Below are 72,089 nucleotides of genomic sequence, written 5' to 3'. Positions count from 1 at the left end.
TTTCTACTTGGGGAAATAGTCTAGATACAAGCCTTTAAGTCCTAGTGTCCTCAAAACACCATTTAGTGTTGGAAATGTGGAGTTTACGGCCTAAGAGGGTTCTGGGACATAAACTCCCAATCTTGGGTGGATTGTGGCTTGTTTTCTTGTCCCTAACATGCATACATAAACATATAAGGCCTTATCATAACACAACTATCGGTTTTGGCTTCGTTTCGGGAGTTTACCGCTCAAGAACACCTCGAGGTGTAAACTCCTAGATTTCATGTTTTAGCCTTCTAAAACATGTTATAGAGACGTATAAAGCTTTCTAACAATACTATAAAGAGTTACTCACATTTTGGTATAAAAACCCAAAGATCCGTCAGAGAGAAAATGGCTTTTCTCTAGTCGGAAATGTGAATAATGAATGATTTTGGTTTAGAAATCTATTTATAGTCCTGAGATATTTTGACAGAAAATATTTTTATTCCTGAAATGATCCCTAATAAATTAGAGTGTTGGAATAACAGTGTTGCACCAAACCCAAGTGCACCCACTCTCCTGATATTTCCTGAAGTGTAAACCCTGAATTTCTCAAACTTACACGAAGAGTCTGAAAATTAACTGTGACTGCTACTACTTCTATTGAAGTGATATAGTTTGTACAGAATGGAAATTTCGGGATGTCACATCATCCCCTCGTTAGAAGGAATTTCGTCCCGAAATTAGAATTTAAGCAAATAAGCAATTACAAATAACTAAACAAAAAGGTGAGGGTATTTCAGTTTCATCTGATCCTCACGTTCCCAAGTGAATTCCGGTCCACGCTTTGCGTTCCAGCGCACCTTCACTATCGGGATACGGCTCTGTTTTGTTCGCTTGACCTCTCGGTTCATGATCTCTACTGGTTCCTCCACGAAGTTGAGGCTCTCGTTGATCTCGATTTCGTCGAGTGGAATAACAAGAGTCTCATCGGATAGACACTTTTTCAAGTTCGAGACGTGGAAGGTAGGATGTACGTTACTGAGTTCTTGCGGTAGATTGAGTTTGTAAGCTACATGGCCGATTCTCGCAAGAATCTCAAAAGGCCCTATGTATCTTGGATTGAGCTTCCCACGCTTTCCAAAGCGTATCAAGCCCTTCCAGGGTGAGACTTTCAGTAGGACTCGGTCGCCCACCTGGAACTCCAAAGGTTTCCTACGCTTGTCAGCGTAGCTTTTCTGTCGGTCTCCAGAGGCTTTCAATCGTTCACGAATTTGAACGATCTACTCTATCATTTCCTAAATGATTTCCGGACCCGTGAGAGTGCTTTCGGGAACTCGTCCCTTAGCTAACTGTGTATCACCCACTTCAGCCCAACACAGAGGAGACCTGCACTTTCGGCCATAGAGGGCCTCGAATGGAGTTTCCTTTATGCTTGTGTGATAACTGTTGTTGTAGGAAAATTCAACTAGGGGTAAATGAGTATCCAAAGCTTTTCCAAAGTCAATCACACATGCACGCAACATATCTTCTAAGGTTTGGATAGTTCTCTCACTTTGCCCGTCGATCTGTGGATGGTAGGCTGTACTCATGTCCAACCTAGTTCCTAGGGAACTTTGTAATGACTGCCAAAACCTCGAAGTGAATCTACTATCTCGGTCTGAGATGATAGACAAAGGAACACCGTGCAGCCTTACAATCTCCCTAATGTAAGTTCGGGTAAGTTTCTCCATATTGTCTGTTTCTTTGATCGGTAGGAAGTGTGCAGACTTAGTCAGTCTATCGACGATGACCCATATGGAATCAAGTCCACCCGTCATCTTGGGCAACTTGGTTATGAAGTCCATAGTGATCCGCTCCCACTTCCATTCTGGTATTTCCGGTTGTTGTAGAAGACCGGAGGGTTTCTGGTATTTGACCTTGACCTTTGCGCAAGTAAGGCATTAACTCACGAAGGTGGCAATATCTGCTTTCATGTTAGGCCACCAGTATAGCTTTTTAAGATCCAGATACATCTTATCTGAACCCGGGTGGACGGAATAACGAGTGTTGTGAGCTTCGGTCATGACCAAGTCTCTGAAGCCACCGTGTTTCGGTGTCCAGATCCGATCCATGAGGTATAAGGCTCCGCCACCCTTGACTTCCAAGTTCTTATCCATCCCTCTATGGGATTCACCAGCCACATTTTCAGGTTTCAAAGCGTCGAGCTGAGCCTCCTTAATTTGCGTGGACAAGTGTGAATGGATAGTTAGAGTCAAAGATTTGACTCTACGACCAGTATATTCTTTCCGACTTAGGGTGTCGGCTACTACATTGGCTTTACCCGGATGATAACGAATTTCACATTCGTAATTGCTAAGTAGCTCGACCCACCGTCGTTGTCTCATGTTGAGCTCTTTCTGGTCGAAAATGTGTTGTAGACTCTTATGGTCCGTAAAGATCGTGCTTTTTGTACCATATAGGTAATGTCGCCAGATCTTCAGAGCAAACACAACTGCTCCTAGTTCAAGATCATGGGTTGTGTAGTTAACCTCATGTGTCTTCAGCTGTCTCGAGGCATAGGCGATGACTTTACCTCGCTGCATCAGAACACATCCAAGTCCTTGGTTGGATGCATCGCAATAGACAATGAAGTCTTCTATCCCTTCGGGGAGGGATAGTATCGGGGCGGTGCACAAGGCTCGTTTGAGCGTTTGGAACGCTCTTTCCTGTTTCTCTTCCCAGTCAAAGGCCATGCCTTTCTGGGTCAGGGTTGTAAGAGGTTTCGCTATGCTGGAGAAGTTCTGAATGAACCTGCGATAGTAGCTAGCTAGACTTAGAAATTGACGAATTTCGGTAGGTGTCTTTGGTGCTGACCAGTTCTCAATGGCTTTGATCTTGGAGGGGTCCACGTGTATACCTTCTTCGCTAACCACATGGCCCAAAAATTCGACTCATCGAATCCAAAATTCGCACTTCGAGAACTTCGCGTAGAGCTTCTCTGCTCGCAATGTTTCTAAGATTTTACGGAGATGTTGACTATGTTCCTCCTTACTTCTAGAGTAGATGAGTATGTCATCAATGAAGACTATGACGAACTGATCCAAGTAAGGACGACAAACCCTATTCATCATATCCATGAATACTACGGGCGCGTTAGTTAATCCGAATGGCATCACTACAAACTCGTAGTGCCCATAACGAGCTCGGAAGGCTGTCTTGGGAACATCCTCTTCTAACACTCGTAGTTGGTGATATTCGGATCGCAGATCAATCTTTGAGAAGTAGTTGGCTCCTTGAAGTTGATCAAACAAATCGTCGATGCGGGGCAAGGGATATCGATTTTTAATGGTAAGTTTGTTAAGTTCTCTATAGTCGATGCACATGCGAAACGATCCATCTTTCTTCTTGACGAACAAGACTAGTGCTCCCCATGGTGAAAAGCTTGGTCAAATGAATCCCTTCTTGATAAGTTCGTTAAGTTGACTGGAAAGTGCCTACATCTCGGCCGGTGCCAAACGATAAGGAGATTTGGCTACTGGGGTAGCTCCTAGCACTAAGTCGATTCTGAACTCGACTTGGCGTTGCGGTGGTAAACCGGGAAGTTCTTCTGGGAATATGTCGGGAAAGTCGCGTACTTCTGGGATTTTCTGGATGTCCTTCAGTTCTTGACTAGTATCAACGACGTGTGCTAGGAATGCATGATATTCCTTTCGCAAGCACTTCTGGGCTTGAATGCACGAAATGATACGAAGGCTCGTACTAGGTTTGTCGCCGTAGATAATTAAGGTTTCGTTGTTAGGAAGGTTAAGACGAATTGCTTTTTCAACGCACAAGATGGCGGCGCGAAGAAGACTCAACCAATCCATACCGATGAAAACGTCAAAACATGTAATTGTGATTGGCATGAGATCTATCTTGAAAGTATGGCCATCTAAAGCTAAGGTACAACCTACGTATATGCAGTTTGTACTCTCTGTTTTCCCGTTAGCCATTTCTACCGTGAATGAATTATCTAATGCACATGGTTTTTGTTTAAGCAGGTGTGCAAATTTGTGACTTACAAAACTTTTCTCGGCTCCACTATCGAAAAGTATGCAAGCATACGAGTTATAGATGAGGAACGTACCAGTAACTATCGTAGGATCATCTACTGCTTCCTCATGACCTAGGGCCATAACTCTTCCCACTCCTCTAATCGTCCCCGCTTTAGGGCAGTTCCTCTTGTAATGGCCCACCTCGCCACATCCGTAGCAAGCTTGGCCCATACCGGTGTTAGGAACCTGGGCGGTTTGAGCTGTTGGAGCCTTGCAGTAACGGACGGTGTGCCCCTTCCTGTTTCAGTTAGAGCAGAACATCTCCTTGCAGGGTCCGTGGTGGTGGAAGTTGCACTTGGTGCACTGATATGTGCATATTTAGTGTGTATTAAGTGTAGTTTATTTATTCATATATTAGCTAAATTGTTGCATATTATGGACAAAAGGTACTTAAAAGTGTTAAATTATGTTTTTCAATCCAAAGATGAAGCTCGGAAGAGAAAGGAAGCAAGAGAAGCGGTTAGGAGCTCAAGAGTGGAATGAAGAAAGAAAACACCCATAAAAAGGCTTCTACTCGTCGAGTCGAGTCTTGACTCGACGAGTCCGGTCGCGGAATCAGAAGGATAATGATTCGGAAGTCAAGATAGTTATCGGATTACGAAAGATGTGAGAAGGACTCGACGAGTCACCATATGACTCGACGAGTCGGAACGCATATATAAAGATAACTCCACAAATCGAGAAGAGAGAATTCTGGGAAGTTTCAGAAGTGCTTAGCTGCGAATAAGAAGCCAGGAGAACCCTAGAAGTCGACCAAGGAAGCTAGAATCCAATCCCGGGAGTAATTAAGGCATAATTTCACCATTCTACTTAATTCTTTTGTTTTGTCAACATGATTAAGCAACTTGAACTTATTTGTTTGCTGTTATTTACCTTAGTTATGAACTAAATTTTTTAGACTTCTGTTTGGGAATACAAAGTTGACAATATGGTTTGATTGATTGGTAGGATTAATTCCAAGTTGGTGATTAATTGTTATTTTAGCTTGCTAAAGAACCTTGTGTATGAATGATAATTAATTTTCTGTTAATAGGAAGATAATTGATTAGCATGAACATCTATTGATTATCAACCTCATATGATATGTGACAACTATACCATATGTCTAGAATTAATGAACATGAAACTAGGATTAATAAGGAAATTGAGTAAACTCATGTGCAAGCTTGTAAGATGACCATCAAACAAGAGGTTAATTAAGAATAATGAATTAATTAGCTATTGCAAGTCTAACTTAACCCGAATAATTAATCTAGTAAATATAATTAAATTAAGCAATTGGCCACTGTTTGAATTAGTTTATTTGCTAAGGATTAGGGTAGTGAACATAAACCTAATCACTTGAATCGGTAACCAACGAAAGAATTAATCCATTGCACTATTACCCTAAAATCAACCATAAAGTTAACCGAGTTGAACTAAACAGAAGTTCCTCTCCCATTATTGAATCTAGTTAATTTGTCCTTTTCTAGTCTTGAATTAGTTAGTAAGTTTCTAGTCTTCTAAAACTAGAGAAAAAACCCCTATTTGCTTAATCAACTTAGATAGAATTAGTTTTTAATTTAATTTGCCGTTCCCTGTGTTCGATACCCTGCTTATTTAGCTATACCACAATTGATAGGTTCACTGCCTTTTGTGTGTTATTTGATAATTAAAGTAGGATTAAAACTAAGTGAGTTTTACACACATCAAGTTTTTGGCGCCGTTGCCGGGGAACGGTTCTAAAATTAGCATTAAAATTCTAATTCAATCGATCCTTTGTGTAAGATTTATCTTACACAAAGTTAAATTCTGTTTAATTTTTGTTTAAGTTTATAGGTAAAAAAAAAACCGCTGATTTTAACTTGAACTCGCCGAGTGCATTCGCCCCGACTCGGCGAGTGCAACGCTGAATCAGATTTAAATTTTTGTTCTATTTTACGCGTTTTGTTTTGTTTTTGTTTTGTTTGCAGTTGGTTCATGACCCGAGGATCTGCTACGCCTCTAGTTCCCCCTCTTGAAGATCCGGAAACCGCATTAAGAAGAAACAAGGGCAAAACCGTTGGAGAAACCGCTTCTTCAAAGAACTCACCACTCAAAAACCTCAAATCCATTTTTAGCAAGAAAAGGAGCAGCAAATCAGGAGCATCCAGTGCATCGTTGACAACCAAAGACCCGATCCCAAAAGACACCGACTACGAGACCGAGGAAGAAAGCGAGCACACATCCGAGTTTGAAGACGATTTAGCCACCGCTGTGGCTAATATTGACAAAATCCCCATGGGGGAGTGGAAGAAAAGGATGCATGATGACACCGGCCCGGGACTTGTGCAACCCGCAATTCCCGCTACCGCTACGTTTGAACTAAAGGGCCATATTCTCGCTCAACTCAAGGAGATACCTTTTCACGGGAGAGATCATGAAGACGCCTATAAGCACTTGGATGAAGTAAATGATGTGGCGGATTACTTCAATGTACCTAATGTGCCCCGCGAGATCCAGCTACTACGCATGCTTCCTGTCACATTTAAAGGAGCTGCAAAGGATTGGTTGAAGTCACTCCCTCCCGGATCGGTTACCACATGGGCCAAAATGAAAGAAGAGTTCATAGATCATTTCTGCCCACCTTCCAAGATAGCCAAGCTAAAGAAAGCCATTGCCAACTTCGAGCAACAACCCGGAGAATCTCTTTATGAAGCTTGGGAAAGATACAAGAGCCTACTTAGAAATTGCCCCCACCATGATCTTAATAGCCAACAAGAGGTCTCTATCTTTTATGATGGAGTCAATGTCACCACAAGGCAACTAATCGATTCACAAGGCCCACTCACCCGAAAGCCACCTCCGGAAATAAAGGAGTTAATTGAAGAATTCTCCAGGCACTCTAGAGAATACCACAACCCGAGGAATGAAGTGAGTCGTGGAGCAGTAAACTCGGTAAACGATGTCATGTCGGCGGTGATAGCTAAACTCGATAGCCTAGACCGAAGAATAACGAAAATGGATCAAACGATCCATGCTATTAGAGTTGGATGCGAAAATTGTGGCGGTCCCCATCTTACCAAGGATTGTGATCGAGACGAGAATGGAAATAAAAAGGCTCAAGTATTCTATTCCAGTGGCGATAGATACGATGAAGACTGGAGGAAACCGAAGAAGGAATGGCTCCCATACGGAGAGTACAAAAAGGCTAAGGAGGAGAAATACAAACAGAGGGAGAGGGGATATTATCAAAAGGAAGAATCGGTGACGGACAAGAAGGCGAATTTAGAAGATATACTTACAAGATTCATAACCGCGTCTGAGAAAAGACATAATGATCATGATGTGGCAATGCAAGAAACCAGAAACATGTTGAGGAATCAGCAAGCCTCCATTCTCAACATTGAGAAACAGCTGGGCCAACTTGCACATCAAGTGAACGAAAGAAGACCGGGCCAACTTCCGAGCGACACCGAGCCCAATCCAAGAAATGAGAACGTGAGCGCAATAACTTCCAGAAGTGAAGAAAAATGCACTGAAGCCCAAAGGATCTCCATGCAGAAGGTAGACAGGAAAGAAGAACCAGAGCCAGCTAAACCCGACCCGACTCGCCGAGTCACTCCTGTGGACTCGACGAGTCCATGCGAAAAAGAGAAACCCATCAATTCTTCGAAACCTTATAAGCCTCCACTGCCATACCCAACCAAAGCCATGCCTGCAGAAAAAGTTGAAGCATACAGAACCTTTATGAATCATGTTAACGCTCTACAAGTTAATGTGCCATTCGTGGAAACAATACTTCAAACGCCTAAATACTTCAACTTGCTTAAGGGCCTTTTTGCTGCTAGGAAGGATTTGGCTGAAGTTGCAGAAGTCTTGATGAGTGAACTACCTAAAAAGAAGGGTGATCCTGGCAATATGGTGATTCCGTGCCAATTTGGTAATGAGATCTTCACACGAGCATTGGCTGACTCGGGGGCAAGCATCAATATGATGCCTTTGTCATTCTATAAGAAGATGAATCTACCAGAACCAAAACCGGTGCATATGAAGATCCATTTGGCGGACAAGACAATAATCCATCCAAAAAGCGTTTGCGAAGATCTCCTTATAAAAGTTGACAAATTCATATTCCCAGTAGACTTCGTGGTTGTTGATATGGAAGAAGACCCCGAAATTCCAATCATTTTGGGGAGATCCTTCTTGAACACCGCGTGTGCCTTAATTGATATAAATGAGTCTACATTGACATTGAGAGTGGGTGATGAGGCCGTGAAGTTTAAAGCTATTCCAGAAATCAAGCAAGAAGAGAAAACGAATGGAGAAATCTCAATAATCCAATTGGATGATGAAATATTAGAAAAGGAGCTTATGCATTTGATGAAAGAAGATCCAAGCAAGTTTGAGATGCACTCTGAAGAAGAAGGAGATGTCAACAAGGACTTGGAAGAACTGGAAAAGCTACTGAAAGGAACTCACTCAGAAGAAACCCAAGATTCGTGGGAATTTGTACCGACTCGCCGAGTCACTTCAATGGACTCGGCGAGTCCAGTCGATTTGGGCAAACACATGACCGACCTGGACCTGCTTGTTACTAGTCCTTTACATACCTTAGCTTTCAGCAATATACAGGAGTTTTTAGAAGAACAAACAGCAGAAAAGGGAAAGGAAAGGGGAGTTCAATACGCCAATGTTGCATGTCTTGATACGGTCAAATTCAAGGAAGGGTTAAGCACGGGAAAGGATCCAGGAATAAAGGAAAGGAAGGAGGAAGCTGCTCACAAATTTACCACTAAACCCAGAGCACGGACCATCATGGAATGTGAAGTTATTAAATTTAAAGAAAAGGAGGTTCAAGAGACGGTGGAAAAGAAGGGGGTGAAGAAGAAAAAGAGGAAAAGGCAAGCCCAAGCAGCTGAAGATGAAGCAATGAAAAGAAAAAAAGATGAATTAAAAAGGGCTTACAAGAAAAGGATCCACGCTTACAAGACCAAGTACAAATCACAAAAAGTTAGGCGTGTGTTCCCGATGCTCGAAGATGACAAAACGTAGATGGGAAGGAGTCTAGCTCATGACTCCTCAAAAAGAAGCGCTTGGCGGGAGGCAACCCGTTATATAGAGTTTGCTTTCTTTTACTTTTAGTTTTATTTATTTATTTATTTATTTTTTTATTTCCCCTTCATTTTTATTCATAATCCTCCAAATCATCGGGCATGTCTGCTTGAGAGTGTGCATAGCCTAAGTGTGGGGTGAAATGATTCATAATAAATAGAAAAATTTTGAAAATTATGCAAATTTTTAAATGACTCGCCGAGTCTGACCACGACTCGACGAGTCCACATGGATTCCAAAAAAGCATTTGACTTCGCGACTAGACTCGGCGAGTCTGACCACGACTCGACGAGTCGGTCGTATTTACAGAAAAAAAAAATTCAAAATTAATTTTACATTGGGTAAGTAGGGTTTTAACCCTAAAGAATCAGTTTCACTTATACACTCGACGGGCCGTTTTTGCAACTTCTCCTTCAAGCATTCATCAAGTTCTTCAAGATCTTCCAAAATTCTTAAGCACAATCCAAAAAGGTATCAAATTTCTTCCTATTTTATGTTAAGAGCATGATTATAAGGTTATCCAAGGTAGAAATTGCATGAAAAACCCGTTTTTGAGAAGTTCTAAATTTCTAGGGTTTTGATTTCTCATGAATTAAGTTGTTTTGAATGCTTATTTTGGCCTTAATACATCAATACTAAGTGTTGAGACAAAACCCTTGAAAGAATTTACAGGTTTAATGGTCCAATTTGATGAGACCCGTCGACCGACTCGTGCAGGTTGCGCGACTTGCTGAGTCGGGCATGGACTCGACGAGTCCAGTCGATTTACAGAGACAATCCAGTTTTTAATTATATTCTGTGTTTTCTGGGTTTTGTGTATATGTTTTGCAGAAATCATGTTCAGAAGAGGACAATCTTCTAGTGGTAGCCAAGGGGAGTTTCCATGGCTAAATTGCCCGCAAATTGAATCCGCTTCAACAATGAGGAAGTGGAAGAAGAAGCTCTCCGACATTAAAAAGAAGGAGGTGTATGTGCCGAACAGAATTGATTGGGAGTGGCTGCAAAGTGTTAGATACGAAGAAGAATTAGCTCCTTACCTTTTGAAGGAGTTCCAACATGAAGGCGAGACAATGATCTGCGATGGGTGGAGCCGGGTCTTCCGCATACAAGAGCCGGTCTATTTAGAGCTTTGCTTGGAGTTTTTCTCCACAGTATCTTTTACCGGGGGAGTGGATGTGTATCATCTGGCGAGCTTTACTTTTTATCTTGGGGGCGAGTATCGTCAATGCTCGGTGGTGGACCTTGCCTGCCGACTAGGGATCTATGATCAACCCTTGGTGTCAACAAACATCTTTCGGGCCTTTTTGGCAAACACTCACATGGTGTTCCCCGATGGAGTTACAAGCATGGGTTGGTGGAATACTATAGGAAATAAAGTTTACATCCCAAAGTCTGCACAAGAAGGGAGCATCCGATCCCCGACTCACCGCCTCATTCACCGCCTTATTTCCTCCACCATCAACCAAAGGAAAGATGATGACAAGGTCTCCAACCTTGACGTTTTCTACCTATGGAGCATAATAACACCCGGCGTCTTTTGCAACATCCCGTGGTATATTGCTTCATACCTCTCGGAGGGTGCGGTCAAAGATCGCAAAACCTCTCGTATCAATGGAGGAATGTTTGTCACTCGATTGGCTAATTCATTCGGGTTGATGAACCGTGGTGCCTGGAACTTCATGACATTGATCCCGACACCCCCGTTTAATCCCATTCTTTTCCGAAGAGCATGGATAATTGAAGACTATGGTGGTGGCCATTATGCCATCCCAAATGATGACCCAGTTGTTGGTCCCGAAGCACCGGGAAGGAGGGTGAGATCAAGAAGAGAACGGGATGTGGAGGACGAGCCGCCAGTGATTCCGGTCGAGAATGAAGACGTACCAATGGATTGGTACAATGTAGAGATGAGGCGGATGCAGGATCAAATGGCGAGGGGGCTGAACTTTAGCAATCAATCCCACATACGACTTTTTGACCACTTCAGTATTCCACATATTGATGGTGGGAATTACCCATTCATTCCATCTTGGGATGAGAGGATTGGTGCGCGACGAAGCGGAGTCGGGGGAAGTGGAGCCAACAATGATGATGAGAAGGATGAAGATTGATTTTGATGTTTTTGTGTTTTTAGTCAAACAATTTCAATTTTTATTTTGTTTTTTTTTGGTGTGTATGCTTTGAGATTTTATTATGTTTAATGGTTGTTTGCTTTAGTTATTTTTCAGGACTGAATTATGATTGCTTGCTTAGGATGGTATAGAGATGTAAAGCATGGATGTTTTTGCGAGTGAGAGCGAGTCAAGGAAGCGGGTTTGTAATGTCAAAGTGTCAAGTCCGGTCCTAGGGGTATGAGCAATTGAGTCCGCATGTGAGGAAGGGTTAAAGAAGTTTTTAGAGGCTAAAAAAGTTGCCACATACCAAGATTTTTCGTTCAGTGGCCAACTCGTCGAGTGCACTAAGCTGACTCGACGAGTCGCCTTGTATTTCCACAAATTCTGAGAAGGCGCGCTGCTACTCGACAAGTCCATCATAAGACTCGACGAGTCGTTCATTTTTATGCCGAACGACTGCTGATTTGATGCTAATACTTATACCACTTGCTTCCTTCTAATTTCATATCCATTCTTGAAGATCTTACACCAATTTTCGCATATTTGGAGCGACCCACACGAGACATGGATGGGATGTTCCCATGTATAAAGTTTATTGAAGTTGGAGCTTAAATGAGAGTGATCAACCTATCCACTGTTATCCCAGGGGAGTTTGTTCCAATTCCCTCTTTATTTTTCTGTTTTTATGTATAATATGCAATGAGGGCATTGCATCACATAAGTGTGGGGTATTTTGATATGTGCATATTTAGTGTGTATTAAGTGTAGTTTATTTATTCATATATTAGCTAAATTGTTGCATATTATGGACAAAAGGTACTTAAAAGTGTTAAATTATGTTTTTCAGTCCAAAGATGAAGCTCGGAAGCGAAAGGAAGCAAGAGAAGCGGTTAGGAGCTCAAGAGTGGAATGAAGAAAGAAAACACCCATAAAAAGGCTTCTACTCGTCGAGTCGAGTCTTGACTCGACGAGTCCGGTCGCGGAATCAGAAGGATAATGATTCGGAAGTCAAGATAGTTATCGGATTATGAAAGATGTGAGAGGGACTCGACGAGTCACCATATGACTCGACGAGTCGGAACGCATATATAAAGATAACTCCACAAATCGAGAAGAGAGAATTCTGGGAAGTTTCAGAAGTGCTTAGCTGCGAATAAGAAGCCAGGAGAACCCTAGAAGTCGACCAAGGAAGCTAGAATCCAATCCCCGGAGTAATTAAGGCATAATTTCACCATTCTACTTAATTCTTTTGTTTTGTCAACATGATTAAGCAACTTGAACTTATTTGTTTGCTGTTATTTACCTTAGTTATGAACTAAATTCTTTAGACTTCTATTTGGGAATACAAAGTTGACAATATGGTTTGATTGATTGGTAGGATTAATTCCAAGTTGGTGATTAATTGTTATTTTAGCTTGCTAAAGAACTTTGTGTATGAATGATAATTAATTTTCTGTTAATAGGAAGATAATTGATTAGCATGAACATCTATTGATTATCAACCTCATATGATATGTGACCACTATACCATATGTCTAGATTTAATGAACATGAAACTAGGATTAATAAGGAAATTGAGTAAACTCATGTGCAAGCATGTAAGATGACCATCAAACAAGAGGTTAATTAAGAATAATGAATTAATTAGCTATTGCAAGTCTAACTTAACCCGAATAATTAATCTAGTAAATATAATTAAATTAAGCAATTGGCCACTATTTGAATTAGTTTATTTGCTAAGGATTAGGGTAGTGAACATAAACCTAATCACTTGAATCGGTAACCAACGAAAGAATTAATCCATTGCACTATTACCCTAAAATCAACCATAAAGTTAACCGAGTTGAACTAAACAGAAGTTCCTCTCCCATTATTGAATCTAGTTAATTTGTCCTTTTCTAGTCTTGAATTAGTTAGTAAGTTTCTAGTCTTGTAAAACTAGAGAAAAAACCCCTATTTGCTTAATCAACTTAGATAGAATTAGTTTTTAATTTAATTTTCCGTTCCCTGTGTTCGATACCCTGCTTATTTAGCTATACCACAATTGATAGGTTCACTGCCTTTTGTGTGTTATTTGATAATTAAAGTAGGATTAAAACTAAGTGATTTTTACACACATCATGCACTTCGGAAGAGTCCCAGCATATGTTTTTGCTGGTAAAAGGTTCGCAGGGGCAATAGGAGTCACTGTGGCAGCGTTGATCGCCACAAGTTGTTGCTTATTGGAGGATCCTTGCGGGGCCCCTCTTTTCCTTTTATTCCACCCCTTCTTGTGGTAGTCGGGGTTGGACTTTTGTGGTACGGGAGTAGGGTTTGTTATGTTCTGAGGTTTCCGGTGATCGATGAGGGATTGTGCTAGTTCCCTGGCGCTATCGAAAGTAATAGGCCTGGAAGCTATAACACTCGACTGGATCTGGGCCGACATCCCCCAGATATATCTTTCTATCTTTTTGCTCTGGGGAGCAACCATGTCATGGCATAAGTTTGCCAGATCACAGAACCTATTCGTGTAGGTTCCTATGTCAGATCCAACCATTTGCAGGTTCCAGAGTTCCTGCTCGAGTTTTTGTATTTCTCCCCGAGGACAATACTCTCTCATCAGCATGTCTTTCAAGTGTTCCCAGTTGATGGAATATGCCACCACTAGAGTTAGGGATTTAACATGGTCGTTCCACCATGTTAATGCTCTATCAGAGAAGGTACAAGCTGCGAACTTGACCTTGTTGCTTTCTTGGAAAGCGCAGATTTCAAAGACAGATTCCATCTTTTCGATCCACTTCCTTAACACCATAACCCCACCAGTACCGTTGAAGCTGCGGGGTTTGGCGTTTGTGAAGTCCTTTTAGGTGCATTCCCGAGGGTGTCCATGGCTTTCGCCGTGGTTCGAGGGAGGTGCACCTGTTCCCGATATGCTAGGGATAGGAGTGTTGATTGCTGACACAGCAGCTGCAACTGCTGCTGTGAAAGCTGCCTGGAACACGTTGGCATCAAAGGGGTTAGGTGGTAGAGGAGGTTGAGGTTGCGGTTGTGGTGGTGGAGGAGGCGGTGGTATCGGTGTTTCGTTGATTAGATTACGCCTTGTACTTCTGTGTGGTGGCATATTTAACTATACGTTTAAAAGATGACGACATGGATAAGAATAAATGATTTATGAATGTGTCTCATGGACTAACTCCCCATAGTCCAACAATAGAATGAATAGAATAATTAACTGAAAGTGACGACATTTGGATAATAATTTCCATATGATTAGATATCTGTCAATAATATTGTAATTACAGATGTAATAAGTTCGGGAAAAATGGCCTAGAAGTAGGCCTTACATCAACCAAGATGGAAAATTTTGACAGAAATAAGACTAGATCAAGACCTAACAGGTATAAGATTTATACAGATAGGAAATTAGCCCAAAGTTTTACATAAACTAGGTTATATCCAAAAGATGAGATGACGATATTCTATCGGCGACGGGAACTGCTAGCATGAGTCCTCGATCCCGACAGTAGACGTTCAATGTCCCTTATACGCCTGTCCGACCTTGCTTGCTGAGCTCGAAGTTCTCTAACTTTTGCTCGGGTTTCAGCAAGTTCCCTCTGCAGATTTGCATTGTGGACCAGAATCCTTTCATGAGCAGACTCTAGTTGGCGAATGTGGATAGTGTTAACACCAGAATTGGCGTTCACTTCCGAAACTTGATTTATAGTCGCTTGAGCCATGATCGTGTTTCGAGAAATCCTACGCACCATGATTGGTAGTACTCTATCAGCAGAACCTCCTTCAGTGAGGTTGTAGAAACTTCGGTCTCCATTGTAGGGAATGGGTGGACCTTGTTCCTGACTTCATTCAGTCAAGTTAATGGCCCACAAGGGTGTGGGTCCTTGAAACACAGGACGAGGGTTCAGGTTTGGGTTTTGAGCAGCTGGGGATAGGTTGTTGACTACTGGCTCCAAGTCCGAACTATTGGAAAAGCCCTCAGCATGGTGATCATCCAAAGGAATTGGGTGATCATCTTCTGGTTCTGCCTCTAGCCAACCAGCATTGCCTTGGTTTGGGAAGTACGGATCGCCATGGTGAAATCCAGCCATCTTAATCTACGTGAGAAAAGGGATATAAGAAATAGTTTCAATAGACGAACTAACTATGATAATTACAGTAAGATCAAATACCCATATGGTATTTCTTTATGGTTGTGTTGGTAAGTTTTTAGACTTGTTGCCACATCACAACCACTCTTGGGCATATGCTAATCACTCCTCGGACCAGCATAGTTGATCAGGCTATGCTATTCCCAAGACTGACTATATATCCCCAGGCTCACTTGTGATGTTCAACAATCGTAATACTTTTGTTCTTGTCATTGTGACACCGGTTTTAGTATGAATGCAGGCACGTATACTTTGTTAAATATTTTATTATTTAAAAGTATAACTCTTAGACAGAGTGTTTTAATCCCATGTATTTATAGTTAGTATATCTTTTATGGGTTGATATACTTAATTCACTATAAACAATGCTTTGATACCAATCTGTCACACCCCAAAACCACGAACGGCGGAAACGTTCAGGGGTGGAGGACGTCATGTACAATATCACAACAGTGTAATATAATAAACAAGCAACAACATCATCCATTGCATTATAAGTAAAGTTTTAATACATGTGTGTTTCTTTCATTGTAGTAAGACACCAAAAATATACAATCAAAATAAAAGACGAGACTTGTCTGCTCCGTCTTCTCAAAAACCTGGCCTCCGTACCTGTCTACTGATGACCTGAGAATACAAGTTATTTTGAAAGCGAGTATCAGCTTTAAAGCTGGTGAATTCATAAGTATATAAGTGTCATTGCCTTGTTTGTGAAAATCTGTTATAAAGGCCATGTAAATCGTTAAATGAAAATGTTGGTGTACGTATGAAAACCCTAGAAAAACCCTTATTTTCTATAAGTATGAAATGTAGTCTTCTACTAAGACCCAAATGTTCTGTACGTATGAAGTGTAGTCTTCTACTAAGACCCAAATGTTTTGTAAGTAAAATGATAGTTTTCCTTTAATTGTTTAGTACTAAAGTACTTAGTCTAACTCATCGTTTATGTGAAAGAATCACAAAATAAAGTAAACAGGAAAATGTACTACTGTAAGTGTTGTCACTAGGTACTAGGACCAACACATCATATGTAACTGTTATCCCAAGGTACTAGGGTTAACACAACCTATATAACCTAATGAACATCCGAAGATTGTCCAATTGTCCTCTGTAGCAGCAGTAGGGGGAAGGAAGGGTTAGTCACTTTAAAGGTACTCCTAATATAAGTAATAACCGTAGGCATCCGTAGATGTTCATCACCCACTGTTGCTAACAGATGGGTTCCGGAATGGTTAGTCCCGTACGTATATCCTGAGTAACTGTGGGATAGAGGCCCATCTAGGTATCCCGAGGTACTGGGGATAGGGTCCTGTCTAGATATCCCGAGGTACTAGGGATATGCAGGAAGATTTAAACAGAAGGTACTAATAAATCATCCTCGCAATTCGAGATACAAGTATTCATGTAAATGTACATAATTAAGTGTATCTACGTGAAGGTACTCATGTAATGCGTTCATGTACGCGTATTCATGTATCATGTAAGTATATGTAAACGTACTCATGTATCATGTAATCAAATGTAAAGGTACTCATGTATCAGGTAATGTACTGGTATAGACTCATGAATGAACTGACTCTTGTGTGATTCCTTGTAATAGGAATTATGTTTGATATCTCCAAATTATCCCTATGATAGTTTGCTGGAAGGTAATTGGTTATTCAAGTAGGTTTATACACTCTTACTACTCAAGGGTGTGAGAAACTAAATGAAAACTGTAAACTATAACATCCATACATATATAAGAATATAAGTGTACATGCATAGTTTAGTTCAATAATGTAAAATGGTTTTATAAGACCTCTTATGGGTTTTTGAACAATAATTAACAATGACTTGATGTCATTTATAATATACATTTCAAAGGTAAAACAATTGATAACAATGCGTTTTTAAGATTTAAAACCATTTCATGCATCACATTTTGTAGTATGTGCGATCTGTTAAATGACAAACACTGTTATAAAATACATAACAATGATTTAATAACATGTTTGTTTCTACTTGTATTCCCCCCCCCCCCCCACTTTAAAGCATTTAAAATCATTTAAAACATTGATTAGGGGTATGAACTCACCTGTAGTTGGTGATTGGAATGAAATGAACGGTATCGGATTGCTAGGTGCCAAGCGTGGACTTGTGAACACACTACGATCCTAATGAACATATAATCACACATATATGCACTCAATTAGACACAATTTACTAATTGATAATGTTTAAGACATCCTAGGCATAATAAACACTTTATTTAAGTATTTTAAGCCATAAGGATTGCATCTAAGCTATTGTGGGACAAGGTATTTGTGTTTAGGGTTACCAAAGGACCTTATATGAGAGTTTACTCTCTATAATCCATCACACATGGAGTTTACGGTTGTAAACGCTTGAGTTTACGGCCGTAAACTCCCAAACATGTGTGTTTGGTGTGTTTTGAAGTCCCAAATGCTTTCTAGAATTGTTCTAACTTAGTGGCTAAGTCCTTGGAAGGGTTTAAGGTCTAGAAGTACTCCAATTAGGAGTTTACAGCCTCAAGGCCATTTCCCTTAGAGTTTACGGCCGTAAACTCTAAGTATGGTGGGTTTTTGTTGTTTTCAAGTCTCTTGCATTTGAAGGATATGTTCTAGACAATTGTTTAAAGCTAATGAGAACCCTAGGCACACTTTGGTGCCATTCTTTTGAGTTTACGGCCCAAGAGCATTCTCTTGGCCATAAACTCACTTTGATGAGTGATTTTTATGTATTTTGGTTCTTCATTTTTGTGGGAAACAATTCCATGAAGGGGTCTAGGGCTTTAGGTGTCTTGAAGACACCCTTTTGTCCATTTCAATGGAGTTTACGGCCTAAGCTTCTCTTGGGCCGTAAACTCACTTTTGTTTGTGTCATTTGATGTGTTTAAGACCTTGTTCTACTTGGGGAAATAGTCTAGATACAAGCCTTTAAGTCCTAGTGTCCTCAAAACACCATTTAGTGTTGGAAATGTGGAGTTTACGACCTAAGAGGGTTCTGGGCCGTAAACTCCCAATCTTGGGTGGATTGTGGCTTGTTTTCTTGTCCCTAACATGCATACATAAACATATAAGGCCTTATCATAACACAAGTATCGGTTTTGGCTTCGTTTCAGGAGTTTACCGCTCAAGAACACCTCGAGGTGTAAACTCCTAGATTTCATGTTTTAGCCTTCTAAAACATGTTATAGAGACGTATAAAGCTTTCTAACAATACTATAAAGAGTTACTCACGTTTTGGTATAAAAACCCGAAGATCCGTCAGAGAGAAAATGGATTTTCTCTAGTCGAAAATGTGAATAATGAATGATTTTGGTTTAGAAATCTATTTATAGTCCTGAGATATGTTGGCAGAAAATATTTTTATTCCTGAAATGATCCCTAATAAATTAGAGTGTTGGAATAACAGTGTTGCACCAAACCCAAGTGCACCCACTCTCCTGATATTTCCTGAAGTGTGAACCCTGAATTTCTCAAACTTACGCGAAGAGTCTGAAAATTAACTGTGACTGCTACTACTTCTATTGAAGTGATATAGTTTGTACGGAATGGAAATTTCGGGTTGTCACATTGATTATATGACTTCTTCTCAAGAACAAGAAACACAAGGATCATCTACATGAGTTGATCAACCTCAATTGTGGGACTTTGTGACTAAGCTCGATAAACTTGCTGGAGTAGGAGGATGTTGGAAGTTCAAGTGTAATCTTTGCAGTGAAACCCGATAATGGTCATATTCTAGAGTTAGAGCACATTTTCTTGGCATAAAAGGTAATCTATTATTCAAATTAGTGTGTGTGTGTGTGTGTGTCTATGTAATTTTCAATTTTCAATTTATGTTATTGACTTATTGTATTGAAGTATTGAACTATTGATTCATTAACAATTGTAATGAAATAAGAGGCTGTGATTTTTGTTTTGATTCATGTTATTCAATAGAACTATTTAATTATTTATTCATGAACAATGGTAAAGAAATAAGAGGTTTTTGATTCACTTTCTTGTTTTGATTAATGTAATGTAATTGAATTTATAATGTTAATGATGACCTTATTTTTTTCATGTTGTGTAATTGAGAATGTTAATGTTTTTATGTTGTTTAATATAGGTACCGGGATTTCTATTTGCAAGAAAGCAACAAGAGTTGACCAACTTAACATGACACAATTAGAAGATGAGTATGAAAAGAAGAAAACCGAGTCACAAGCAAAAGAAGTCCAGTTGCCATGTGAAGTTGGTGTTGGATTTAAGAAAAGAAAAGGTATTTAACACCTATTGAAAGAGCTTTTGGTGTTGAAATTAGGGACCAACTGGATCAAGAAATAGCTAGAATGTTTTATACTAGAGGTTTACCTTTTAATCTTGCAAGAAATCCACACTATATCAGGGCTTTTCAGTTTGCTGCTAACAACAAAATTGATGGTTATGTACCTCCTGGTTATAATAAGCTAAGAACAACATTACTACAAAAAGAAAAAGATAATGTTCACAAGCTATTGGAGCCACTTAGGTCTACATGGAAAGAAAAAGGTGTGACTATTGTGAGTGATGGCTTGAGTGATCCTACAAGAAAACCTCTAATCAACTTCATGGCTACCTCAGGCAATGGTCCTTTGTTTCTAAAGGCAGTGAATTATTTTGGGGAAGTGAAAGATAGATTTTTTATTGCTGCATTGATGAAGGAAGTCATCAATGAAATTGGTCATGAAAATGTTGTGCAAATCATTACCGACAATGCAGCAAATTGTAAGGCGGCTGGAGAGATTATAGAGAGTCAGTTTCCTCACATCTATTGGACACCATGTGTTGTTCATACACTTAATCTTGCTTTGAAGAACATTTGTTCACCAAGGAATGTGGAAACAAATGAACTAACATATGAACAGTGCCGCTGGATAAAAGAAGTTCATAAAGAGGTGTTTGCAATAAAAAATTTCATCATGAGCCATAACATGAGGCTCTCGATTTTCACCAAGTTTACTCCTCTTAGGTTGCTTTCTGTTGCTGACACTCGCTTTGCCTCCATCATTGTGATGCTTAAGAGATTGAAACTTATCAAAAGGGGTCTTCAAGCTATGGTCATAAGCGAAGAATGGTCTTCTTATAGATTAGATGATACTGAGAAAACAAACTCTGTGAAAGAATATATTTTGAATGATGATTGGTGGGATAAAGTAACATATATTCTTAGTTTCACTGGACCTATATATGAGATGATTAGAGCTTGTGACACTGACAAGCCATGTTTACACTTGGTCTATGAGATGTGGGATTCTATGATTGAGAAAGTGAAGATTGAGATCTACAAGAAAGAAAATCGTCTGACATCTCAAATAAGTAGTTTTTACGACGTTGCGCATCGTATTTTAGTGGCTCGATGGGCGAAGAATAACATTCCCCTACATTGTTTAGCTCACTCTTTACATCTAAGGTATAAGATTTTAAATTATAAACTTGATTTGTATTATATATTTATGTTTTAACTTTTGGATGTTGTAGATATTATAGTGATGCATGGTTAATGGAGGATTCTACAAGATGTGCTCCACATAGGGATGGACAAATTTCACAAGAAAGGATGAAATGCTTTCGAAGGTTGTTTCCTAATGATGATGAGTATGGCAGAGTCCTTGATGAGTATGCAATGTTTTCAATGAAGAGTGGTCATTTTGAAGATTTAACAAGCCTTTCAAAGACGGCTATTATGGAACCCAATAATTGGTGGGTTAACTTTGGTGCTCAAACTCCTTTTCTCCAGACTTTGGCTTTTAGATTACTTGGACAACCTAGTTCTTCTTCTTGTGCTGAGTGTAATTGGAGTACTTATGCATTTATTCACTCGCTTAAAAGGAACAAGTTGACTACAAGTCATGCTCAAGACTTGGTTTACATCCATAATAATCTCCGATTTTTGTCAATGACTCCGAAAGATGATGTAAAGATGTGGAATGTGGGCGGAGATGCTTTTGATTCAATGGAAGACGTCGGATTTTTGGAGTTTGCAGATCCCTCACTAGATTAACCCGACTTTGAAGATGATTTAATTATTGATAATTAGTTACTTTTGAAACATTTAGTATTTTGGGAGTTTAAACTTTACATATTTTGGAATTTCTTTAATATATATATATATATATATATATATATATATATATATATATATATATATATGTTTTTTCATATTTTTTATATTGCCGTATCTGTGCCGTATCCGTATCTTGAATTTTTGAGTTTTGTCATTTCCCGTTTCCGTTCCATATCCGTTTCCCGTTGCCGTATCCGTTTCCGTGCAACTTAGGTTCTTCAACTAGTCATTTTTCATCGACATGATAACCAAAACATCGTCCGATTTTGAAATTAATTATACTGTTATAATCGTCACAAAATGCCGATTCTTCGTAATTAAAATAAGAAATTTACCAATTTTTATACAAACTAATAAACACTTTCAAACCCACCCTCTCCGTTAATATTTTTATTAAATTTTATAATAATTTTCTAGTTACCATCTCATTTTAGTAAAGACCCGATTATTATTATCTTTGTTAATAAATATACAGTCAACTCATACTCTCATTGTGTTAGATTTTTCAAATATCAGAATATTCCAAATAATACCCGAATGTTTTTTGTTTTGTGCGAAGACTCCAAGTCTAAGGACATTATTGTCTTTCAACCTTCATTACCAACAACCAAGCTTACTATCTATCCCCCGAAGGACACTGATTCTCTATCCACTCTCCGATCAATGGCTCCGCCTTCCCAACTGCTCAACGGCGCTGGTGTCACCGCCGGAAAGTCGATTACTAGTCGTATGGCTTCCGTCTACAACGAAGTACAAAACAGCCGTCTTGATCATCCTCTTGCTCTCCCTTCCGTTTTCAGAAGCCCCTTTAAAATCGTCGATGGTCCCGCTAGCTCCGCTGCCGGAAATCCAGGTATTTCTCACATCACATTGATACTGAAGTGAATTTACGACTCCTGTAAAAGCAAAACTATTTATGCTAAGATCACAATTGATCGGAGTCCTTTAAATGATGGATTGATAATAATCTTTCTAATTCAGTCACTGCTGCATTGGATAAACAAGAATTTAAGTGTTTTGTTAGCTATGTTAACTGATTACATTGTGTGTAGATGTTAATTAGGTTTTATGATCGAATTTTGCATTTTGAGTTTTAAAGCTAACTGCTTACCATAAAGACCTAGTGAAACCCCTGTAAAAAAACGAACCAGTACTAAAACAAATCGGAGATTTTTTTTTATAATCCAAAATCACATAAAAGAATTGCAAAACACATCTAATCACCTGCAGAGATCGAGTGTAAAGATGAAGGATTGTGACTTCAGTTGTGCTTGTTCTAATGCTTTCAGATGAAATTGCAAAACTTTTCCCATCCCTGTTTGGGCAACCATCAGCAATATTGGTGCCAGGTGAATCTAATGAATCAGGATCTGCCTTGAAGATAGGAGTTGTGTTGTCAGGAGGACAAGCACCAGGAGAGCATAATGTTATATCTGAAATTTTTGGTTAGGATTTTGAACTTCCATTTCCTATTGTTCATATTGTTCATACTTCATATGATATGATTGAAAGTTGAATACAATTCAAATTAACTGTGTATCAAATTCAAATCTTTTCTCCCATTGCTTGGTGCAGATTACTTACAGGAATGCTGCAAAGGAAGTACTTTGTATGGGTTCAAGGGTGGGCCAGCTGGGATCATGAAGGGAAAATATGTGGTCTTGACCCCTGACTATATTTATCCTTACAGAAATCGGGTAAATATTAAAATGAACCTTTTCTCATTACAGATGGTATATGATAATCTATTATAAGTATAGATGGTATATGATAATCTATTATAAGTATGTAACTGATCAAATGTTAAACTAGTTCAAATATTAAACATATAAATCTTGAAATGCTTGAAGGTAAGAGTGTCTGAATGCAACTGATTTTCATACAGTTTGATGTTTTGTTTTAATTCACTACATCAGGGAGGATTTGATATGATCTGTAGTGGGAGAGACAAAATTGAGACTCCAAAGCAGGTGTCAATCATTGAGCCTTTGCTTACCTTGTTGATTTTTATATAATTGGGTGGATTTTTCAAAGTATAATAACCCAATAAAAAATGAATTGAACGTACAATGCTATAATTGGGTAGATTTTTCAAATTACAATGCCTTATTAATATCCATGCAGATCCTTAAAATTTAATAATGAAGCAAAGATAGAAATTTTGATTTGTATGCACCTGAAATTGAATCCAGTTTAAGCAAGCTGAAGATGTAGCAATGAATCTTGATTTGGATGGGCTTGTGGTTATTGGTGGAGATGATTCAAATACAAATGCCTGCCTTCTTGCTGAAAACTTTAGGTGAAGGATTACCCTTGATGTATTTGTATATGTGCTAATCAGTTTTTTTGGTGCTTAGATTCATGGTAAACTTCAATAACATAAATTTGAAGATATTAAAATTAGTATTGCACTATTGTAAGTCTGTTTAGTCTTCTCCCATGAAGTAAAAAAGAGACACCGATGTATAGCTTATTGGATTAAGTCATGTTTCCATTATGTTCATTAAGTCAAAAAGAAATAACAACATAGCCCCTTTGTTATACATTGTTGAGTTATGATGATAACAAAAAACAAAAAAAAACATTGTACTTTGAAAAAGTTTTCTATTTGGTTGACAATATTGGTATAATTAGAGGTAGATTTTTGAAAGCACAATGTTGTAACATGAGGAAATAATAAACATTGCTATTTCTTTCATTTATCTCTTGATTTTCACACTTGTAAGTTCTTCACCAAAATTGCATGTTCACCATTGATGACATCACCTCACTTTCTTGTAATTTGATTATTATACAGATTTATTCTGAGCAAATTGGAAATGTGATGATAGATGCTCGTTCTACAGGAAAATATTATCATTGTGAGCTCATTTGCCTTTACTCATTCACTATATCTATCTGCATTCTCCCTGGCCTCTGATTTTGTAGGATTAAGTTTATGTTTTTTCACTTTTTGTCCTTATCTTACTGTCTCTTAACGTTTTTAGTCCATTGGTCATCCGTCCAATTTAACACTCCATTCGTCAATTATATATAAAATGACCGTTTTTCCCTCAAATAAAATGTAAAATAACACTCGTATCTTCAGTTGTACGCCTAATGGGACGTGCTGCTTCCCACATTACATTACAGTGTGCTCTGCAAACTCATTCAAACATCACTCTTATTGGGGAGGAGGTACTAAATCTTCTTCCACCACATAACAATAACATATTATTAAAATATATTATATATGTAATTTTTGAAAATTCAAATATGGAAGATAATGAAAATGTTACTTACTGCAGGTTGCCTCTGAGAAGCTGACTTTGAAAAATGTTACAGATTACATAGCGGATGTAATTTGTAAACGTGAAGGTCTTGGTTATAACTATGGTGTCGTACTCATACCTGAAGGACTTATTGATTTCATTCTTGAGGTATTTACTATTTAAGCTTTCTAGGTTTAATTTTTCTACGATGAGGGCATTTATGTCATTTGTTTGTAATTATTTATTTATTTGTGATTTTTCAGGTGCAACAACTTATTTCGGAACTAAATGAAATTTTGGCGAGTGGAATTCTAGACGAGAGTGGCAAATGGAAAGAGAAGCTTATTCCTCAGTCTCTACAGCTTTTTGAGATACTTCCTCCTACAATTCAAGATCAATTGATGCTTGAAAGGGATCCCCATGGAATTGTTCAGGTGATTTTCACTTTCCTTTCAATCTAATCTATCATAATTCATAATTCATAAATGATGTGTGTTTATTATATTTATACCGAGTAAATTACACGAATGGTCCCTATGGTTTGAGGTAATTTACGCGTTTGGTCCCTAAGTTATTTTTTCAACTCGGAAAGTCCCTACTGTTTGTTTCTGTTCTTACGCGCTTGGTCCCTGTCTAACCTAAAAAAACTAATATTTAAATACGAAAAAATGGTGGAGTAGATAAGATAAGGTGAGGCGGTGGGGTGGGGTGGGGCTGGGGGTGTATTTATTTAAATAAATTAAAAAATGAAGGTCTAAATAGTTTTTTAAGGTAACACAGGGACCAAGCGCGTAACAAAAACAAACAGAAGGGATCTTCTGAGTTAAAAAAATAAGTTAGGGACCAAACGGCGTAAATTACCCTAAACCATAGGGACCAGTCATGTAATTTACTAATTTATACCTTAACTTAGGTTGCGAAAATATAAACATAGAAAATGCTTATGCAAATGGTTGAAAGTGAATTAGAGAAGAGGAAGCAAGTGGGCCAATATGCATGCCACTTTAAAGGCCAGTCCCATTTTTTCGGGTACTTGAGAACTCTAATCATCCAGCATTTTCTTTAGGGCTAAATGCAAGAAATAGTAGAATGCCTTTTTATTTGTTCACAATATTAATATTAATATTAATATTAATATGTGGGATTTGATTTGTATGTGTCAGTTATGAAGGACGATGTGGTTTGCCATCAAACTTTGACTCTTCTTACTGTTATGCATTGGGTTATGGTGCTGGAGCTCTACTCCAGGGTGGTAAATCCGGACTAATATCTTCCGTATGTATCTTTTCCTTCACCAACTTATAAAATTTATCACTTACAAGCTCACGGCTACAATTATAAACGTAATCTCAAAGGGCATTATTGTCTTTTCATAGGTTGGAAATTTGAGTGCACCCGTGGAAGAATGGACTGTTGGTGGAACTCCATTGACTTCTTTAATGGACGTGGAAAGGAGACATGGTAAGCCATCGATCAATATATTTGTTTTTTTGTTATGACTTATGATTACTAAAGGGGTAAAAAAGTAAATTTGAAAATTAACTGTAAGTAAATGTGTAGGTAAATTCAAGTCTGTGATAAAGAAGGCGATGGTTGAGCTTGATGGTGAGTTGGTAACTTTGGAATATTTTTCTTTGACAAATTTGGTTCGTAATTTAATTACATTTTCATTTTAAGGTGCACCATTCATGAAATTTGCATCCCTGAGGGAGGAGTGGGCCCTTCAAAACAGATATATACTAAAATTTATAAATAAAGAAAAAAATGTTGTTCTATTCTATAAGGGAATAAATTATTGTAATTAAATAAACTTATGTTTGGGGGAAAAACAAAGACTTTTTTGTTTCGCATAATGGAATGGAATTGGAAGGAATGTTGTGTAAACAGTAAATGATTTTTATAAAATATATTTGTGTAGGTCCCATTCAGTTTGTTGGAGCGGAAGCTGATAGAGCCAACCACACTTTGTTGTTGGAGCTTGGAATCCAGGTCTAACTTCACCCTACTACTAAACATTTTCAGATATATTTTTTCCGGTATGTTTTACAAAGTACAAAATATTTATAATATGAGTAAAACATAAGTTTATTGGCGGATTGGGATTGGGTATATGATCGTTGGCTCACAACCAATGTGCCTCCCAAGATTATTACATTAATGTATATCTTGTTTGTAAATAAATAAATTAAATCATGATGATGATGATGAAATACTATTTTGATATGAATGTTTGGGCACATTAGAGCTTATGATTCGGTGGTTGGAATAAACAGTTTCTTTCTTACATATAAACTCGTTTCATTATCTTCTTTATTATGTTATTGTGTACATGTTATCAACAAAAAGAGGCGATATATAAAATGAATAAAAAAAACATTTTTGTGAAGTAATGAAGAGACATCTTTTGAAGGAAATTAAAAGTTTCTCAAATTAGGTTAAAAAAATGTAAACATATTGTTTTGCTTTTTGATCACCAATTGTTAAAAAAAATGGGTTCATCTAGCAATTTTTTGTAATAAAAAGGGTCTTATAAGGTGGTTGATGGAAATATCCAATTTGCATCGTATTCTAGGAAAACAAATTTGGTTAAATTAGTTAAGAAACATGCATGCCTTTTAAACAAAATATTCCTTCGTTAACTGTTCAAAGTATACATACAAAGACTCAAAAAGTATAGATGCAAGGGATTAAGATTGTTAAATTTGTAAATATAATGGCTAGAAACGACAGGTTTGCAACAGAAAATTTATGAGTGCTTCTTTTCTTTGTCTAAAGCCTTAAGGTTGATGAGGGTAATTTTTCGGGTTTCGGTTTATTCTTGTTGGGTAATTTGGGGTTTTCATGTTAAAAAAATACCCGTTATCCAACCCAAATTAAATTTGGGTAATTCGGATAATGGGTCGGGTTTGGGTAATTCGGGTATTACCCGATATATATATATATATATATATATATATATATATATATATATATATATATATATATATATATATATATATATTTGATTGACACATGTTACATAGTATAAGCTCTACGAAAGAAAATTTTTTTTTTTAAATAATTCAGGTAATTCCTGAAACCCAACAAACGTACCTTATATCCGACGAAAAAAAATTGGGTTACTCGAATACTAAAAAAAAATTAACCCGATACCTAATTTACCCAACCCGATTTATGCGATACCCGAAAAAATCAGACGGTTAATTAAAGTATCAGGTATTTTCGATAGGGCTATAAAACCTCATAACAGAAAGCCAAAATACATATAATGGCCGACTCCTCTAGTTTTAGATTATACTAGAAAGTACAGTGTTCAACATACAACTTTGATATGAAAAGTTGTTGACCATGCATATTTGAAAAATCTTTTTGCAAAAAGTTTTTATATGCTAACTCCGAGTAAATATTAGAAACCAAAGTGAATTCATATTTGTTTTTTCAAAAAAATCACTTTTAACCACTTTTTGCTGCGCCACACAACACACACAATATTTGGGTTTTCGCAGCTGTTTGTTTTTTTGGAAAACTTTTTACTTAAAAATTGTTGCATGTGTGCTACGTGGCGCAACATTGGACCATCATCTTCAAATCACTTCTCACTTACTTTAAGTTATAGTATTATTCAACTTAGATTTGTTTGTTTTTTTTTTCAACATGATTTTTATTATTTTAATAATATTTGAAGAATATGTAAACAATTGGAGTATATTTTACATAATTTCAAATAATTTCAAAATCGTTTGGTAAATTTCATATAAATATTTTTTTTGTTATATTATTTATAACCAAATATTAATAAATTATAAAGTTAATCATTAATATTACCAAATTTATTGAAATTAACCGGAAAAATAATCATCGTCTTCAAAATTTTAACAAAGTGAACATGTTATTAGCTAAATTAACAATTTTGTTTATTGTTATTTAGCAAATATTATGTTTAATTCTTTTATATAAAACAATTTAAAAAGATAATATCATTACAATGATCTTTATATTTAATTTGTATATGATTAAACAAAATAAATTTTTTACTTATATTTATTTTAATTACTGAATAGTTAGTTTCAGTTTATTACAACAGTCTGCAGAGATTAAAAAATAAAATTTTGCAGCTGTTTGTTTTCCTTTTTTTACTACATAGGGTTGCAGATGTGGTCGGCAGACTTTAACTGTTTTCACTTCAAAAAAACAAATAAGACCTTAATGGTCTATAGGTATGAGCAGATTTAGATCTTCAAACAAATGCAATTATTCAATGTAATGAAAATCGGCAAATTCAATAAAATTATAATTTTTTTTAGTATGATTCATTTAAGTTCGTATAAACATTTTTTTTTGTTTCTTAGGAATGAGGATTTATTTTTTTTATTATAAACAATATGTTTTGTTGGCCGTATGCTTATTCACTTTTTTTTTATTTTTTTTATTATTTTTTTTTATGGCTAAAAATATTTCTAAAGTAAATTACTTTTTTTGGTCCCTCCACTTTAGTGCCAAAGAGAATCTTTTATCTTAGCATTATTGGTTTATGTTTCGAATAATACCCGAATGTTTTTTTGTTTTGTGCGAAGACTCCAAGTCTAAGGATATTGTTGTCTTTCGACCTTCATTACCAACAACCAAGCTTACTAGCTATCCCCCGAAGGATACTGATTCTCTATCCACTCTCAGATCAATGGCTCCGCCTTCCCAACTGCTCAACGGCGCTGGTGCCACCGCCGGAAAGTCGATTACTAGCCGTATGGCTTCCGTCTACAGCGAAGTACAGAACAGCCGTCTTGATCATCCTCTTGCTCTCCCTTCCGTTTTCAGAAGCCCCTTCAAAATCGTCGATGGTCCCGCTAGCTCCGCTGCCGGAAATCCAGGTATTTCTCACATCATATTGATACTGAAGTGAATTTACGACTCCTGTAAAAGCAAAACTATTTATGCTAAGATCACAATTGATCGAAGTCCTTTTTAATGATGGATTGATAATAATCTTTCTAATTCAGTCACTGCTGCATTGGATAAACAAGAATTTAAGTGTTTCGTTAGCTATGTTAACTGATTACGTTGTGTGTAGATGTTAATTAGGTTTTATGATCGAATTTTGCATTTTGAGTTTTAAAGCTAACTGCTTACCATAAAGACCTAGTGAAACCCCTGTAAAAAACGAACTAGTACTAAAACAAATCGGAGATTTTTTTTTATAATCCAAAATCACATAAAAGAATTGCAAAACACATCTAATCACCTGCAGAGATCGAGTGTAAAGATGAAGGATTGCGACTTCAGTTGTGCTTGTTCTAATGCTTTCAGATGAAATTGCAAAACTTTTCCCATCCCTGTTTGGGCAACCATCAGCAATATTGGTGCCAGGTGAATCTAATGAATCAGGATCTGCCTTGAAGATAGGAGTTGTGTTGTCAGGAGGACAAGCACCAGGAGGGCATAATGTTATATCTGGAATTTTTGGTTAGGATTTTGAACTTCCATTTCCTATTGTTCATATTGTTCATACTTCATATGATATGATTGAAAGTTGAATACAATTCAAATTAACTGTGTATCAAATTCAAATTTTTTCTCCCATTGCTTGGTGCAGATTACTTACAGGAATGCTGCAAAGGAAGTACTTTGTATGGGTTCAAGGGTGGGCCAGCTGGGATCATGAAGGGCAAATATGTGGTCTTGACCCCTGACTATATTTATCCTTACAGAAATCAGGTAAATATTAAAATGAACCTTTTTTCATTACAGATGGTATATGATAATCTATTATAAGTATGTAACTGATCAAATGTTAAACTAGTTCAAATAGTAAACATATAAATCTTGAAATGCTTGAAGGTGAGAGTGTCTGAATGCTACTGATTTTCATACAGTTTGTTGATTTGTTTTAATTCACTGCATCAGGGAGGATTTGATATGATCTGTAGTGGGAGAGACAAAATTGAGACTCCAGAACAGGTGTCAATCATTGAGCCTTTGCTTACCTTGTTGATTTTTATATAATTGGGTGGATTTTTCAAAGTATAATAACCCAATAAAAAATGAATTGAACGTACAATGCTATAATTGGGTAGATTTTTCAAATTACAATGCCTTATTAATATCCATGCAGATCCTTAAAATTTAATAATGAAGCAAAGATAGAAATTTTGATTTGTATGCACCTGAAATTGAATCCAGTTTAAGCAAGCTGAAGATGTAGCAATGAAGCTTGATTTGGATGGGCTTGTGGTTATTGGTGGAGATGATTCAAATACAAATGCCTGCCTTCTTGCTGAATACTTTAGGTGAAGGATTACCCTTGATGTATTTGTATATGTGCTAATCAGTTTTTTTGGTGCTTAGATTCATGGTAAACTTCAATAACATAAATTTGAAGATATTAAAATTAGTATTGCACTATTGTAAGTCTGTTTAGTCTTCTCCCATGAAGTAAAAAAGAGACACCGATGTATAGCTTATTGGATTAAGTCATGTTTCCATTATGTTCATTAAGTCAAAAAGAAATAACAACATAGCCCCTTTGTTATACATTGTTGAGTTATGATGATAACAAAATGTGGTGTGAAAGTGCTTATTTGATTATTATATTCCACAGGAGTAGAAAATTAAAGACACGAGTGATTGGATGCCCAAAGACTATTGATGGTGACTTGAAATGCAAAGAGGTTCCTACAAGTTTTGGTTTTGATACTGCATGCAAGGTAATTCCAGTTATAACTTTGAGCAACAAACTTACATTTATCTGTTTACTGTAGCATTCTACTTTTGTTTCTTTATATTACAACCTTGTACTTTCAAAAAACAAAAAAAAACATTGTACTTTGAAAAAGTTTTCTATTTGGTTGATAATATTGGTATAATTAGAGGTAGATTTTTGAAAGCACAATGTTGTAACATGAGGAAATAATAAACATTGCTATTTCTTTCATTTATCTCTTGATTTTCACACTTGTAAGTTCTTCACCAAAATTGCATGTTCACCATTGATGACATCACCTCACTTTCTTGTAATTTGATTATTATACAGATTTATTCTGAGCAAATTGGAAATGTGATGATAGATGCTCGTTCTACAGGAAAATATTATCATTGTGAGCTCATTTGCCTTTACTCCTTCACTATATATATCTACATTCTCTCTGGCCTCTGATTTTGTAGGATTAAGTTTATGTTTTTTCACTTTTTGTCCCTATCTTACTGTCTCTTAACGTTTTTAGTCCATTGGTCATCCGTCTAATTTAACACTCCATTCGTTAGTTATATATAAAATGACCGTTTTGCCCTCAAATAAAATGTAAAATAACACTCGTATCTTCAGTTGTACGCCTAATGGGACGTGCTGCTTCCCACATTACATTAGAGTGTGCTCTGCAAACTCATCCAAACATCACTCTTATTGGGGAGGAGGTACTAAATCTTCTTCCACCACTTAACAATAACATATTATTAAAATATATTATATATGTAATTTTTGAAAATTCAAATATGGAAGATAATGAAAATGTTACTTACTGCAGGTTGCCTCTGAGAAGCTGACATCGAAAAATGTTACAAATTACATAGCGGATGTAATTTGTAAACGTGAATGTCTTGGTTATAATTATGGTGTCATACTCATACCTGAAGGACTTATTGATTTCATTCCTGAGGTATTTACTATTTAAGCTTTCTAGGTTTAATTTTTCTACGATGAGGGTATTTATGTCATTTGTCTGTAATTATTTATTTGTTTGTGATTTTTCAGGTGCAACAACTTATTTCGGAACTAAATGAAATTCTGGCGAGTGGAATTGTAGATGAGAGTGGCAAATGGAAAGAGAAGCTTATTCCTCAGTCTCTACAGCTTTTTGAGATACTTCCTCCTGCAATTCAAGATCAGTTGATGCTTGAAAGGGATCCCCATGGAAATGTTCAGGTGAGTTTCACTTTGCTTTTTATCTAATCTATCATAATTCATAATTCATAAATGATGTGCGTTTATTATATTTATACCGAGTAAATTACACGAATGGTCCCTATGGTTTGAGGTAATTTGCGCGTTTGGTCTCTAAGTTATTTTTTTAACTTGGAAAGTCCCTACTGTTTGTTTCTGTTGTTACGCGCTTGGTCCCTGTCTTACCTAAAAAAACTAATATTTAAATACGGAAAAATGGTGGAGTAGATAAGATAAGGTGAGGCGGTGGGGTGGGGTGGGGCTGGGGGTGTATTTATTTAAATAAATTAAAAAATGAAGGTCAAAATAGTTTTTTAAGGTAACACAGGGACCAAGCGCGTAACAAAAACAAACAGAAGGGATCTTCCGAGTTAAAAAAATAAGTTAGGGACCAAACGGCGTAAATTACCCTAAACCATAGGGACCAGTCATGTAATTTACTAATTTATACCTTAACTTAGGTTGCGAAAATAGAAACAGAGAAAATGCTTATGCAAATGGTTGAAAGTGAATTAGAGAAGAGGAAGCAAGTGGGCCAATATGCATGCCACTTTAAAGGCCAGTCCCATTTTTTCGGGTACTTGAGAACTCTAATCATCCAGCATTTTCTTTAGGGCTAAATGCAAGAAATAGTAGAATGCCTTTTTATTTGTTCATAATATTAATATTAATATTAATATGTATGTGGTAGTTACGAAGGACGATGTGGTTTGCCTTCAAACTTTGACTCTTCTTACTGTTATGCATTGGGTTATGGTGCTGGAGCTCTACTCCAGGGTGGTAAATCCGGACTAATATCTTCCGTATGTATCTTTTCCTTCACCAACTTATAAAATTTATCACTTACAAGCTCAAGGTTATAATTATAAACGTAGTCTCGAAGGGCATTCTTGTCTTTTCATAGGTTGGAAATTTGGGTGCACCGGTGGTAGAATGGACTGTTGGTGGAACTCCATTGACTTCTTTAATGGACGTGGAAAGGAGACATGGTAAGCCATCAATATTTATGCTAAAGGGGCAAAAAAGTAAATTTGTAAAATTAACCGTAAGTAAATGTGTAGGTAAATTCAAGCCTGTGATAAAGAAGGCGATGGTTGAGCTTGATGGTGAGTTGCTGCTAAGTTTGAAATCTTTTTCTTTGACAATTTTGGTTCCTAATTTAATTATATAACATCTGATATTTTTCATTTTAAGGTGCACCATTCAAGAAATTTGCATCACTGAAGGAGGAGTGGTCTCTTCAAAACAGATATATCAGTCCTGGTACTAAAATTTATAAATAAAGAAAAGAATGTTGTTCTATTCTATAAGAGAATAAATTATTGTAATTAAATAAACTTATGTTTGGGGGAAAAACAAAGACTTTTTTGTTTCGCATAATGGAATGGAATTGGAAGGAATGTTATGTAAACAGTAAATGATTTTTATAAAATATATTTGTGTAGGTCCCATTCAGTTTGTTGGAGCGGAAGCTGATAGAGCCAACCACACTTTGTTGTTGGAGCTTGGAATCCAGGTCTAAGTAACTACCTTCACTCTACTACTAAACATTTTCACATATACTTTTTTACGGTATGTTTTACAAATTACAAAGAGTAAATTACACGAATGGTCCCTATGGTTTAGGGTAAATTACATGTTTGGTCCCTAATTTATTTTTTTAACTCGAAAGGTTCCTACTGTTTGTTTTTGTTACATGTTTGGTCCCTGTCTTACCTAAAAAGACTATTTTGGCCTTGATTTCTTAATTTATTTAAATAAACACACCCTCAACCTCATCTATCTCACCTTACCTTACATACCCCATCATTTTTTCCTATTTAAATAATAGTATTTTTAGGTAAGCCGGGGACCAAACGCGTAACAAAAACAAATAGTAGGGACCAAGCGCATGACAAAAACAAACAATAGGGATCTTCCAAGTTAAAAAAATAAGTTAGGGACCAAACGCGCAAATTACCCCAAATCATAGGGACCATTCGTGTAATTTACTCAAATACAAAATATTTATAATATGAGTAAAAAATAAGTTTATTGGCGGATTGGGATTGGGTATATGATCGTTGGGTCACAGCCAATGTGCCTCCCAAGATTATTACATTAATGATATCTTGTTTGTAAATAAATAAATTAAATCATGATGATGATGATGATGATGATAAAATACTATTTTGATATGAATGTTAGGGCACATTAGAGCTTATGATTCGGTGGTTGGAATAAACAGTTTCATTCTTACATATAAACTCATTTCATTATCTTCTTTATTATGTTATTGTGTACATGTTATCAACAAAAAGAGGCGATAGATAAAATGAATAAAAGAAACATTTTTGTGAACTAATGAAGAGACATCTTGTGAAGGAAATTAAAAGTTTCTCAAATTAGGTTAAAAAAATGTAAACAAGTAATTGTTTTGCTTTTTGATCACCAATTGTTAAAAAAAAAACGGGTTCATCTAGCAATTTTTTGTAATAAAAAGGGTCTTGTAAGGTTGTTGATGGAAATATCCAATTTGCATCGTATTCTAGGAAAACAAATTTGGTTAAATTAGTTAAGAAACATGCATGCCTTTTAAACAAAATATTCCTTCGTTAACTGTTCAAAGTATACATACAAAGACTCAAAAAGTATAGATGCAAGGGATTAAGATTGTTAAATTTGTAAATATAAGGGCTAGAAACGACAGGTTTGCAACAGAAAATTTATGAGTGCCTCTTTTCTTTGTCTAAAGCCTTAAGGTTGATGATCGGGTAATTTTTCGGGTTTCGGTTTATTCGGGTTGGGTAATTTGGAGTTTTCATGTTAAAAAAAATACCCGTTATCCAACTCAAATTAAATTCGGGTAATTCGGATAGTGGGTTGGGTTTGGGTAATTCGGGTATTACCCGATATATATATATATATATATATATATATATATATATATATATATATATATATATATATATATATATATATATATATATATATATATATTGATTGGAACATGCTACATAGTATAAGCTCTACGAAAGATTTTTTTTTTTTTTTTTTTTTTTTTTTTTTTTTTAAATAATTCAGGTAATTCGGGTATACCTGAAACCCAACAAACGTACCCTATATCCGACTAAAAAAAATTGGGTTACTCGAATACTAAAAAAAAATTAACCCGATACCTAATTTACCCGACCCGATTTATGCGATACCCGAAAAAATCAGACGGTTAATTAAGGTATCAAGTATTTTCGATAGGGCTATAAAACCTCATAACAGAAAGCCAAAATACATATAATGGCCGACTCCTCTAGTCTTAGATTATACTAGAAAGTACAGTGTTCAATGTACAACTTTGATATGAAAAGTTGTTAGACCATGCATATTGGAAAAATCTTTTTGCAAAAAAATTTTATATGCTAACTCCGAGTAAGTATTAGAAACCAAAGTGAATTCATGTTTGTTTTTTCAGAAAAATCACTTTTAACCACTTTTTACTGTACCGCACAACACACACATAATAATTGGGTTTTCGCAGCTGTTTGTTTTTTGGAAAAAATTTTACTTAAAAATTGTTGCACGTGTGCTACGTGGCGCAACATTGAACCATCATCTTCAAATCACTTCTCCCTTACTTTAAGTTATAGTATTATTCAACTTAGATTTGTTTGTTTTTTTTTTGAACATGATTTTTATTATTTTAATAATATTTGAAGAATATGTAAACAATTGGAGTATATTTTACATAATTTCAAATAATTTCAAAATTGTTTGGTAAATTTCATATAAATATTTTTTTTGTTATATTGTTTATAATCAAATATTGATAAATTATAAAGTTAATCATTAATATTACCAAATTTATTGAAATTAATCTGAAAAATAATCATCGTCTTCAAAATTTTAACAAAGTGAACATGTTATTAACTAAATTAACAATTTTGTTTATTGTTATTTAGCAAATATTATGTTTAATTCTTTTATATAAAACTATTTAAAAAGATCATATCATTACAATGATCTTTATATTTAATTTGCATATGATTAAACAAAATAAATTTTTTACTTATATTTATTTTAATTACTATATAGTTAGTTTCAGTTTATTATAACAATCTGCAGAGATTAAAAAACAAACTTTTGCAGCCATTTGTTTTCCTTTTTTTACTACATAGGGTTGCAGATGTGGTCGGCAGACTTTAACCGTTTTCACTTCGAAAAAACAAATAAGACCTTAGTGGTCTATAGGTATGAGCATATTTAGATCTTAAACTTGTTTAAATAAATGCAATTATTCAATGTAATGAAAATCGGCAAATTCAATAAAATTATAATTTTTTTTAGTATGATTCATTTAAGTTCTTATAAACATTTTTTTGTTTCTTTGGAATGAGCATTTATTTTTTTTATTATAAACAATATGTTTTGTTGGTCGTATGCTTTATATTCACTTATTGTTTTTTTTTTTTTTTATTATGGCTCAAAATATTTCTAAAGTAAATTACTTTTTTTGGTCCCTCCACTTTAGTGCCAAAAAGAATCTTTTATCTTAGCATTATTGGTTTATGTTCCAAATAGAGCAATTAGTTATTGTGGTTGAGTTTGTACCTTACTTTTGAAAAATATAATGGTTTTACTTGTAAATGACAAGACGTTATAAAAGCCTCCAATAAAAATAAAAAATAAAAAATTAGGTGGACCAACAATATATTTACTATATTTATTTATAATAAGGTTATTATTAATGTGAAGATGTCGGCAGATATTTATTGAGGAAAAAGGTTGAGGGAAATAATTGAGGATAGATATGTTATTTATTAAATTTTGAAGAGAGAGGGGGGTGTGTAGGATAGGGAAATTGGAGATCGGATTCAACAAAAGTCGAGTATTATGCTTCGATCTTGCCAAAATCTGATGATGATTTGGGTGTAGTTGTAAGGTAATCTCGATGCATTTATCTCACCTAATTCTAATTCCTTCATCTTCAAGCATATTATATTATATGTAATGGAGACTTTTAGTTGATTGCAAAATAGGTTAGAATGAAACAAAAGTTGAGAGGAAAATCTGGTCGTTCCTTTAACAAATGTGTTGTTGTAATTCCCTGCAGCCATGTTTGTATATTTTTTTGCTTTGAGATCAATCAAGCTCAATTTTTTTTTTTGCTTCAGAATGAATTCCCTTGCAGCCGTATTGGGCTACCAAAGTTGGAAATTTTTTATGCCATATCCAATACCAACCTCAATGGTTTTTTTCCTGAATTTTGTAACAATAGCTCACTTGAACATGTGGATTTAGCTTAGACAGGTTTGTTTAGGATTGTAGTCGAATCTATAAGCAACCTAAAACCATTTGATGTTATTGGTCTTTTCACGATGTTTTTTCTCGGGTACTCATTATGTCATTGAAGTCATTTGTCTCATATTCAAAACCAACAACGAAATGCGTAAGCTACAAACACAAAGAGGAAGGATTCCACCAATGTTGTTTAGAGATAAATCCAACACTCAAAAAGGTTTCACTTCACATATCAATGATGTTATTTGTCATGTGAGCTTATTATTTCAGACTCCACAAGCAAATGTGGTTTATGTTTTCATAGTTTGTTCATACGATTCATCAAGTTTGGTCACCCTGCCTAGCCAATTTTGCAAGTGCCCCTTTGCAAATCTGTAACATCGAGTTCCAAAACATTGAGATTCAAAAAAATTACCAATGAAGGAACAAACCCTATGAACTTGTTGCTAGTAAAGACCCAAGGCAGTGTATTGTGTGAAGTTAGAGAATGAATTTGGAATGTGTCTAAAGAAGAGTTTAAGGTAAGGCTTAATAATATTGAATGGTTTAGATTGCTTATGGATTCTGGTACAATCCTAAAGAAATCTATGTAAGTTAGATTCACATGTTCAAGTAAGCTGTTGTTATGAAACTCGGGAAAGAAACCAGTGAGGTTGGTATTGGATGTCACATTAAGAATTTTCAACTTTGGTAGATCAAATATGGCTGTAGGGAAGTCATTCCGAAGCAAAAAACTTAGCTTGATTGACCTCAAAGTGAAAAATCCATACAAAAGGATTGGCCAAGAAACAAGGTACAAATCATATGGCAGGATTGGGCAAGAAATGAGGTACATTTATAGTCTAGCATTGTAGATTGCAATGTAGTAAATAGTAATTGTGATTGGTTTCCCAACATTTGATCTAGTTTGTTGCCTTAAAACAATTGTTGTTAGGATAACTATGCAGGGAATGCATGTAAAAAATAGTTTACATATGAAATAGAAATGAACTTTTTATTTAAAAGTTAAGTCATTTTGGTGGAATATGCATGCTTTGTAGATTAGTCGGGTTTATGCTCATGGACCTTGAATTATGGCCTAGTCTTAGGATCTGTTTTTCTATTTTCTCAAGCGTATAGTTTGCCGAATGTTTGTGAAATCAACCGAATTTGTCAATGGAATTTCATTTGTTGGTTGATTGGAAATGTAATGAAATTTATTGGATTTTAAGTTTAACTACATTTATTAATATTTATTTACTTTAGTACATATAATGAAAGTATTTTGGTCTTAACAAAAAAAGAATGAAATTGAATTCCTTCCGTCACTCCTGAGGATGGTGAAATCCATCAAACATGGATATTTGAAGCTAGCTTAATCGAACTTCGTTTATTTCATCATTTGCAACCAAAGACCCCTTCAAATGGCATCTCATATTCTAGTTAATTTTGATTCAGGAATTCATTAACATATAATCAAAATGCCTTTTCAAGCTTGGAGAAAAAAAAGTAAAAAGGAAGGAAAAGAAAGTGACATTCTTTTTGCGTGAAAAAATGACGTGTTTTAGAAAATGCTGTTTTTTTTAATAATCTTAATTGGTAATGAACTTTTATTATTTTTAATTTTTAGTTTTGTAAATAATAGATTCTATAAGTATAACTAAATAATTAATAGAAACATTTACATATGACATAAAATCGACATACCACATACCCATTTTATTTTCAAGTTAGCCAACTTTTTTTTTCTAGTCGAATCAATAAAACCTTCTATTTTTCGTTTTCCATTTCATTTACGGTTTACGAGTTTGATCGTGTATGCTTAACGAAAAACCGAAGTTTTTATTTTTAGTAGGATGTTTGGCCGAGTTTTGTTTAGCCTGAAATTGGAAATATGGAATTATCAATATTGTTTATTATTTTTCATAAATAACTCAACTCAATCAAAAACAAATCATCTATTATTTGAAAAGATTATTGATATAAAAACGACAAAACGAAGCTATTTGTTTTTGTTAATACTATTTGATTATGTTTATTTCTAATCTTTTCGGTCTAGAATTAATAAATCATCAAACTAATACTTTTGGTTAACCTTTTGAAATGTAGTGTTTTGATTGGATTAACTAGGGGTGTCTATGAGACACCTTGGTTTGGTTTTAAACCATAACCATTATAAGTGGTTAATGCATTTTGATAGTCATTGTGTATTAGTTGATATTGGTTTTGGTCAACGGTTTTTTTTTTTAATGGTTATGGTTAGTGGTTAATATTGGTTAATAATAATGGATGAAAATGTGATAAAAATAAAAATATTTTGCTTTAAAAACTGAAAAACATAAAGTACATTGTTATAAAAAATGAACGATTCAATGTTGATAACCTTATTAAAATAATAGAAAATTAGGTACTTCATTTAATCTCAAATGTTAGATTATTGGGATATAGATATACTTGGATTAGCGATAGTTGTGACACACTTTCAAAAGATCTTTTAAATTAGCTTTTTGAAAAGAAGAAAAATGATAGGATTAAGAAGTCAGGATCTTTGATTTTTAGCAACTTTTGCATTTTTTTCCTTTACTCCCTCAAAAGTTTATAAAAACACATTTTAAAACTATCTTTTGAAAAAAAAGACATAAATCAAATATTCCTTTTCTAAAAGGATTTTTTTTAAGTTTAAAAACCTATCCCAATCCCTACTTGCTAATAAAAATATTATAACTTTATAACGACGTCTTCCTATTGCTGATCGTATTATGAATGCAGAAAATCAAGGAGAAATTTTAATTAGCTGTTTTCACGAATAGCGAAATAGGTAGTTTTCAGAAATTTTAACCACTAATCGAAACAAAACTACATAGTTTTATGTATAGGGGTACCTAAGTTTATATACCCTTAATATATATATATATATATATATATATATATATATATATATATATAAGTTCAGGTTCATTTGAGACCATTCTAATTTTGTGAGACCGTGAGACCAAATCTAAAAATAATTTTAAAATGCAAAATAAATGGAAAAATCCAAAAAAAAATTTTAAATATTATTTTCGGAACATGAATTAACTAAAAAAAATATAAAAAAAATAAAAAAAATCCCGTTTTTTTTTTTTTTTTTTTTTAAAAAATACGTGAAATATTCTAAATAAAATATTACACTGACATATTCTAAAAAATAATTTTAAAATGCAAAATAAATGGAAAAATCTAAAAATTCTTTTTTTTAAATATTATTTTCGGAACTTGAATTAATTAAAAAAAATAAAATAAAAATAAAAAAAATTAAAAAAAAATCTATTTTTTTTAAAGTACGTGAAATATTCTAAATAGAATATTACACTGTACATATTCTAAAAATAATTTTAAAATGCAAAATAAATGGAAAAATCAAAAAAAAAAATTTAAATATTATTTTCGGAACTTGAATTAACTAAAAAAAAATTTAAAAAAAAATAAAAAAAATAAAAAAATGCATCTCACGGTCTCACAAAAATAAGCCGTCTCACATGAACCTATATATATATATATATATATATATATATATATATATATATATATATATATATATATATATATATATATATATATATATATATATATAACTCAACCAATTTCTCTCCCCTCGTCGCATCTGTCTGTTATTACTGTAATAACAAATCAAAACGAAGGAAAACCAACTAATATTCAATAACAATACAATTAATTGAAAATATAAAATGAAGACCAAATAGCTAGTCATTTAGCAAACTTAACATGCCAAAAGAGACATAAGTCATAAGTCAGGGTTTATATCCACAACCAAATTAAGCTAAAAGAACCAAACCTACAATTGTAAACTCCTTGACTATAACCAAAGAAATCAAGAAACCATAGAGGTCTTTTATTTATTAGTTATTCATTTACTTATTTATTTTTTTGCAAATTTCTCTTTATTTTTTAAAATGTTATGTTAGCTTTTAAGACATTTATAAAGTGACCACAAATAATCATTATTGTGATTTAAAGGAAATGACCCAACTTTTTAGGATTTATCAAAATGACATTTGTGTCTAAATATTGGATTTTTTTTACTAAATCAGTTTTATTTCGGAATGTTAGTAAGATGGTTGAGATGTGACGAAAAAAATTACAAAATCTAACATAATATTCGTACATTTTAGACTAAGTTTCTTTTATTTAATTATTTTGACATTTGTACATTTTGAACTCGGTCCTAAGCCAAAAATTTTAAATCCAAAATTTGAATAATAGTTATGAGACATGACATTTTAGACTCTGAAATGCTACATTTTTACTTAAATCTAACAAAAAAACCCTATCAAAACATTAATTGATTTTGATATAAGGGCATAAAAATGACATTTATTTGAAAAATCAATATTAATAAATATTTTGGATTTAAGGATGGAAGAGAACTATTTATAAATGTTTAGTACAAATTAGAGCAAACCACGTATTATACATACTTCGGGAAATCTAAAAGGACCACGTTTTAAACTTCAAATGAAAAAAGGTTGGCTGATTTGCTTTAATCTCAATCAATGTTATAAAACTCGGGTTGATCTGGCTGGTTCAACCGTTGGACCATGATCCGGGGTAGAAAGCGGGTCAATTGAGACCGTTTTTTTGTAAAAATACGAACCGAATCGAACCGGCTGGGTTTCCCATAAACCGTGGTTCAACCGCTTATGTCGAACCAGTTAAAACAGGATTGACCTGTTTTAATAGGGTGTTGATAGTTGAATACAAGTAGCGAACGCCAAAACAACGAGCCGTTTGCAGTTTTTTCAATGTTTTTAAATATTTAAACTTTGTGGATGATGTGCACGAAAGTACCCATTAATTTTAATATTTATAACCTAACAAACTTAGACTAACTATGCACTTATAGGCAGTGTACCTAGTCAGATTACAGTATAGCTTAGGTAAGTCGGGTGTCGATCACAGGGAACAGTGGATTAATTTAATATATTTAATTATAGGTTATATATCACACGAAAAGAATAATTTAATAAATCTCAAACTAATAATTAATTAACCATTCTCGATAAACTAACAGGAAAAACAAATCTCTTTAGGTACTTTGGTTTAGACAAATTCCACCTTGAAAACATAGACAATTGCATGCACAAATTCATTTATTCATGTTCACCGATTCCTAAATTGATTAGATTCATGTTCACTATAACTAATCCTTTAGCAAACAAGTTAATTCAAATAGTGATCAATTGATTAAACTAACATGCTTCCTAGTGTTCAGTTCGTATCAAGCAAGACTTGTAAACTTAGTTAATTTAAACATTTAATTAACCTCTTGTTGATGGTCATCAAACAAGGCTCACACATTAACTTATTTATTCCCATGTTAATCCTAGTTTCACATTCGTTATTTCTAGTCTTATAATCTCCATGGTCATCAAAAATCATAAGAGACAAGCAAATCAAGCAGGTTTTCATACAACTTAATTCACTTAACAATTAACAGCAAATAATTATCATTAACACATGAGGATCTTTAAACAAGCTTGACAAGATAAATTAAACACAAATAAGTTATTTAACATCACAATTAGTCTAGGAATCAAAACTTCATTCAATCATAAACACAAAGTAAAAGGTTTTTACACCCTAATCAGAAAATAAATACAGAAAGTACCATAAGGAAGTGCTAAACATGGTCACGTTAGCAATCCATATGATTACCGACATGTATCCGCTCTCTAATCCTTCAGATCTCTGCTCCCGTTAGCTTAATGGCCTTCCGGCCGCCTTCTAGACCCTCAAAACGGCTTAACAGAAGTTAATTGTCGACTAAATTAGGTTAGGAGTCGAATTCCCCCTCCTCGTTGGCTAAAAATCGACATTTATAATCTTTATGGCCGACCTAAGTACGCTGGGCGTACTAGGAATTACGCGGCGCGTACTCAAGATAACTACGCGATCATGTATATCCGGTGCAAGCAGGTACGCAGGGCGTACTCTTAAGTTACGCGGGGCGTAACCGCGTCCTCAGCCCCCATTTTCTTCCTTTTAGCTTCTAAGCCCGGTTTCCGCTTCAGTCTTTTCTCTTGTGCTTTATTGACAACAAATAGCTGCAAAACATAATTCAAAGCATTATGAGTACTCTTTAGTTCTAAAATATAATAAATAAGGCCAAAATATTAAGATAAAGTGCATAAAAATATATATAAAAATACACATATCAAAATACCCCACACTTAGCCTTTGCTTGCCCCCAAGCAAATTCACTTTTATTTTACCAATATCGCACTAAACAATCCATTTAAAACTCAGCCATTATGCCAAGACCTCAACGCATGCATTTGTGTCTAAAATTTTCCTAAGTACCCCCCCATACTTTAAATACTCACAATCTTCATAAACACTTACCCACTTTTTCCGAACAATGCTAATTTTATGCAACCCTCCGAATCCATCCTCAGAAAACCTCCTAACCTCAAGGTATTTTTAGTTGAGCAACCTAAGCATACATAATCTAGAATTACAATTTATGATACCACTATGGAGCTTTCTTTGAATTCTTCACTTGCTTGATAATTTGATCTTGGATATCTTTGAATTCACCACCTTATTGATTTGATTTCTTGGTATCTTCAACTTTTTTGGATTTCTTCAGAATTTTGATCTTTTGATCTTCACTTTATTTGCTCCAAAATTCTTCAAAATTTTTCGTAATTCTCTCTGTTTTTTTACATGTACCTCTCTTTTTTTTCACTCAAAACCTACATGCTTAAGCAGAGGCGCTCAACCTCAACCTTTATTGGTTAAAGATAATAATTTTCCTGGATACATTTCAGGTTTAGGCTGCTAAACATATTGCATCCTTCAAACCGAGCGGGGTTATGTTTTTGTTCCATGATTTCACTAAAATAAGGGAAGCCACAAATGCACTATAACGTATATTGGCTCAACTAAACATTTGAGTTCTCATCGGATCATCTCATACAATATTAGCAAAATTTTAAATTATCACTAGATTTTTCTAAATTAAACTATTATTTCAAGTTTTCTTTTAAATTTTTAAATTTCCCTAAATCTAGCAATTTCCAACCATTATTTCATTTTTATAATTTACTTTTACCGACCCCCTACCCCACACTTATTTCATACGATGCCCTCATTGTATGCTAAAACAAATTAAGAACATAAAAAGGGAGAAAAAGGAACAGACTCCCCTGGGTAGTTGTGGCGAGATCGAATGGGGCTGCTACAGGTTGCTTCAAATATTGCTGAAAAACTGAAAACTGGAACTGCTACTTCTGAATATGCCGAAAAATAAAATCAAGACCGCCATCTTTGAAAATGTGGTACAAAATATTGCAATTAGATGCAATGCATAGTAACCATGACGTGGGAAAGTGTCGACCACGTCGTCTCGTCAAGAATGACATCCTCTTCTCGCGATGAAAAATCCCCCACAACATAGGAAAGTGTCAACCATGTCGTGGCAGCCGGGATGATACTTCTTCCTCGCGTCGAAATACAACTCTAATAAATATGCACCCCACACTTATGACAAATTGTGGGTCTTGACTATAATCTTCGAACTCTCACATGGCTCTCTAGCAACAGTCGGACCTAGCTGTTGAACTTACTGCCAGCTTCCTAAGGGCCAATATTCTGCATAAATCTAAACAACCATAGAGCATCAACATGGAAAACAAAAGTAAAACAAACTAAATCAAAGTTTAATTACATACCAAATACTAAAAACTAAACTTAAACTAAAATAAACACAAAACAAACAAATAAACAAAATAAAAAGGATCACTCGTCATCTTCATCATCAGGTGGCTGTGTCCCAGAAGTACCGGCCCCGTCAAATCGTGACTGGAATGGTGGTGGAAAGGAAACCGAATACTGAAATCCCTGATGGGCAAAGAATGCATTCAACGCATTCCCTTGCCATCGCTGTTGCGCGTCCACATGTGCAACATACTCGCTAAGGTTCTGGAGCCTCAAGTCAAGACGATCAATGCCCTGAGCTAAGTAGCGCATATCAATCTCCGGCTCAGGTCCCTGCTGCGCTCCCCGAGGAGCAGGTCTACGCCGCGGGACCTGTCTCGGCTGTGGCTCAGCGGCACCCTCCTCATCCGCCACATCATCTGCTCGAACCCTCAAAACACCATCTCTGCCCCGCTCTAATACGCGCATCGACTCCAATAGCTGAAGACTCATCGGCCTCATGTCATGAAACACCATCGATCTCGTGATATCACGTGTCATCAACTGATATGATCGAGCTAATCGTGTGATAAAATGCCCTCCGCATATCGGGCTATCTCCCCGAAGTCCCCTGGCCCTCCGTCCTAAGTATGCAGCTAAAGCAACTGGAAGGTTCAGGTGCCTCCCTGGAGTAACTAATGCCCATAGGAAATACAGGTCCGTCGAAGGCACTCTCTCACTATTCTTGTGATGTGTGAGAGACATAGAAATCAACCGGTGCAACATTCGGTATGTAGTAGACCGAATCATCCCCCCTCGAGCGGTAGATGGGGTATAAATTCCTCCCGTAATCTCGGCCCAAAAAGTGTTCTCATTGTAGTCCTCCGGCCGCTCCGTGAGACAATCAGCAAGAAATGTCGGGAAGTGGACACTCCTTGTCTCATCGGCTGTGTAAATACCCACCCGAGTAGCAAGCTCTATCACGCTGCATTCCCGGCTCACTCCTCCCAGTCTGAAAGCAAAGGCTGTCCTGTCATTGAGTGGCTTCCTAGGATCATAGGAAACTGTAGCATAGAACTCCAGCAAAAACTCTCGATACACCGGCTCCTGGATCCTGAACAACCGCGCCCATCCCTGACACACAAACAATTCCACACCACTCGCGTCCGAGTGTGTGTATTGCAAAAATTCCTGGATCAATGCAGCAAGTCCAGTCCTGGCAGCCAACTCCCAGTCGAAAGAGGGTGCAATATCAATCTCTTTTGTGAGAAGCAGGCTCAAGTTGGTGCTATAACGCGCCCTGGTAGCATCGCTCAGTGTTTGCGGAAATTGTAAAAAGTGATGATCGGTCACATCCTCGGGTGGGTTGGTTCTTTGCGCCCTTCGAGCCATAATCTGCACATATTAACACAAAAACACAAAACCCACAAAATATGGCAGCATTAATATTTTTTTTAAAACCAAAAATAATGAAACTGGATAGGGTCAGTACGCTGGGCGTACGTCCAGGCTTGAGATTCTGTGTCCTGGTCCGTTTGCTTGTGCTAAAATCATAAACCATATCCATATTCTCCGAATTCGAATATATACGCAGGTGGTCCAGTAAGGTCAAACACATGGGGGAACCAACCTTGAGGTCCAAGGTAGTAAAAAACAAAAAATCGGAGCCACCCTTTAAACTTATGACCAAAAAATCAATTCCATATGAAAACATTTAACAGGGAAACATGCATAACAGTCAAACATTCGAATCCAGAATCAAGAACTCGCAGTCACGGGGTACGCTTGGCGAACGACCCCAAGCTCGAATCGATGAATGTGGGACGGAAATTAGACAAAATTAAGCTCGAGGGTTTAATGTATTAACCGAAATCGGTCCATTCAAGCCCTAATCAACACATACATTTGCAAAATCGGCCCTAATTCGAAAAATGAATAAACCCTAGATTTCAAGCAAAAGCCGAATGCAGCTTTTTTCATCAAATTTAACACAAATCTAAAACATTTAATAACCGAAAAAGCTTACTTGTGTGTCGAATTGAATAAGAACGAAGCAGAATCGGGAGTCTTTGGAGAGAGTCACCGTTACAGTTCGTGCGAGAAAGGAGAAGAGGGAAAAAAATAAAGAAGAAGTCAACAGGTCAAAAGATATACCTGGTCGCCATGTTACGCGGGGCGTAAATCAAGAGTATGCGGGGCGTACCTCAACCCCCTGAAATGTTCATTCGCGATCCGGGGCATATTACGCATGGCGTAATTAAACTTACGCGGGGCGTAATTTTAAATGAAAATTTCCCTTTTTTTCTTTTAATTGAATTTCCTTTTCTCTTTTTTTTTTTTTATCATTTCATCTAGGACTTAAAACTTATTTAATTTTTTTCTTTTTAATTTCCTTAAGCTAATGATGACTTCACGATGAGTGATAAAAAAAAAATTGAGATGTCATAATCACTTATCTTTGTCAAGATCAAACAACAATGGTTGATCAAAAACCCTTGCATGCAAGAATTGGTTTGCGAAAACACCCACTTTCGGAACCCGTTAGAATATTTCCTTTGTTTTCCTTGCACCATTAACTAGAAGCGGAACAAGAAGTGACCTAACTAGTCAAGAACAGCAAGAGCTCGGTCTTCCACTTAACCACCACAATACGCCTTGCTATACTACGCCTCATGGATTGAGTTGGACAAATCAACAAAGTAGTAGGCTAAGCAGGTCAAGAATTCCCTAATCGTTTTCATTCTCGAAACCCATGCAAAAAGCAAAGTCAAGCAATGTGTACAATCCCAAATTCCTGCAAAATAAACAAGAACCTTCCCGACAAGTGAAAAGATATCATCGAAAATCAAACTAAAAAAAATTGAGAACTAACTAAAAACAAATAACGAATAATCAAATAAAATAAATTAATGACAAGCCGTTCCCCGGCAACGGCGCCAAAAACTTGATGTGCACGAAAGTACCCATTAATTTTAATATTTATAACCTAACAAACTTAGACTAACTATGCACTTATAGGCAGTGTACCTAGTCAGATTACAGTATAGCTTAGGTAAGTCGGGTGTCGATCACAGGGAACGGTGGATTAATTTAATATATTTAATTATAGGTTATATATCACACGAAAAGAATAATTTAATAAATCTCAAACTAATAATTAATTAACCATTCTCGATAAACTAACAGGAAAAACAAATCTCTTTAGGTACTTTGGTTTAGACAAATTCCACCTTGAAAACATAGACAATTGCATGCACAAATTCATTTATTCATGTTCACCGATTCCTAAATTGATTAGATTCATGTTCACTATAACTAATCCTTTAGCAAACAAGTTAATTCAAACAGTGATCAATTGATTAAACTAACATGCTTCCTAGTGTTCAGTTCGTATCAAGCAAGACTTGTAAACTTAGTTAATTTAAACATTTAATTAACCTCTTGTTGATGGTCATCAAACAAGGCTCACACATTAACTTATTTATTCCCATGTTAATCCTAGTTTCACATTCGTTATTTCTAGTCTTATAATTTCCATGGTCATCAAAAATCATAAGAGACAAGCAAATCAAGCAGGTTTTCATACAACTTAATTCACTTAACAATTAACAGCAAATAATTATCATTAACACATGAGGATCTTTAAACAAGCTTGACAAGATAAATTAAACACAAATAAGTTATTTAACATCACAATTAGTCTAGGAATCAAAACTTCATTCAATCATAAACACAAAGTAAAAGGTTTTTACACCCTAATCAGAAAATAAATACAAAAAGTACCATAAGGAAGTGCTAAACATGGTCACGTTAGCAATCCATATGATTACCGACATGTATTCGCTCTCTAATCCTTCAGATCTCTGCTCCCGTTAGCTTAACGGCCTTCCGGCCGCCTTCTAGACCCTCAAAACGGCTTAACAGAAGTTAATTGTCGACTAAATTAGGTTAGGAGTCGAATTCCCCCTCCTCGTTGGCTAAAAATCGACATTTATAATCTTTATGGCCGACCTAAGTACGCTGGGCGTACTAGGAATTACGCGGCGCGTACTCAAGATAACTACGCGATCATGTATATCCGGTGCAAGCAGGTACGCGGGGCGTACTCTTAAGTTACGCGGGGCGTAACCGCGTCCTCAGCCCCCATTTTCTTCCTTTTAGCTTCTAAGCCCGGTTTCCGCTTCAGTCTTTTCTCTTGTGCTTTATTGACAACAAATAGCTGCAAAACATAATTCAAAGCATTATGAGTACTCTTTAGTTCTAAAATATAATAAATAAGGCCAAAATATTAAGATAAAGTGCATAAAAATATATATAAAAATACACATATCAGTGGACATTAAATTATTAGTTTTATATGTTTATGCATTATACATGAAAATAAAAATATATAAAAATAAAAAAAGACCATAAACCGGGTTGACCCGGCGGTTCAACCGGTTGAACCGTGAACCGGTCATCATACCGGATCAACCAAAAGACAAAAACCCGGATTTTAAAACATTGATCTCAATAAATACATGGTGATTTTTTTAAATATTTCTATATTTTAGAAACAAAAATGTAAATATATTAGTGAAATAGTTGAGGGTAGAGGCGTTTCGTTTGTCAAGTACTTATATCTTGAAGGTGCAAGTTGTAAATAAATATACAAGAATAAGATGGAACAGCTACAAAGAGATATTTTACTTGGCCCACAAAATGGAAGGATAAGGTCGGACTCAAGAATCAACATCCAAAGCAAAAGTCGAACAAAACAGTGGTGAGAGTATCATGATTCGATTTGGCTAAACTTTGGTATTGTTTTCGGGGAAATTATAAGGTAATCTTGATTGCATATTTGTTTTTAAACTAATTCTTTGATCTTGATGTGTATATATATATGTACTGGATACATAGATCCAGTAATCGATGGTATAATTGTATAATTATTGTAAAATATGATTAGAATGAAACAAAAGGTGAGAGGAAACCTTTGTAAAATAAGGGAACTTTACAAATTATTTTGTTTAGATTGATGAACATATTCGTTTTTTACTTTATCACCTTAAACTCGATGAACATGCTTTTACAGAACTTTAACAATTGTGTTATTTTAGTTCCCTGCAGCGATGATTGAGCTACCAATTCTGTATATTTTCTGCTTTGATGTCAATCAAGCTAAAAAATCGTTTACTTCAGAATCAATTCCCTTGCAGCCATACTGAGCTACGAAAATTGGAAATTCTTAATGTGACATCAAATGCTAACCTCAAGGGTTCCTTTCCTGAATTTTGTAACAACCTAACATGTGAATTTAAACTTAGACAGGTTTCTTTGGGATTGTACTGAAATCTATAAGCATCCTAAAACATATATAGGATATTATTGGTCCTTACACAAAGCTCTTTCAGACACAATATATGCTTCTATAAATAAATACATTCATCATCATGCCATGAAAGTCATTTTGTCTCATATTCAAAACCAACAACGAATTGGTTAAGCTGCCGAAACAGAAGGAAGGGTTCCACTCATATTAGAAGACAAATCCAATACTCAAATATCGATTTCACTTCACATATCATTGGGTGTTGTTTATCCTGTCAGCTATTGGTACCTTTTACCTTGTACATACATTTCAAATGGCTTAGGTTGCTTATGGATTCTGGTACAACACCAAAGAAACTTGTGTAAGTAAGATCAGGGACGGACGCAAGATTTCTCAGTAGGGGGTGCACGGGAAACCTAGGGGTTGCACGATAGTAGAAAAAATAAAAATTTTAAAAATTTTCGAAAATTTTTCCACTACGGCCGGAAAAGTTAGGGGTTGCCGGTGCCATCGGTGACCCACCCTAAATCCGCCCCTGAGTAAGATCCACATGTTCAAGTAAGTTGTTATGGAATTTAAGAAAGGAATCAGTGAGGTTGGTATTAGATATCTCATCAAGAATTTTCAACTTTGGTAGCTCAAGTATGGCTGCAGGGAATTCATTCTGAAGCAAAATATTTAGCTTGATTGATCTCAAAGTGAAAAACTCATACGATAGGATTGGCCAAAAAACAAGGTACAGTTTGTACGGCAGGATTGACAAAGAAATGAGGTACAATTTGAGATTATAGGTCAAACAATGTAGATTGCCTATTGTTTTCCGAATATTTGATCTAGTTTATTGTCTCAAACTTTTTTTTTCGTTAATTTAAGATATTTATTTCTTTACATTGTCGGTGTTAGACATTATTTTAAACGTGGCTTTTGAACAATGACAAGTGTATTGTAACCCTTATAATTAGGGTACTCCTTAGCTTTATGCATTCATTATTGGATAGAAACTCATGAAATTTATCATGACGGTTGACCTACACGTAGAAATAAAAGGGTACGTAAAGTGCTACCTAAAGGGCAAAGGCGCCCCACCAACTTATCCAATAGTCAAACATGGGAGAGGTAAATCATTATGTCCCAAAGCAATGTTTATGCTTGAACTAGAAACCTCATTTATAAATTCTTACCTCTTTATTGGTATGACAAAATGCAGGGTGCATGCGAAAAGTAGTTTACACAGGGAATAGAAATAAAACTCTTTATTTGAAAATTAAGTCATGTGGGTGGAGAGAGTTTTGGACCCTGCATGCGTGTGGATTACTCGGGTTATACACATGACCTTAATTCATGGCCTAATATGAAGATCCCATTTTCTTTTTTCTCACACATAAAGGGAGTATAAGGTTAAGCCGAATGTTATTGAAAGTAATATAATTTTTTTAAGGAACTGTAAATAGAGGGAATTGGAATATGAAGAAACTGTAATGTTGCATGTTTTGTTGGCAGAGTAGAAACGAAACTTGAGAATATAAATCGATTAAATTTTAAACTCACTTGTAATTAGATTTCTTATTTTTATTAATTTCAATGTATATAATGAAAGGTATTTTGGTCTTTACTAATAGAAGAATGAAATGGAATTCTTTCTGACGACCTTTCTAGGAATAGTAAAATTCATTTTTTTGGCAACCAAACACGCCTTAAATTCCAATTATGTTTGATTTTGGAATCCACTTTTGCATTTGGTTTGCATAATGTTTTTGAAAGAAATGAAATATGTTAAAACAATTGGAATATGGAGGAATTATGTTTGATTTTGGAATCCACGTTTGCATTTGGTTTGCATAATGTTTTTGAAAGAAATGAAATATGTTAAAACAATTGGAATATGGAGGAATTTGAATTTGAATGTCCTATCAACTTAAATGCGTTTGATTGACATGAAATGATTATTTATTTATTTATTTTTTTTCTGATTGGTTTGTTAATCTCCCAAATGAATTGAAAAACAAATTCTGTAATATGATAGAAATATCCTTTAGTTTTTTTTTATACCTTAATTATATTTTTTAATAAACATGACAAAGTTTTATATAATCACAACATTTTTTATTGAACCTCACAAAATCCTCTCGATCTTCTTTTCTAAATTCCAAAAACTTAATACGGTTTTCGGATCATGCATTATTTTCCTACTTGCTTTGAACCTATCCAACACGGTCAATACCATCGAAGTTTTTTGTTATGTTTTTTTGGTATTTTTGTTTCTCCTATTATTGCTTGATTTACCTTTTCAAGTTTTTCTCCAAAAACGTTAGCTGCAATATTTATTCTCTTAGTAACAACATAAACTCTTTTTATTTTCTTTGAGCTTGTATTTGGAGATTTTTCATTTTCTGTTGTTTGTTCTTCAAAATCATCTTCTATTTGTTTAGATTCTTCTTCATTGTTTGCATCTTCTTCCATTTGGTCAAAATCATTGGCTTTTCTCTTGAGTTCTATCCTTTCCAAAAATGATACATAAATCCTGGTAATGAGGAAGTATCTTATTTCTCCATCTTCATGGTTTTTTATGAACCTAATTTGTATCATAAAAGGTTAGCACATAAAAATATAACATAAATAATTAAGAAGTAACAAGATATAAAAAAGTTTTAATGGTGTACCTGAATGTAAGAACCGCAAACCGTTGGTTCAACCGTTATAAAGTGAATGGAGTTATAATAACGAAAACCACTTGTGTTCGTCCCATTCACCATATCATAAACAATTTGCCAATCTTTTTTCATGGTTTTGATCATTGACTCAATGTTGGGTTTACCCAGTATGTCTGAGTTATGGATTTTTCCCTTCAATGTGTTTTCTAGATTTTGTAAATATCCAGATTTAAAATTATTATCAGCTTTAAATCCTCCTATGTTCACCGTGTTTACAATGCTTCCACGAGCTTAGCATCTCCAGTAATTATCCAGTTGTGATAGTTTTTGCTTATAACATCCGTTTTCTTGGAGGAATTGAATTAATTTTTAAGAGGGTCAAGAGTTTGGATTTTTGGAGAAAAAGGGGTCCTCACGACGTGAGGCATGGAGGCTCACGACATGAGGAGGGCCGCATGAAGATTCTATTCGGGACTGAGCTCACGATATGAGGATCGCTGCAGCCCAAGCCCACAAAGCTTTAGGGTTTCCCACATATTTAAGCCCACTTAACTCGGTTTTGGGGTTCATTTCTCAGCCTCCACCTTCCCTTAAATCAGAAAACCCTAACTGTCACACCTCCGAACCGAACGACGGAAACGTTCGAGGGCTCTTGTGACTCAAATTGAATACCATCACAATGAATATACATGAATCATAACACAAATCATCACCATGCATTGGAATATTACAACTGATATAGTTTACATTCAGTACATTGTTTTAAACGTTACAATTCCATAACATAGACTGTCTAATAGATAGTTTAAGCGAAACACCATGACATGACTTGGTACTTATTCTTCGGCCTATCTGTTACCTGAGAATACAAGTTATTTTGAAAAAACGTCAACATATGAAATGTTGGTGAGTTCATAAGTAATGTTATGGAAAAATGATTTTCGTGAAGTTGAAACACCCAGAAAATCCGATATTTTCTGAAAAGAGTATTTGTTTATAAAAAAAGTGTGAAGATCCGTAAATATGCTTGTCGATTTTGAAAACATGTATAATTGTTGAACTTTGTATACATCACACAGGTGAAAATGTTGAACTTTCCGGGAAAACCCGATGTTTTCCCAATACGCAAATTACATGACTTGTTTACTGTTATACCGATACGACGAATGTTTTTGATTACCCAGGTGACATTGGATTAACTAGGGTTTGTGAGTGGTTACAATCACGCATTAATGAAAATGACTAGTTTATAACTACAGGTTACGAACGATCTCTAAGGCGTCGTCCGTACTACTCACACAATCCAACCACCCTGACTTCTCTTGATTAACGCCACGAATCTGATTACTTGAATTCTCATAAGCCCAACAACCGAGGAGAAATGAGGGTACGAAGCCCCCTTTTATTTCCATAAGTTATTCAAGGCTATCGGGAATGCAAAAGGCACTTGGCCCAACTCGCATTTGACTTCTCGACCTTACTAGTAGTACTAATGGACCATTAAGGCCCAATAGCACAATAGAGCTATTGAAGGTCCTTTTACATGTAATTAGGTCATAGAAGGCCCATTAACACGTAAGCGCGTTCCCTTCGGGCCCAAAGATCATGTTATTGGGCTAGCAAGGCCCAACAAGCACGATTTGAAACTTTCAAGCCCAAAGATTGAATGTTGACTCCTCGTAGTTATCACGTGTTTATTGAAATACTATGGTGTATTGATTTTTGTTTTGTTATTGATTCGAGACCGAATCTATTCGTTTTGTAACGATATTGGTTGTTGAGAGTGTATTTGTTTTTACGTTTCGTCGGTAGTCGTGGATCTTGTATTTTGTCTTAAGGAATTAGTTTGTTTAAAAGTAAGATTTTTACCTTTTCAAAACCTTTCTTTTATAAAAATAGCACTTTTAGTCCTTTATATAAAAGAATTCCATTTTAGTCCTTGAAACATCATTTTGACACTTTTGTATCATAAACTTGTTGAAAAGACATTTTTAGCCCAAATTTATTTTGTAAACAGCTTTAGTCCTTCCAGAATGATGTTTTCTCGGTTAAAACCCTCAATTTCACAACTTTGACAGTTTTGGCCCAAAATAGAAATTTTTTACATTTTTGATCCTTTTTGAATTTGAAAAGCATTTTTGACCATTGGAATTGTTTTATTACACTTCAAATCCCCTGTTTTACAGAAAGTTGCATTTTCAGCCCCTCAAATTTAGAAATTTCGCATTTTGAAGCTTATTGGGCCGAAATGCCCAATTTTAGCCCATTAAATCCAAAATTTACATTTTAAGCCCCTCAAAAATGTTGATATTTAGAAAAATTATTTTAGAAACTGTTTGGACCCTTTTGACCCTCCAGAATTTATAATTTGTCGGTTTGGCCCCTAAGTTTTGTATTTTTGACATTTTATGTCCAAAAATGGGTTTTATGTTTAAATATGTTCCTCCTAACCATATAAACTATTTTTCTTGACTTGATTAGTGTAAAATAGTTGAAGTTATGTTTATTTCCTTCCTCATATTTTAGATCTCGGTTATACACACTTTTTAGATAACATATTCATCACAAACACAAGATATCACACACATACATGCATCAAATCACACATAGCATACATTTACACATAGATCTATAAATTTACTTGTATTCTCCACCTATAAAACTCATAAAAACCGAAAAGAAGGAGGTATGAAACTCACCTTGAGTTGTGGATTGGTTTTGAAGAAGAAAAGAGAAGAGTTTGTTGTTATTTTCAGCCCTAGCAACCTTTCTTGGAAGATATCAAATTTAAAGAGCTTCTAAGGTGCAAGATCACAAGATTGAATGGATTTAGAAGAGATTTTGATGAAATGAAGGGAGTTAGATCATAAGTTAGCCATTAACTTACCTTAGATGATGAATTACTTGATGAAGATCCTTAGACTTCAAGCCAAATTTTCAAGATTTTGCATGAAGAAGAGTGGATGATTCTTGAGTGATTTAGAGAGAGTTTTGTGAGGTGTGTGTGTTCATTCTCTTGCTCTCGGCCGAAGGAAAAAGAGGGAGAGGGAGAGAGAAGATTGATGAGATAGTGCATGGATACTTGGGTTATTTGCATGGATGACCTCCATGTAAAAATAAGGTGGCAAGGCCTAAGTCAACTCTTCCCCATGGATTGGGCTTGGGCCGAGAATGGAGAGGGAAGAAAGAATATTTGGGCCTTAAATGTTTAAGCCTAATTTCATGGTTATGTTGAGTGATTTTTGGCCCAAATAAATATAAATATGATTTTTATGACCTATTAGGGCTAAATTAGGTTAGTTATGGCCCAATAAGGTTCATTTAAATATTTTGTTTCATTCTAGGCCCAATATGGCCCAGAATATAAAAATAAATGAAAGTGGGTCCAATTAGAGCCCATTTAAGAGGTTTAAGCCCATGATATTCCAATTGGAAGCTTATTGGTCCATTGGTCCCAATAAGGAAGTCCTAGTCCAAGATGGACTTAAACAAGGACTTCTAGGGTTTCCAATTACTTGTTGACTATTTGTAGTGCTTGTATGAAGTGTTTGATTGAAATATTGTTGTCATAGAGTAAGCATCATGCATGCTTTCATGTTTATGATTCATAATTGACATAAGTGTTGTAGTTACAAGGCACCAAAAATTTCTAGTTGTGACACTAACCTTAATCCATCTTGGTGATTTTAGATATATTCTAGTGTTTTGGTGGCTAGAAGAAGAAGAATGAGAACTCCTATAGTGTTGGTTCAGTAAGGAGGCTCCATCATCATTGTCTTGTGCACATTTTGGACCATTGTAAGTGTCCAAGATCAAATCTTTATGAGCTCAAATTGGTAGATCTAAGTTCTAAGCTCCCTTTTGCATGTTTATGATGGATTGCATGCTTGGGATCCATAAAGTTGGAAAATTTATGGATCAATGAGTCATTCTCTGTGATTTAGTCTTTTAGATCTGAAGTATGGTTATAATTTATGAATCTTGCTTGATTTTGGGGCCATTTCTTGTTATTTTGACCTAAGATGGGTTTAGGACATGCTTAAGGGCATGCATGTCCATCAAGTAATCGTTTTTATTAGCATTTGGAGTCCTTGATAGCTTCTAGAAGAATTATGATTGGAAGCTTAATGGTTTAAGGACTTAAAAGTTAGATTTTTAGCCTCAGACTCTTCTTACGATGTGAGACACAAGGTCTCACGATGTAAGAAGTGTTTGGCCACATTTGTAGTTATTTGGTTGAGGCTCATGACGTGAGAAGGCTTCTCATGACGTGAGGGTAGTCCCATTAACTTTTCCTTGGATAAGTCGGCTACGTTGAATCATTATGAGTTGGGATCTATTTGAGTGAGCACTCACAACGTGACCAAAGATGGTCACAACGTGAGATGTGGTTTTGGGCTTTGTTGGGCCATTGAATTTCTGATTGTGGACCATGGTTAGGTTGTGGGCTTCTTGGTTTTGGTCCCATGATAGTTTTGGGCCCAATTAGGAAGTTAGACCATATTAGGCTTTGAGTTGCCATCTTGGGATTTTGTGTGATTAGATTGGGCCTTGGTTTTGGGCCAAATGAGAAAAGGGCAAAATAGTCTTTTACCCTTCAAGACTCGATTTTTATCATTCCAAGGTGTTAGCTCTTGAGTTTTGTTCCTTTAACTTCTTATTATTGAATGATAGAACGGTTAGACCTCATAAAGTCGGCAACTTTATGAATCTCCAAGTCAAGAGGAGTTAGTAGTGTTTTGGATTTGGAGTATAATCAAGTTTTGTTGTCATGAATAAAGATTAGGTCATGAATCCCCATTTTGACCTAATTCGGGTTCAAGGCATGAATTGGAGATGTATGTATATAAAGCGCCAACCTTGGGGATGGTTTTGGTGTTTGAATCACTTCTGGAAACGATGGACTTCGTACTTGGAGGATTAAGTGCTTGTTGGTTAAGCTCTTGCATTATTAAGCCTTATGGATTTAGTTTTGAACCTTTTTAGGTAGTCCTAATGGATAAAGTTGGAAAATTTATCCTTCTAGACCACATTATGGACTATATTTGAGCTTTGGAGCTTTTGGAATTGGAGAAAAAAACTTAATGTATTAAGCTGTTGAATCTCGGGCGAACACGACATGGTGGCAAGCCAACGTGGTGTGTGGCTGGGATTTTTCATGATTGATTGGATGCTGGCGGAACACAACGTGTCCAAGGGGCAACATAGCGTGTTTGGTCCACATGGACTATTGACTTTGACTTTGACCAGAAGTTTGATCGAGGTTGACCATGGGATATTTTGGTCCATGTTTGGGCCTTTTTGGATTGTAGGTTTGGGCCTCAGTCTTGGGCAAAGCTAGATTAGGGGTAAAATGGTATTTTTACCCTAAGTTTGGATTGAAGGATATAGATTTGAATCCAATTGTTAATTCGGTGTTATTTGATATTGATAGTTCGGGGGATTGTCGAACCAGTTGTCAGGGATTATTAATGTGATTCAGCAGTGCGGGGTGAGTCTCCTCACTATACTATGGGTCGAAGGCATCAATGCCGACCCTGTTGGTTTATGTATTATAGGAAGACCAAGGGGCAGCCCTTGGCATTTGTATGAAAGACCAGTAGGTGGCACCTGGAAATTCTATATGCAAGACCAGAGACTCTGGAAGTTAAGTAGATAAGTAGTTGTAGATTTTATGCTAGATGTCTTTGTGATGCTTGCATGGAAGACCAGGAGGTAGCTCCTGACACTTGTCTGTAAGACCCTGGGTTTTAGTTATCGGCCTGGTAAGGAAGACCATGATACGGCTCGTGACATAATGAAAAGACTATGGTTGGCACATAGCACCTACTATTGAATATTGGATGTTTATGATATGCATGACTCGTAGGTTATGTATTGTATGTGGTATTTGGGGAACTCACTAAGCTTTGTGCTTACAGTTGTTGTTTATGGTTTCAGGTACTTCCGGTTCAAAAGGGAAGGGCCCGACTTGATTGCAGTGCATACACCCGTATTTTCCGCAACCTTGAGATTTTGGGATTGTCTTTGATAACTTTTTTTAAATATGAAATACCTTTAAGTGTTTTAGTAATGATAAATGGGTGTTTTGGTTGTTTTAAAAATAAAATTGTTACTCTCATATTTTGGAATGTTACAAGTTGGTATCAGAGCCTTGATTGGAGGTATTCGGGCATACTTTTGGGTATGCCTGGACTCAAACTGAGGGTTTGGTGAAAACTTTAATAAAATAAATGTTTATTAAAAGGGTTTCTAATCAAAGAAAGGGGTGTGATGCGTACGATCGAACGAACTCAAGTAAGTGGTTCCCATAATACCAATACATGTTTATTATGATATATGATCTGATTATGAGAATTACATGCTAGATTAGGGCTAAAGATCTACTAAGGGTGTTATGATAGGACAGATGCATGGATATGCTTGATTGTATGAGCTTTTAGAACTGCATTGCTAGTATGGTTTTCAGATAAGTGGATAGAATGGCTTGACTAGTGTATGATGGTTAGACTTTCTATTGCCTGAATGCTGCTTGCTTTGTGCTTTGTGGGGGCTCTTAGCAATGTGGATCGACTACTAAGTGAATATGTTAAGTCACATGTGGAATAGGTTAAATAATCTCAGACTGATGGATCTGAACCTATTACATAACTCTTGTTTGAGTCCAACCATTCTAGGGTTGAGTCTTTTACTTGTTAATTATCTTATCTCTGTTGCATGTGATTGTATTCATGAGGTAGTTAGTTGACATTGGTGGGATCCTTTCAACATCTGAGGGCAGGGTAAGGTCGGGAACCTAGGAGAGCCTAGGATATGCTTCAGTGCGTTTGGTTGCACTATTTAGCGATCTTTGGGTGCATCAATTTTAGAGGGTGACTTAGAGGATTCAGGATGATTCTTGAGGAAAGTATGGATAGGTGTGGAAGGTAGTATTGGGTCTGCACTACTAAAAGCACAGGATCCATACCACTGAATGCATAGGATTCGTGAGTGGGGGAAGTTCATAGTAGGTTAGTGTGAGGAATGATTAGCCACTCTTGAGAGAGTGAGGGCAAGGCAAAGGTGTATTCGAGATGCTGGGTCATAATTTATTACTCAGTCGGATCTTTTTCAGTCAACACTTTCTCATTCAATAACTATCAAATAGGACCTTAGTGCCATTCATCTCCACTACTCGCATGTGGCTTGCTTTGTGCTTTATGAGGCTCACATTGATGTGATCTAACTATCAAATGAATACATTAAGTTACATGCTCTAGAGGTTAAATAGTCTCAGAGTGAAGGATTTGGCCCTATTACACAACTCTGGTTTGAGTCTAACCGTTTTAGGGTTGGGTCCCTTAGTCGAAGGATTATTTAATTTTTTTTGCATGTAATTGAATTCATGAAGTGGTTGGCTCGCATTGATTGGATCCCTTTAGAAGCTGATGGCAGGGGAGGTGGGGAAATCTTAGGAGAACCTAGGCAGTATTTTAGTGCAGTTGTTTCACTATCGAGCCAGTATCGGGAGTATTTTTATGAGTCGTAGGTCTTAGAGGACCTAAGATGATTCTTAGGGAAAGTATTGATAGGTGTGGAAGGTAGTATTGGCCCGTACTACTGGAAGCACATGACGCATACTCGAATCGATGAGAGTTTCAGGGATTCTAAAGGTTAGTCTGGAGAGATTGCATGGTTTGATACCATGATTTGTGGCAATAGTTATGTATCTATCGATCTTGTGGTAGGGTTGCTCAGACATGAGGATGGGTATGGTAGTTGTTTTGGGTCCCAGTGGCGATATCGGTTTGGGTTGAGTGGTGCAGACCTAGATGAGTTTGTTGGTTTTGAGGTCTCGAGGGTTTTTCTCGAGACCGTGCATTCGAGTTGCAGGACTCAAGAAGGAAATGATTGTTATGATCTGCTAAGAGACTACATTTGGAAGCGAGTGGTTTATTGATGGATTATAATGTCGCTATCTATAGCGATGATTTTTCCCTTTCAGTTTTTCAAGTGCGAAGGAGTGATCAGGCTTGTGACTTCCAGAGTTCGGATGTAATTCCATCATGTCGCCAGTTAGTTGCAGTGTTCGGTGAGAGTATGCCAACGTGGGAAAGCGTAGGAGGATTAATGTGGTATGGATGCTTAGTGACACAATCAAGGGTCTGTTTTCCTTGGGTATAGGAAAGCCAGGTGCCAGATTTTCGATTGGAATTGCAGGCAATGAGTGTATGTTTTGGATCGTAATTCGGTGTTTGCACATGAATTTGCATGAAATCCTTAATGTTAAAGTCGTTATAATTGGGAATTTCAGAGGTCTTCATTTGAAATCCAGAATTCTCTTAGGATTTGATTGGTCCTTATCTGGAAGATCATCCTGCATGTGTTATTCATTCCAGGGCCAGGGATGGTCGTACTTGGTTGAGACAGTTTGAGTTATAGTTTGGTTACAAAACCAGTGGATGGTAGTTCGAACCCTAAGTGGGGGAGAAATGGGTATTCAACTTGGAGGATCATCGACCTGTTCGAGTTCGTGGTATTGAGTGGATGGTTCATCGAGATCTACGGTGCTAGTATGTGGGGTCTCGATTCAAGATTTGGTCAAGGCATATGTATATAGTAGGTGGGAATCAGATGTATGTGTTTAGGAGACACATAAGTTGTCCCTCAGCAGAAAGCGGTCAGTTAAGGGCTCGTTGCAGATATTGGTTCCTTTTAGGGGTGTCAATGATAAGGGAAGAGTTGCTGGGATCACTCAAGTTGAGTATCAGTTGTTGAGGAATTTGTCATCTCGTTGTATGGATTTCTAATTATAGTCTAGCCTGGGCAGAGGTCGACCAGGAAATTAGTTTCCGAGTTGGGTACGTTCAGCTCTGCACATATTTTGATTGATTCTAATGTTAATGCGTCCTCGATCATTGGTCATTTCATTCATCATTCAACGGAGATTCTTCAAAAGTTTCAAGTGGTGACGGTTGAAGTTCAAGGAATGTGACAACCTATCATCAACTTCAGTATATTCTATGTTCCTTTGGTCTTTGGGTATGTTTTTCCTCAAAGGTAGGGTGGAATTTTTGTTCATAGTAGGCTTAGGTTTTGGTAGCATTCAGGATCACCTTGGAAGTCTTCTTGAGCTAGATGCAGATTGGTGGAATCTGTTTAGTCTCAATCAAGGTATGGGGTCTTGTTCCGATCGTTCATGGGGATGTCTTTTGTTAATGATTGAGGTTTGTCATTTCGATAGAACTCTGGTATTTCTTCCCTATTTGGTTGAGGTTTATGGGTTTCCTAAGGATGTGCATTGTGGTAAATTCAAGATATGTTACCGAAAGGGGTGTTTATGGCTGGGGGGGGGGGGGGCAAAAATCATGATTGCTCATTTGTCCTGCCAGTGGTACTTTCGGTATTCGTGTGTTGATGGAAGTCTAGAGACTAACAAATCAGTTGGGTTGGAAAAAGGGAACAATTAAGGGTTGTTGGGAGTATCACTCAGGTATCAGAAAGTCTCTATGGAATATATGCATTATAAATCCCGTTTGTTCACAAACTACTATTAGGGGTTTGGTTATCAAGGTTGGGAATCAGTTATGAAGACTAGAACCATAAAATTCTTTGTGAATGTATCAAGTGATTTTCCAGGTGTGGGTACCTGAGCTGATAAGGGTTGGATAACATGAAAATTCTTGGATTGATCACTATACTCATAGGAGCAGTGGTTGGTTATGGCATGACATGGAGTCAATGGCTTACTTATCGTTTTGGTAAATCTTATGGATTTGGATTTGGATGAAGTTGGCGATCGATATGGTTTGAGTATCCTTTCTACATGTTTTGGTGGTGTCTCCTGTCAGGGACTAGAGGTAGGTTAGTGAATGGATGCCTTGAATAAGAATATTCAGGTGAAATGCAAGTGTAAATCCTTGGATCTTAGGTTTTGAGTTATACACCGAGTTGGTTTTTGGTCGAGACTCGTGTTGGAAGTTGAAGGTATATGGATTTGGAAGGTGAAATGCAAGTGTAAATCCTTGGATCTTATGGATTTGGATTTGGATGAAGTGTAAATCCTTGGATGCCGTGAATCAGAATATTCAGGTGAAATGCAAGTGTAAATCCTTGGATCTTAGGTTTTGAGTTATACACCGAGTTGGTTTTTGGTCGAGACTCGTGTTGGAAGTTGAAGGTATATATATATATATATATATATATATATATATATATATATATATATATATATATATATATGCAAGATCTTACCTAAGAAGGTTATGAATTTAGGAATCTGTGTAATGGATTATCAGTTGGAAGGTTCAAGGCCAAAAAGGGTTGTTTTTAGTGTGAATGGTAGAAAAGGCCATTGTGATTGTGCTTTGGAATGGTTCTACCTGTGTCTAGGTCTGGAAACTTATGGGACTTCAGAATTATAGTAGTAGCGTATCGGTTCAACAGTTAAGGAAGCAATTGCTTGTTCAACACTAGAAGGTTTAATTCCCAGATTATCTCTTGTTGCTCATTGTGTCTATGGATTCGTTAACTTCATGATGAGTCTTTTGGTCGAAGGATTATCTAAGCCTTCTACCAATTGAAAAGTTTCGGCCGCAAGGATCGATCGGTGATTCTGTTTTCAGAGGAAACATAAAGATAATCAAGGAATGGAAGTGTTATGATCAGTTGGACTAAGAAATGGAATTGTAATGCTAATGTTTCTCCCTGGGCTGTCTGTCAGGCGGTCAGAGAGGGTTTAGAATTTCGAATTTCGTGCAGTTTAATAATGGTTATTCTTCAGGGGCAGTGGAAGAAGTGTTCTAGCTGTCCGGTGTGATGGGTTTTGAGCATAACAACTGAAGGGTTTTGAGCATTCTAACATTCCTATGGTGTACATGCAACCTTAGATACCTTGGATCTATGTTTTCTCTATTATACATCCAAACTTTCAATTTTCCAAGGTATCATCCTAACTAGCATACAATGGAGTAATTATACTACAAAATTCTAGTTAGATGACATACCTTTTAGTGTAGTTGAAAAACTTGAAGCTTTAAGAGCCTAACACCCCAAGTGTGATGCCTCAAATGCTTCACACAACACCACAACAAGTAGAAAAACTTGAGAAGAGTTAGTATGCACTCAAAAATCCGCTAGCACTCTTACAAAGACTCTAGGTGCCGATTTCATGAGCTATGAGGCTTCTTATATAGTGTGACACAATTAGGGTTACACCATGCAAACTCTAATGTGCATGACTTTCCACATTCCTCATGCTCCATGGGTTTTAACCTCCATGGAATATCCATAGGTCACCACATGGGTTTAGCCCAACATAAGGAACTATGGATCATAAGCCCCAGTTTATAAGAATGAATGATTTACACAACCAATCCCCATATATTTAATTAGTCTCTTTTGATCACAAAATTAATTCCAAACTAATTCTTGATCAATACTAATTAAATAATATGATTTCATATTAATATATTAGAACTTATAATATATTAACAAATCATAAATATCCTATTCTCAAAAGTCCATCCTACAAATTGTTCCAATGCCATGGAACCCAAATGGACCATGCTACTCTAGGGCCACGTACATGCCAATTATAGTTATGGGCTTAGACACTAAATCCAACAGTCTCCCATTTGGATAAGTCTAATAACTATAACTGCAAGTACGACTTAAAACACTGACTAGCAATCGTAGCTCTTAAAGCCTCTGTTGAAATGAGATGCTCCATTTTAGACAAGTGATCATATAATCCTCTGTTCTCAAAATATCATCCGGACAAATACATGGAACAACGTCATACTTATTGTCCAACAGTTTGTTTCCTGATTTCCGATTTGTTTGACATAGAACTTAATCGAACACATCAATTTAGTTCTGACCGGGCCCGGTACATAGGTCAAAACAAAATCATCAAGGGGCCCAAGATATCGCTTTTAATCCTCCAAGGACTAAAAGGAACAGATAAAATTTGACTCATATGCTTGTACTAACTGTTCATCAAATTGTACACAACAACACATTTTATAGCATCGAGTTACTGAAGCGGTTTCGTACTATTAATGCACAACCAACTCATAGTCAAAACTCATATCTCTTGGTTTGAAGAATTATATGATATTATCGTCTCACGATCACTCGAGATAAATTCCATGAAGTGATACAAGTGAGCGTGGGTTTAATCCAATACTCAGACCTTGTGAGCACTCATGAATGTTGTAGCAAACTTTGCTATGTCTAATACAATTCAAAAAAATCTACAAGCCAAATTCATGACAGTCTTGCTTCAATACCTATTTCCAACGTATGATTGACTATGGATAGTTTGAATAATTTGTAATTATTCTGGAAGTCAAAACATGCAAAATGAAACAATAGTAAATGATTGACACAAGACAGTACCATACTAGTAAATAAAAAGAAACTTTTATTTAAGCATCAAATATCAATTACATTTCAACTATTACAAGTTTTGAGAGCTATCTAATCATTAAAACTAATATCATGCTTTAGCCCAATGCGCCTCGCATGCTATAAATGCTTAACCCTACTCAGTCCCTTTATGAGGGGATCTGCTGGGATCTGCCATGATCCCTTAGTTCCTTAGCTAAGGAAACTGCACTCTCGCTATCTCAAAAAATCTCCATAGGCTCCTTTATAGCTGGTATAACTCCAAGGTCTCCGGTGAAGTTCTTTAGCCATATTGCGTCCTCTGCCGCCTCACTTGCTGCTATGTACTTTGATTCGTAAGTTGAATCAGCTACAGTCTCCTGCTTGGAACTTTTCCAAGTTATTGCTCCTCCATTCAGGGTAAATACCCAGCCCGACTGAGAGCGGAAATTATCCATGTCGTTCTAAAAGCTGGCGTCACTATACCCCACCATTCTCTAGTCATCACTCCCACCGAGGGTAAGGACCCAATCCTTAGTCATCCGCAAGTACTTGAGAATGTTCTTTACAACAGTCCAGTGAGCATTGCTAGGATTCCCTTGCTATCTGCTGACCATGCTTAAAGGAAAGGCCACATCAGGGCGAGTACAAGTCATAGCATACATGATCGAGCCAACTGTGGAAGCATATGGTATTTGACTCATCTCAGCTATCACATCTTCTGTACTCGGACTCTAAGTTTTACTCAGTTTGGCATTACTCTGGATTGGTAAGTCACCTTTCATGGAATCTTGCTTGCTGAATCTTTTCAACACCTTATCCAAGTAGGTACTTTGACTAAGTCCAATTAGTCTCTTACTCCTGTCTCTCAATATCCTTATCCCAAGAATATAGGCAGCTTCTCCGAGGTCCTTCATTGCGAAACACTTCCCAAGCCAGGACTTAACATTCTACAAGGTTGGGATGTCATTTCCTATGAGTAGTATGTCATCCACATACAACACCAGAAAGCTAACTATGCTCCCACTATCCTTGACATATACACAGGACTCATCCTCGCTTCTCGAAAAGCCAAAATCTTTGACTTTCTCATCAAAACAAATATTCCATCTGCGAGATGCTTGTTTCAATCTATAAATGAATTTCTCAAGCTTCCAGACTCTAATAGGGTACTTTGCATCGACAAAACCCTTTGGCTGACTCATGTAAACATCCTCAGCCAACTTTCCATTAAGGAAAGCGGTTTTGACATCCATTTGCCATATTTCATAATCATGAAACGCAGCAATGGCTAGCATAACCCTAATAGACTTAATCTTCGCTACTGGCGAGAAGGTCTCATCACAGTCAACTCTCGGAGTTTGAGTAAAGCCCTTTGCAACCAGTCGCGCCTTATATGTGTACTTTCCCATCCATGTCGGTCTTCTTCTTGACAATCCATTTGCACCCAACTATCTTACGACCCGGTACATTGTCAACCAAGTTCCAAACTTGATTGTCATACATGGACTGAATCTCGTTATCCATAGCCTCTTTCCATTTAGCAGACTTGGGGCCTGTCATGGCTTCCTTGTAGTTGTTAGGTTCGTCCCGATTTACTAGTGTGCTATACTAATAAATGTATCACCTTCTGCAGTAATATGGAAAACATAAAAATCAGGTGGAAATCTAACTCTACTAGAACGCCTCAGAGGTACAAACTCGTCAATTGGCTCAAAAAGATTTTCCTCCTCAGGTTGATCGCTAGTGTTTGAGGTTCCTTCACCGCTTGACTCTTGAAGTTCCTTAAGGTCAATTTGCCTCCCGCTGTCTCCTTGGCTTATGAGATCTCTCTCATGAAAGACTCCTCTCCTCGCAACGAAGACAACATTGTTACTCGGTCTGTAGAAGAGATAAACAAAGGATTTCTGTGGGTAGTTGATGAAAATACACCGCTCACTACGAGGTTCGAGCTTGTCATGAGTCTTGCGTCTCATGAAAGCCTCGCAACCCCAAACCTTGATGTGGTCTAATGTGAGAGCTTTCGTAAACCACATCTCGTGAGGTGTTTTGGCAACCTTCTTGGTAGGGATTAGATTAAGAATATGGGCGGAAGTTTCTATGGTATAACCCCAGAATGAGATTGGTAACGAAGCTCGACTCATCATGAAACAAACCATGTCCAACAAGGTTCGGTTGTGACTTTCAGCCACACCATTAAGCTATCATGTCCTAGGTGGCGTCAACTGTGAAACAATTACACACTCCTTAAGATAGTCCAGATACTTGATACTAAGACACTGACCACCCCAATCGGATCAGAGCATCTTTATCTTCCCGCCCAGTCGATTCTCCACTTCTTGTTTAAACTATTTGAATTTCTCAAAGGTTTCTGATTTATGCTTGATTAAGTAGACATAGGCATATCTACTGTAATCATCAGTAAAAGTCACATAGAAGTGGTTAGCATCCCTTGTGGCGGTTCTAAAGGGCTCATACGCATCGGTGTGTATGAGATCCAACAAACCCTTACCCATTTCACAAGTACCAGTGAAGGGTGACTTGGTGATTTTTCCAAGTAAGCAAGATTCGCAAGTGTCATCCGACCTTAAGTCGAATGACTCCAAAACTCCAGCCTTTTGGAGTTGGCCTATGCGCTTCTTGCTGACATGTCCAAGATGACAATGCCACAAGCATGTTTTATCCAATTCATTGGAAGAATCTATATGCAACACATTATTTCCTAAGTTGTCTACAACATTCACAGTTTCATATACACCATTACAAGGTAATGCTTTAAAATAAAAAACATCATTATAATAAGCATTGATAGCACCAATTTCATTATCAAATGAAAAACTATAACCTTGTTTGTACAAACCATGAAATGAAATAATATTTCTCGCCATATCAAACGAGTAGAAACAATTATTCAAATCTATTTCTAACCCACTACTAAGCAATAAAGAGTCAACTCCAATCTTGGTGACATGTGAAACATTCCTTTTCCCCATGATCAAGTTTATCTTCCCGTGCTCCACATCCGTACTTCTTTTTTGGCCTTGCACATCACAACAAATGTGAAATCCAGAACATGTGTCAAGAACCCAAGAGTTAGAATGTGATGAGTTTTTAGACAGAATAGTATAAATACCTTTATGGGTAGGTTTAACCTTCCCATCATTGACATCCTGCAAGTATTTGCGGTAGCTTCGCTTCCAGTGCCCTTTATCATGACAGTAGAAATACTCTACTTCTTTAGGAATGGAAGAGGGAGCAGCAGTATCAGCCTTGCTACCACTTGAAGAGGATCCAGGAAGAGACTTTCCCTTGCGGCTCTTGGAGGGAGCCTTCATCTTTTTCCCTTTCTCTTGTCCAATTTCCAGAACAGGGGCACTTGCGGTAGGAGTAGACACAACATTTTTACCTTTGAGACCACTTTCAACGATCCTCAAAAGCCCTTGAAGTTTGCTGAGTGTGACCTCCTCCTTGTTCATATGATAGGTCATGCAGAACTGATCATAACATGGAGTTAAGGAGTGTAGAATGATATCTTTGGCTAGCTCCTCAAGAAGGTTCCGATTTAATTTTAGCAAACGGTCCACAAACCTTTGCATTTTTTGCAAGTGGGCCGTGATGGGTTCACCATCCTTCATCTTTGTTGTAATAATGGAGCAGATGATTTCATACCTCTCTTGATGAGCACTCTGATGGTATTTATCCATCAGGTCCTGGTGCATCTCACTAGGGTAGAATTCCTCATAATACAAGCTACCTTGGTGGCATCCTTCTCATGTTCCCTAAACTCAGTGATCTCCTCGGGAGTAGCAGAAGACTCATCAATTTCCTTTAGCTCCTTGTCGAGGACATATTCCTTGTCCTCATAGCGAGTGACCATCCTGTTGTTACTAATCTAGTCATTGAAGTTAGTACCATCAAAGATGAATCTCCTACAAAGGTTCATGAGAGAGAAGGAACCAGTAGGGTTTGAGACATAAGCAGTGTTAGATGACATCTGAAAAAGAAGAAAGACAAAGTTTAGATTAGATAAAGAGTCCTTAATATAACACCCAAATGAAATATTAAGGCTAGGACCCAACATAATATTTTACAAATTGGAAAAGGGATGCCATAATCCAACTTGCAAAATATTTGAAGTTAGGTAAATGACGATTTATCAATTTCCACCATGAAAAACGAAATAGTTATTAAGTTTTAATTGGATTGAAATTCCTAGATCCTTTGAGATTCATTGAATAATTCAATGGCATGTTTAAATCTCGATTATGCCCTTCAGGTTTATGACTGGGATACCGAGGATCAAAAACAAGGTTTGAATCACCATGCAAAATGTGCTTGGTACTCCCGATGTCATTTATCACCCAATCAATGACACGGTTAACCACACACGTTCGATTGATCTTATGACAAACATCGAGCCACCCTTTGCCACCCTTACTAGTCCAAGTTAATGTGCCGGTTAACCACACATGCTCCATTAATAACTTGGCAAGGTGAAAATTCCAATTTTCATGCATTAGCATCAATTTCACATTTTCCTAAAGTAACTAAGATTGGGAATTTATAAAAGTTTAGTTACTTTATTACTATCATTATACTTAATGAGAATTATAGTCCTATCCTACCTGTTCGGCTAATGACCCTCCACCAGTCAAGGAAGCGGTGGGTGAGAGTGGACACCCATTAAACTGCCATTTATAGGCAATAACCTTATACCCCCTTATAGATCGGCTTCGTGAATGAGTCATACTAACGGCAAGACTGACTTGATCTTATATATATATAATTATTATTATTATTATTATTATTATTATTATTATTATTATTATTATTATTAACTTATAATACTATAAATTATAAGGATTGAATTTTAAACAATTAAAATTATAGGGTTTGGAATTAAAGTATTATAAAGTGACTTTACAAATGCCACAACTTGAGGGCAAGTTTTGATGCTTGTCAAAACTTTTCAAGTCCATAACCTATGAGTTTTAATACCTTTTAAAGAAGTGACCTTTCAGTTTCCATAACTTGAGGACAAGTTACAGAGCACTTTAAAGGCCTTTAAGATCATAAATTAAACTAATAAGCAGGTCAAGTAATGTCCATGATCTAGATCAAACTCATAGTAACAAGACAATTCATATAAAATAAATTTCATGTAATTAGCCTAACCATATAAACTAATACAAAACTTGAAACTTTGAAAATTATCTTTTGAATTTGATTAGCATGATCATTCCTACACCAAAAACAGGTTTATAAGTTCAAAAACAGTTTAGGGTAATGATCCTAGTCCAATTCCAGCTTTAAAACTCAAAAATCTGCATTTTGGAGCACCAACTCGTCGAGTACATGAACTGACTCGGTGAGTTGGTTGGTTTTTAAGGGTGACTCGGTGAGTCTATCAGTGGACTCGGCGAGTCTACTGTCCAGAAAGCAGAAAAATGATTTTTTCAAGCTTTGAACAGAAGTAACATCAAGTATAATTGAAAATAGGCCTAGGCTCTGATACCACTGAAGGGTTTTGAGCATTCTAACACTCTTATGGTGTACATGCAACCCTAGATACCTTGGATCTATGTTTTCTCTATTATACATGCAAACTTTCAATTTTCCAAGGTATCATCCTAACTAGCATACAATGGAGTAACTATACTACAAAATTCTAGTTAGATGACATACCTTTTAGTGTATTTGAAAACCTTGAAGCTTTAAGATCCTAGCATCCCAAGTGTGATGCCTCAAATGCTTCACACAACACCACCAACAAATGGAAGAACTTGAGAGGAGATAGTATGCACTCAAAAATCGGCTAACACTCTTACAAAGACTCTATGTGCCGATTTCATGAGCTATGAGGCTTCTTATATAGTGTGACACAGTTACAGTTACACCATGCAAACCCTCATGTGCATAACTTTCCACATTCCTCATGCTCTATGGGTTTTAACCTCCATGGAATATCCATAGGTCACCACATGGGTTTAGCCCAACATAAGGAACTATGGATCATAATCCCACTTTATAACAATGAATGATTTACACAATCAATCCCATATATTTAATTAGTCTCTTTTGATCACAAAATTTATTCCAAACTAATTCTTGATCAATACTAGTTAAATAATATAATTTCATATTAATATATTAGAACT

General features: G+C 36.2%; 2 protein-coding genes, 3 long non-coding RNA genes and 1 pseudogene across 10 annotated transcripts; all 6 read left to right on the top strand.

Annotated features, from left to right (window-relative positions):
• The first annotated feature begins 19,711 nt into the window (after positions 1–19,711).
• On the top strand, positions 19,712–21,402 carry LOC145014475 (uncharacterized). The gene is made up of 2 exons (XM_078972851.1): positions 19,712–20,811; positions 20,880–21,402. Exons 1-2 carry the CDS (start codon positions 19,712–19,714, stop codon positions 21,400–21,402), a joined length of 1,623 nt encoding a protein of 540 aa, XP_078828977.1.
• Positions 21,403–22,099: 697 nt separating this feature from the next.
• LOC145014466 (pyrophosphate--fructose 6-phosphate 1-phosphotransferase subunit beta 2 pseudogene) lies at positions 22,100–22,915 on the top strand (annotated as a pseudogene). Its single transcript, XR_013665541.1, has 2 exons — positions 22,100–22,318; positions 22,755–22,915. The product of XR_013665541.1 is annotated as a pyrophosphate--fructose 6-phosphate 1-phosphotransferase subunit beta 2 pseudogene (transcript).
• Positions 22,916–25,654: 2,739 nt separating this feature from the next.
• On the top strand, positions 25,655–26,181 carry LOC145046928 (uncharacterized). Its single transcript, XR_013682089.1, has 3 exons — positions 25,655–25,745; positions 25,880–25,991; positions 26,093–26,181. It is a non-coding gene; the product is annotated as an uncharacterized LOC145046928 (long non-coding RNA).
• Positions 26,182–29,291: 3,110 nt separating this feature from the next.
• Positions 29,292–34,919, top strand: LOC145046913 (pyrophosphate--fructose 6-phosphate 1-phosphotransferase subunit beta-like). Of its 3 annotated transcripts, none has more exons than XM_078995179.1 (16): positions 29,292–29,584; positions 30,021–30,176; positions 30,307–30,428; positions 30,618–30,671; positions 30,894–31,000; positions 31,312–31,417; positions 31,744–31,807; positions 32,035–32,123; positions 32,234–32,365; positions 32,461–32,631; positions 33,111–33,226; positions 33,341–33,452; positions 33,554–33,638; positions 33,711–33,755; positions 33,844–33,912; positions 34,095–34,919. In XM_078995179.1, the coding sequence occupies exons 1-16, from the start codon at positions 29,395–29,397 to the stop codon at positions 34,169–34,171; spliced, it is 1,695 nt and encodes a 564-aa protein (XP_078851305.1). In that variant the 5' UTR covers positions 29,292–29,394; the 3' UTR covers positions 34,172–34,919. The 3 variants fall into 3 exon arrangements, 2 of the variants coding, with proteins under 2 accessions (XP_078851305.1, XP_078851311.1); XM_078995185.1 differs by having other exon boundaries at positions 29,469–29,584; positions 29,962–30,176; XR_013682087.1 differs by lacking the exon at positions 34,095–34,919 and having other exon boundaries at positions 33,525–33,638.
• Positions 34,920–36,734: 1,815 nt separating this feature from the next.
• LOC145046903 (uncharacterized) lies at positions 36,735–38,936 on the top strand. 3 transcript variants are annotated; one of them, XR_013682084.1, is made up of 2 exons: positions 36,735–37,564; positions 37,736–38,936. It is a non-coding gene; the product is annotated as an uncharacterized LOC145046903 (long non-coding RNA). The 3 variants fall into 3 exon arrangements; XR_013682086.1 differs by having other exon boundaries at positions 37,662–38,936; XR_013682085.1 differs by having other exon boundaries at positions 37,647–38,936.
• An 11,333-nt stretch (positions 38,937–50,269) lies between these two features.
• Positions 50,270–52,454, top strand: LOC145046898 (uncharacterized). The gene is made up of 3 exons (XR_013682082.1): positions 50,270–50,422; positions 50,700–52,027; positions 52,119–52,454. It is a non-coding gene; the product is annotated as an uncharacterized LOC145046898 (long non-coding RNA).
• Positions 52,455–72,089: the final 19,635 nt, after the last annotated feature.

This window comes from Lactuca saligna, chromosome 1, assembly GCF_052625555.1.
Source record: "Lactuca saligna cultivar CGN05327 chromosome 1, ASM5262555v1, whole genome shotgun sequence".
Classification (NCBI taxonomy): Eukaryota; Viridiplantae; Streptophyta; class Magnoliopsida; order Asterales; family Asteraceae; genus Lactuca; species Lactuca saligna.
Note: the sequence above shows the minus strand (reverse complement) of the source record. Positions and strands in the feature narration are given on the sequence as shown.

Bases quoted from the DNA above. Each gene is read 5' to 3' on its own strand.
- LOC145014475 (XM_078972851.1), top strand. From the start codon at position 19,712: ATGTTTTATACTAGAGGTTTACCTTTTAATCTTGCAAGAAATCCACAC. The intron at 20,812-20,879 runs GTATAAGATTTT...TGGATGTTGTAG, and splicing joins GCTCACTCTTTACATCTAAG to ATATTATAGTGATGCATGGT.
- LOC145046913 (XM_078995179.1), top strand. From the start codon at position 29,395: ATGGCTCCGCCTTCCCAACTGCTCAACGGCGCTGGTGCCACCGCCGGA. The intron at 31,808-32,034 runs GTGAGCTCATTT...TCGTATCTTCAG, and splicing joins TACAGGAAAATATTATCATT to TTGTACGCCTAATGGGACGT. The intron at 32,366-32,460 runs GTATTTACTATT...GTGATTTTTCAG, and splicing joins TTATTGATTTCATTCCTGAG to GTGCAACAACTTATTTCGGA.